A 72089-nucleotide genomic window follows, 5' to 3' on the forward strand; every position below is an offset into this window, starting at 1 on the left:
GTTTAAATACCTATGATATAAAATAACTAAGTTCAAGCCTGTGTTTAAGTGTTCAAGCCTGTGTCATACGAGCATCTGTAAATGGTATCGGTACCCTATTTGTTGGTATCGGCCGATACCGATACCACCATTTTAGTGCAGTATCGGGGCCCCGGCCGATACTGGTATCGGTATCGGTGCAACACTAATTATATCACAGCTCATCAAAGTATGGAAAACATCCCATTGAACTGACTGTATCCACATACAGTTGCATGGCCCCCACTTTCAGTGTTTCCGCCGATGCATGTACGTAACTGTAATAGGTTAACTATCCTAGTATGTATGGTCTCAGGTAATGCCTCTGAGAAATAGTAGGTAGTATTGCACAAGTGTTATATACCTTTCTATGTATCTGTTTCTAGATGTACTGCTTCTGTCTGTCCTCTCATTATTTACTGAAGTTCTGTTAATGAATATTGTGAAGCAGATTATAGTATTGCAAAGAATTGCAACCAATTGTTTTTGAGATAGTAAAATAGATTATTCGGACACATTGATGACTTGAGGATTATTATATTTATGTCAAAATTGTTCCAACATTGTTCCCGCAGGTCATGCCTGAACATTGTACAACGGTGTGCTACATAGATGTTAACACAGATATTGAGAGATCCGCTGCACATAGGAGGTAAGAAATATATAAAACAATACAAATATACTATGGTTTTATACATTTTCCCTATACTCATTTTATTTATTCACACATTTTAATTTTGTTAATCACAAATCTATCAAGGCACTTCTTTAGTGGGCCATAGTGCACTTTAAAGTCTTAGAATCTAAGACTTAGATAACAATGTATTGTAGAATTCCACATCTTTCCACATGGGGGCAGGCTAATATCCAGACAGTATTCAGAATAAATTCAAGTGTGGAAGGGAGTAAAATAAGGATTTTGTGAGCTGGTCTTTGATATCTCCAGCTAGGTTTAGCATGGTTTAACATTAATGTTCAATGTTTTCAGAAGGCAGTCTGGTGGAAATACCAGTTACCAAACCAGCCTGCCTTGCCTGTGTTTCTCCCTCCCACCCTTTCACCCTCCTTCTTCTTTACCCCTCCCCCACTGTGTGTAAAAACAAATCTCCTTTTCTGCTCTCTGCCTGAAAGTATTGAGTCAACAACTGTCATTGCAGCTTGACTTGGAGGGCAGACAGGACAACCAGGCAGTCCAGCAGACATAGCAAGCCACCAGGAAAGGGGTGGGGTCTCCTTTTTAAAACTGGAGTAGGGCCAAAGGCAGATTATTTTCAGACAAGAACCACCTGTTAAAATGGGCACTGCAGGACAGAAAAGGGGAGCTTTGAATCCCTATTTGACAGAGGTGCAAACTGTTAGCTTTCATATTGCATGTGCATTTAGACATTAATTAAGGGGCTTCTGTGGTAGGATTAATAAGTATGGTGTGACTTTTCTGTTGGTGTGTTATTATAGGCTATCCGTTATTATATTATATATTTTAGTTTTGGTCTTTTTGACAGGCATTGGTTTTAGGATGATGCAGTGTTTGGAAGCTTTGTTTAAACGGTATAGACAGCAATTAGATGAATATATATATATATATATGCATCATTGGAGTATGTCTGGAGTTCCTAATGCAGCACAACTGACTGACATCACATTGTATTGTCAGCCATTTTGGATGATGCAAGAGCATTTTCACACTACTGTTTTGAGATTGCTCTCGTAGTTATTATGTCATATCAGTGTAATGTTTTGATAATAGGTCTACGCCTACATAATGATTTCAATATTTTGGTTCGTTTGACATTTGTGTGCTTCTACTTGTCTGAGCCAATGGGCAGTATTGGAGGCCAGAGCATCTTGCTTAAATTGATTATGTAGTAGGCCTGTGTAGAATGCAGACCAATCTCCCATTCTCTGCGAACAGCAGCAATTATGCGTCTATGTCATGCACCTCTAGCAACTTTTGTGATTTTTCATGAGCAGATCCACCTTCATCCCTGATCACAAGCATCGTGGTCCACAGCATGTGTACAAGTTCCTTGGTGACACATGCCACTCTTCCCCTCATGACTGGTTCATACTACTGAATTTGTCTTTTTCAACTCCCCCCCACCAACCCCCTCCTCCTGCCTCCCTACCAGCCGCCCGCTTGCTGAAGCCCACGTGGCCAATGTAAACAGGAGGTGGGCCTTGGCAGACACATAAAGAGAAATATGTTGCCTCTGCGGAGCCTTTGAGAGGCTGAAGTGTTGTCTTACCCCGTGCTCTAAAACGAGCCTGTCAGCCGAGGCTGTGCGAAAATAAAGACTGGGGCTGTGGAACGAGGGCAGGGCTGCCTCGTGGGGACAACTGATGTATCTCACCATGCGCTCCGAGTGAGAGGCCAAGGCCATGCCAAAGGGGAACTCCCCTGACCAACACGGTTAGAAACAGAACACCACAACTAGGCTAAAGGAAGAGAGAGAGAGGAGGAGGAGAAGAAAAGACACAGAATGTTGCTGAGTCTTATTATGACTCACTCTTCCTTCCTGTTTCTACTTGGAGGCGGGTGCTTTTTGTCACTCTTATAAACTCACAGTTGTGGAGTGGAAGTCTTTTTTCATCTTTGTCTTCAGAAAGAGAGGGACTTTTTTCTTACAGCATGGAACTACTCAAAAAATAAGCTGAATTGTGTCTATGATTGAGTCTTCAGGATTACCAACATCACTGGACTTTTTATTGGTTGGCCTCTTTCTCTTTTTGTAACTATTTGTTTTGTCTAGTCTCTCCATTCTGCCTTCTCTGGCTTGACTAGCTGAAGCCATATCCTGTGCAGTAATCCAGTCCAGTGCTTCAGGGCAGCCTCATAGTGTGCACTATTGTGTACGGCTGAAAAAAGGAGGGGGTAGAGAGAAGGAACCCTGGCCCTTTGTGTGGGAAGGATTCAGCAGGAAGGTGATTTTGCGATTACTTCAGCTTGCCAGCAGAGCAGGCTGTCTCGGATCCACATGCACACCACTGTCCGGTTTGCAAGCCACAGCCTCAGCCAGAGCTGCATTACCGAGTGTGTTTGTGTATGTGTGTCAATGTGTGTGTGCGTGTTCTCCAAGTGGCCAACAGCAACACCGGGCTTCTCCTTCTGATGATGTGAGTAGACGTCAGACTGGCCCATGAATATTGATGTGGAGGATAGTCTGTTTCATAGAAGAACAGGAGGAAGCAAGATGGCTGCCCTTTAGGATTTGTTAAAGAGGAGAGCCAGACAGTTTGCTGGAATTCTACGGAGTGGAGGGACATAAAACGAGGTGAGCCTTTTTATCTGTGTGTTTCTTCTTCCCCTTTCCTTCTTTCCTTCAGGGTTGAAGCTATTTTCAGCCTATGTAGGGCATAACCCATTCTTCTGTTCTCAACAGTGCGAGAGCTAGCATAGTAAGGAGAGGATATTAGTTAAAGCTCCTCCAACATGGCTGACATTTTTTTTCTTTTTTCAGCAAGTAGGCATAGAGGGATATCAAAGTATTTTCAATCCCTTGACTGTGTTAAGTGGACATTCCTTAGAGTAAAGACTTTTACTGCTTTAGAAAATGGTGACCTTTGAATAGCTACTGGTTAGTTTTCTTCAGGCATTGTGACTAAATAGATCTACTATTAATGGAACACCAATTCTCCAGCTGAAATGTATCTTATCTGGTAAATGTCTGGTGTCCTTATTTGGATATCTGTGGCAGAAGTGATAAACTGGGGAGAGTGTTTTTAGATTTTTTTTCCCCCATGTGTTGACCAGTGGTATTTTATTTTGTCCAATGTAACAGAGGACCACTATCTGTATTTTTATATAGAAAATGCCGGTCTAACATGTTTCTGCTTCTCAGTGTGAGTGGAGGGAATTTTGAGCGAGTGTTTTTGGAGGCAGTGGTGCTATAATGGCACTAAGCCTGTAGTGGAGTTGAGCGGGGGATAGTGTAGCTTCTGGCTTTGTGAATCTCGTGAATCAGCTTTCATTGCATTCACCGATGAATGACAAGCAGACACAAAGGCAAGCGTAGTCCAAGGAGAGGGGAGAAAAAAGAGTGGGGAATTGTAGTGGTGGAAGACAACAAGGTCAGAAGCTTTAAAGGAAATGAAACCCAATCCCAGTACACCATTAGCTATGGAATTAGCAAGAGAATTTGGAAGTATTTTTTTTAACAAATAGTAAAGGGATTCCTCTCTCCACAATTTTTAGAGCAGCATGAAAAGGAGAGAAAGTAGAGGGCTGCAAACAGGCTGAATAAAAGAGGAGCACCATATGTAGCCCTTTTCATGTGATATGCTAGCGTGGAAAAAAAGGCAGGCTTTTTCTTTAGGAAATGCTGGCTTTGCATTTTCCACCATGTATGTATGTAGGTTCCACAACTATTCTGTGCCCTTTAAGTTCGCATTCCATGATCTGTTTCGTGGGTCTGGAGAATATTTGCGTCTCTCTGATAGTATGCTGTGGACAAATTCCATACTGAGATGTGCGGAGGAGGGACTTAGCTCCTAACAGATTCAAAACTCAGAGAAAAAGTGAAACAATGTCTTAAGGGACATTTAAACAATAAAGTTTAAAGTTAGCATTTGGCAAGCTATATAATTCAATATCTGAAGTGCTTTTATGTTTTCATTGTAGACAACAGAAAAAGACCAAACTCATAGGCCTATGTTTTGCTTAACACAGAAAGGGGCGGTTTTGCTCTGCCTTTGTTCTACTGCCTCTAATGGACCTCGCACTAAACAGTGGGATGTGATAACATTAAGACAAATGCTAATGAAAGATTAAGAATTCAAATTTGAGTGGGCTGGTTCTCACACTTCACTCTCAACATATTAACCATGGTTAACTCTTTTTACAACCCTAGCCAAGGACCCCTTGAGCAAATGAATTGCAAATGACCTCTTGCTTCTTCTTTACCATACTATGAGTTCACTTATGTTTACATCAGAATTAGCATCATAATTACCAAACTAATGAAGGGCACACCTTCAGTTGAGCTCACTGGGTTTTGTGTATTTGATGTGTATTCCCTCTCTCCACTTTCACAACAGTAGCTTGATAAGCTAATATAGAGCATGCCTGCAAGGGGTTACAACCCCTGGTCTGTAATAGGGTGCTGTAAACAAACATTTAGAGGGAGGGAAGTACCGATGCTTGGCTTCTTTAATGAATAATATGGTTTGCAAAAGCTATGGTACCAATGGTGTAGTGAAAACATACTGAAAAGGTTTTAGTATATGCCACCTGATAACACATGGTGACATAAGTAACAGAAAATCAAAGTGTTCCTGAAAAAAGCAATTAATTTGAATATCAAGCTAATAAAGCAATTATAACACTTATGGTTGCCTTGATCTGCAACTTTTCTCAGTAATCTCAAACAAAAAAGTTACATAATATTTAACATCAAATGCATTCATAGAATCATCATCATCATTTGGAATGATTTCTACCTACATAAGTTAGAATAAGGACACCCAGATCAGAGTGGGTTGACAAAGTTTGCCCACATACACTTAGGAATGGGGCTGCTTGCAGAGGGTTTGCTGTCAGGACCTAACACAGCAAGGGTGCTCCACCTAGCTCATGGAATTGCCCTGTTTTGATATGGTAAGCATGGTTGTTAACTGCTTCATATCAACATGGGCCCTATAAGTGCAACCAAGTCTGACCTCTGGGCTGTTTTGACGGGAAGAGTAGCATTGGCTAACCGTGTTTAAGTTTGTCAATTTCTGGAATCTCATTGTTTCGGAGTAGTTTTAATTGTTAATGGAGAGGACACATAATATTCTCTAGCATGACAAATTGTGCTTAGATTATTGTGATATGCTATCGTCAATTTCAGTGCTATTCAATGTTTACAATCTATCTATAGCCTATTCATATGCATATTCGATAACAATATGCACAACAGTTTGGTAAACTCTTTCATTGTCCATTTACTGTGCATTACTGGAAATACTCAATAACTACAATGTCTACAATGTGTGCAGTGTAGAATAGTTCATCTTAAAAGCCTGGAATAACTACAAGTAACTGCAAATGGTTGACTTTACATTGTCCTGATCTATCAAATTATGCAAACCCTGTGAAAATTGGGGCCGTATGCAATGTGTGAATCCATACAGCTATGGTTAAAATTGTTCTTGAAGTTAAGTAGACCTACATTTGTGAATGCAAGTTGGGATGTGTGCCAAAGCAAAATGTAGTCAGAGAAATGGTGTTATGGTGTCAGAGGAATTACCCGGATGGTCATCTGCAACTCTCATCCATCTGCATAGTCTAATAAACAGCATTAGGCTTCTCTCCAGTGAGGGGCTTCAAAAGTTCCCTCTACATTCCTGTCAATTCACTGACAATATCTGTTTTTGTAAGAATGTTCCACTGCCACCGTGTTCCACAACAATGCTGTCCGTCACAATGAACCAAGCTGACCTTTCACCTCTGACGTCAGCTTAGTGCATCATATTTCTAGCCAGAGGCCAGTGGGATCATGACATGGTGAAATAGGTTTAGAGCAGTTCAAAGAGCCTTCTCGTCTCCTAGAAACCAGCAGCTCTGTGCTCGATTCAAAATGGAGAGATAGGTGGTATTGATCAGTTTGCCGCTGTTGCATTCATTGCTGCTGCAGGACTGGGGACACATGCTATCAGGGGCCATCTTAGGAGCATCCTTGACTACATTCTTTTCAGTGTTCACAGCTGTCCTTGTGTCTGCATTAAACATCATATTGTTCATTCTTTTATCATGTGCACTTCAACACCATACAGCACCATCCATATTTGGCGGGGAGACCATAGACCTGTGTAATCCTTCATGACTGTTTGCTAATGATATTGCACAACTCACAAGTCATCTGACATCTTCCCGTGTGTAACTGCTGACAATTCAATGGTGGCCCAAGGACCGTCTCATGTCCCTGCTGAGGAAGCCGAAGGCAACCTTAGTCCAGGGTGATGCTGGCCCATTCCTGCTGAAGTCGTTTTTTGACCGGTGGGTTTGTTTGCCGTGTGTTAGGGTGTGTGGTGCATGCAGGGAAGAGTCCTGGAGCCCCGAGCTGGACAGGAGCATATCAGTGACAGGGCTTACCTCAGGGGTGAGTCGACAAGGGCACTACTCCGAGCTGCCTCCACGTGAACGAGCGCACATGGCTGCTCTGTTTACAAACACTATCCCGGCATTCCGGCAGGCCGGTTACGTAACTACCCTCATGAGTAGCATCTCCGAAGCCATCTACCCACCCGCTCTTGATATGGGAGCGTCACCATCCTGGCATGGGAGGTCAGATGAGAGGTGTTGTGTGTGGAGCTAGGCGGGGGAGGTAGAGTTGGGAGGGATGGCATCACTGGCCAAGGTAGTGTTGGTAACGATGAATGTGCCCTCGCCAAGAGCACGGCCTTCTGGGAGGACCGATGCCCAACAGCAGCAGGCGCACTGGCTGGTGGAGCCCAAGATCCTGCTGGGTCGAGTAGTCGCTGGCTGATAACACTGTTTATGAAAAAGAGTGTTATTGGTTCACACTGTGGAAATTAGCATCTATGTGCATCAGAGAAACATAAAGAACGAAGCATAGCGTTCCTTAAGAGATTAATTGATGGTACAGTGACCATTGTGTATTTGGTAGTTCTCTTTGGATAACTGAGAACTCATGTCTGTAACTTGTAAGCTAGAGAACTGATTATGATCATTTAAATCTGAGGAGAGTGACTTTCTTCCGAGGAAAAACTGTGCTTAAAAAGACGCTGCATTACTGTTTCATTGCTGAATTACTGCTGCATAATAAGCCAACATTGTGTTGGTTCATTGTGTTAGCCATGCATGGAAACTCAAAGGACTGGTTCCCCCAACAGGAATTCCACTTGTTATTACACCTCAGAAAAGTAAGTATGAACTGATGGCAGTTGGAGTTATTTGGTGAAACTTATCGAGTAACTACGCTTGTCATTCTTTCTCTCACCAATTTGGTCCCCTATTGGATGATATTGGTGGATTGTGAAACCCCCAACCCCCTCAAACACCATGAGATTTATTCTGTGAGGTTAGCTAAAATATAGAATAATAAATAGGTCTTAATGCAAATCTGAAAATCTATGGCTCTGCACAGATTAATGGCTGGACTTAGTGAACTGTAATATGCTTGGCATGGGGAGGGAATCTTCAAACCTTCTGTCATCATGCCTCAGTCATGTGATCCTCAGCAAGCTCTCGAAACTACCACACCATGTGAGAGATGGGAGAGACTTGGCAACCATAACAATCTAAGCAAGTTGAAATGTTTGCACTCTCAAAAACATCTGTGAGGAACACCAGGAACTGTGTAGCATTAAAGCGGGCATGGGGTGTAGTATTAACACTTACTATTCACACCAATTTAGCTGGGTGTGAGTTTGATTCAAGACCGTAACCTTACCTTAGTGTTTCAATGACATCCCTGGCTAACTACTTCTGAAGGTTTCAAGCATACAAGCCTTGATATTAGGTTTCCACTCTGGAATGTGAAGCCATGGCAGCTGGTAGCTCGGCCTAGTCTCCTTCCACTGGCAGGTGTGGGTGCGTGTTTGCATGTGTGTGTTTGTTTTTGACAGAGTGCAGATGAGCATATTTCAGATGGCCTAATTTGTTTGAAGGACCGGTTCTGGAGAGCTTCCTGTCAGGGTGGCTACTAGTGTAGGCCTAGTCCTTGTGATGCAGGTGCTGGAGTGAAATGCGGAATCCTGTCCTGACAGGTCTGCATTCCCTCAGCCCTGTCTATTGATCAAATAATCTACTCTAATCTACCCACATGACAGCACCGTCCCAACTCCTCCTGCTCCAAACTGCATTGGCTGTGTTGTGCTAAGCACTAGAGTGTCTCTGAGGCATGAGCCCTGACCTCTAGTATGGTCTGAACCTGTTAACCTAGAGGCGAGCGCATGTTGACCAAAACTCTATTTACTGCTTGAGAGGTTGATTTGGTTGACTATTTGAACTGTGTTTTCTTGTAAACAGGAAAAATATTTAGCCCACAAAGGCCTGTTGAGCACACTAATACTTAAGAGTGTGTTGTTGTTGTTGTTCCTGGATATCTTGTTTGTTTGTGAGTGTGCTCTTCCCAAATGAAGGCCTGACTCATAGTGAGCCCATCTCTCACTGAGAGTGATCTGTCAGCCACGGTGTCCATACAAGGAGAAGACTAGTGTCACGTGCCTCCTCTCATGGGAGGGGAAAAGATACCATAGCAACAGTCACTGAGGTTAGGCTGCCAGTAAACCAATGAGAGCAAAGATATTGATACGTTCCTTCCCAATATCATATGCAGAAAACGTAACCGATTATTTTACCATCTACTGCACTGAGAGGACATCACCGGCTCTTTGAGCTATTTATGTTATCATACTTGCATGATTTACTGTCTTAAAATGTCCAAGTGTAAGTAATTGAATTGTGCATACATCATAGAATCATATATAAGTGGTATGTGAAGGTGTATTCTTGTGACTGTATTGAATGTAGATTAGTTTCACATAGGCTAATAAAATAGAATAGCTAAGTGTCAAGCTCCCCAGTGTTCTGCGTGTGTAGTGTTTTGATTTCCTCTCATGTGACCCTTGTTTACCACTAACTTCCTCTTCCTGTTAAAGTAGATGCTTTTCTGAGGATGAATCATCCACCTAATGAAAGTCAGAAGCACAAAAATAATGTTTTATAAGCATATAGTTTTGCTGTGCTGTGACTATTTAATCTGTACGGCTGTATAGGCACTCTCTAAGGTAATTAAAGGTATTGGCATGTACTGTAGGTGAGGGAGTTTAATGTTGAAAAGGTTAGGCTTTTTGTCACCGGAGATATCCCTAAAAGTGCTTTTCTTAACCAGCATAAGCAACAATGTCATTGTGTGGTATATCAAAAGATAATGACTAATATTTTCCTTTATTGCGTGAACTAAGATTCAAGACCATTTAAAAAATAATGACCATTTTTAAAGGGGTTTAATATTGATCAGAGGGGAGTTATGTGTACAGCTTATGAGTATGTGCCGTGGCCTACTCTTTGTAGTCAGTCATGCTAGGTTAATGTTTGGAGCAGATGGCTGTGAAGCACTAATAAGGTGGTTGCCATGGCTACCGTGCACTCTGAAAGAAATTAACTTTGCACTGAGCACAGTTCATCAAGTTAGTCAGATATATTGACTGGTTTCAAGACAAAGGAATGGGGAAAGAGAGAGGACAAGTGGGAAGTGTATTGTGGGGGTGGGGAGTATGTTGCCTTGGTTTCTGCTGTGCCGATGTGTCCTGCATGCTCAGAAAGACCACCACTTAATTAGATCCTCAGTGTGATGCAGTCTTTGCACACAAACATAAGTGTGTAGACTGACAGCTGAATCTTTTGCTTCATATTGGCTTTCGGTGGGATATATCTTGCTGTTGAAGGGGAGCTAATCCACAACCAAACAGCCCCAACATACCTAAATATTTATCTAAAAGGCAAATATTTTGCCTTGTGACCATGCTCTTTTCCCCATTCTTTCTCACTGACTATAGGCTTACTTGGTCTTTTAGTCAGCTGGTGAAGTAAACCGCTAGTTACATAGTTACACAACATGATGTGAGGTAATGATCAACCACTGCCCCACCATCATTGACCTCAAAGACCCTAGTAGTGTGTGTGTGTGTGTGTGTGTGTGTGTGTGTGTGTGTGTGTGTGTGTGTGTGTGTGTGTGTGTGTGCGTGTGCGTGTGCGTGTGCGTGTGCGTGTGCGTGTGTGGTGGGGGGTAAGATGTCAACACAGTGCAACAAAAACAGTGTGGCTCCCTCCAAACCACATCACAATGGTGGCCAAGCAAAGCGACTAGGTGGACTCCTAACAGCAGTCATAACAGCAGTCATGTGAGAGCAGCTGTCAGGTTTTGGAAAACCAGTTTAACTAGCTCAACTGATGTTTTGGAACACATGTAGGTGGAGTACAAAGAATGAAGAGCTACATAGAGTAAGTTATGGGGTGAGGTTGCACTTAAAACTATCCACAGTTAGAAATGAACACACAAATATTTTCCATTGCAACAGCTTGTGTTATCCATACATGTGGCAGCTTGCCGTGTCACCCAGCTGATGAGCAAATGATTGAAATGTTGTCTGTTTCGTGCCAGTAACTCAAGCTTCCCATGCTAGCCCAGAAAGCACTGTATGAAGTCAAATGTTTGCGGTCACATAACTGGGAAAAGCTGTTGGGCAGGTTATGCAGTGCTGTCCAAAAGTATTTTCCACCTTACTGACTCTTACCTTTTATTGCATCAATCATTTCAGATAACAAAAACTGATATGGTTCATAACTCTTCAGCAAAAAAAACAAAGAAAATTGCCCCCTAAACTAATAACTTGTACACTTGTACACTCCCAGCAGCAACTTAAGTTGCTTTGGGGGAATTGTGGCTAACTCTTCTTTGCAGAATTGTTTTCAAATCAGTTACAGTGGAGAATTTCCAAGAATGAACACAAAGGAATGGTTACAAACTGGTGGCTGGACATTATCCTTCTGGGTTTGTTTTTAGAGCAGGATTCATGCGTCCTACACTCATAACAGGTTGCCCATGTCCTGAGGCAGGACAGCAGCCCCACATACATGCCATTTTTGCCTAGTCTCTTTCTTATCGTTGAATCATGAACACTGACATTTACCGAGAATATTGATACCTCCATTTAATAAGATGTTGTTTTGCGTCCCTTTGTAACCTCTTAGATTCACTGTCACTGTGTTCTTGATGGACTCTTGGAAATGTTCACCACTGTACAATGCTTTCTCCATTTGTACGTAATGACTCCCGGCATGTTTGTAGAAGTCACAAAGATTCAGAAATGGCTTTACCTTTTCCAGAGACATGTCAATTATTTTAATTCGGATCTACTGAATGTTGATGAATCAAGGCATAATGTCATGGGTCCATTATGGCCTATTACACATTGTCAAACATGGTCCATTTGCATTATCTCTTGATTTGAAAGGTCTGGTAGGAATTAGGCCTGGCTCGCTGTGAAATATAACTCTGTTGTCCGCTATACGCAACCTGATAAATGTCTGTTACTCATTGTTTAGGATGAGGATTTCTTTTTCACACAGGATCAGGCAGGTTTGGATGGCATTATGCTCTGGTTATCCTTTTTTCATATTTAAATTTGTCTGGTTATCTTAAAAGGTTAAGTGTTAAAAGTTGCAAACAAAAGTAAAAATATATATATATATATCAGAAAGGAGGCAAATACATTTGCACAGCACTGTGAGTGGCTATGGCAGCTGAACAGCTTAGCACAAGCCCTCATTGCACTCTACTCTTTAAGTTTTTTCTTTGTCTCAGATATTTAAAAAAGCATGCTAACCAGACATCAGATGTCGCCTTGTATCTCCTTCTCTTTGCCATACTGGTGGCAACGACTGCTAATTCATTTTAAGCCACACTGACTGAAGTGGGGCCCTTTAGTCTTCAAGCAAAACCATAGAAAGTAGCTGTCTTTGCTGTTGAGTCCATGTCAAAGCTGGGTTATGGAAGGCTCAAACTGACTGATGTTCATTACCATTACTCCATGCTCTAAGCAACACAAAGGACTTCAATGCAATCGGTACCACACAGCCACATCTGCCTCCTATTACCAACAAAGAACAATGAGGACTGGTCTGGGCCCCACTCTCTTTCGAGGGGCTTCTCCAGGGGTGAAATTACAAACAGAAGTGTATATCCACTCCGGTTTGAGGTAATCTATTAATCTAGTCTCCAGATTTCTGGCCTGCAAGAGAACACAGAGGATTTAGAATAGCTTTGCCGTGTGTGTCGAGGGACATCCACAGGGCACTGTTTCATACAGGGAAAGAGAGAAAGGAGAGATGATCGACAACAACTTACAGTAGTATGCTTGGCATGTCTGCACTGTGAAGGAAAAGATAAAGGAGACGCTACAGATTTGATAATGCAGTGTCCCAGCAATACAACAAGACCAATCATTTTGGAAGTTGGAAACTCAAATTTCTTTGCTGAAATTACAAATGCATACTGCGTATCCCTATGCAAAATCATAGACAAGAACCACAGATATGTATTCTCTGGATTTCAGATAACAATTGCTTTACAGATAGAAGACATAGGGTGCTGTGATTAACCCATTAATGCCTGAAGCACCTGCAAAACATGCCTGCTGAATGCCTAAGCCCTAAACTTGCCCTCAGCCTATAACAAGCTAACTATCTTAGCCTCTGATGCACATAAAAACATCAAATAAGTTGCATTTAAACTCCAAATTGCATTAGAATGTGTTGTACAGGTTGCAGCTGTAACATAGCCACATTTTTTATTAAAAAGCAAAAATCTCAAGAGCCTGAATGCAAATTAAAATAAATTACATTTGAAAAACAGTTTTACTGCAAGGATCTCAAAGCATATCCTGTAAACCTATACCTGGGAATCGGCTTTCGACTTTTAAACACATAATAATTGAACACTTCACATGTCATATTGTGGATTGAGGATTCCAGAAGGGGAACTTTCCCTTTCTACTCCATTGATATGCATATCCTCTCCCTTGGGTTACAACTGAAAAGTGAAAAAGTTGTGGATGGTAGACAATGGTTGACCAAACAAAGATAGGCATCAACTCAGGCAAATGATGTGTGTTGCCCCAGCAGTGGAGTGTTAGCTGGCTGTACCAGGATGACAACTGTTGTGTGCAGGGCTGGTGTGGCATGCATGCCGTTGAAGCAGCTGTCAGGGTATCCACTGTTGTTTACGATTTGTCTGAATGAGCATGGGTGAAATTAGAGTAAACGTGTGGCCATAGTAATACACTGTAACAAAATGATTGAGCTAACTTAAAAAGCAATGCAACCTGATGCCAGAGACCTTTAAGTTAATTCAACTTTTAGGCCATGTAACTGAGCTGTCTGACTTCACACAGACGAGAACATAAAGATGACAACTCAAAATCACAGAGCACATCGTTTTTGACTATCGAAAACTGTTGTGATTTCAGTCTTGGGAGCAATGTGCAGTTACACTACTGGCTCTATGATACGCTTATTATGGATGGAAGATACCCATGTCCATCAATGGGATGCATTCCCAAACTGAAAACAGCCACATCCATTGCTGTGTTTTCCATTTTGGCATTTTAGCACAATAATCCACCTTAAAACCTCACTCTCATGTTTGGTACTTGATAGCATGAAGTATCAATCAATCCATTAACCCCTTAGCGCAGAGCCTATGTTATAACCCTACTGTCACCAAAATTGTAATGGCTATGTCTTAATTTGTTACTTAAAGTGATACTGTCCCATTTCTGGAATTAAGCTTATTTTACACTTCCCCTTGAGTTAAATAATAGGGGAGGTGTAAAATAAGCTTATTTCCAAAAATGGGACAGTATCACTTTAAGGTTCTCTGTAAAGTCATAGTAATGTTGTTATGATGTAGTTGAGTATTTTCAGCAAATAATGAATAGGCCTGCCGGCAACCCCATCTGCAGTAAGAGACTACGGATAAGACACGTTAAAGTTTGGAATCCTACAATAGATGTTTTCATGCAAAACATAAAACTGGCTGCTGTGGTGGACTGGTTAGAGAGTTAGTCCTGTAACAATTCAGTCATGGGTTCTTATCTGGGTTCCAATCAAAATCTTTTAATGAACATGTGAGTTAAGTTAAATTGAAATTGTCTTCTGTGTAGAGGCCTGAGGTTGAACTCATACGTCTTTGTTTTACAATGGTTGCTTTACATTTTTAAGATTGTTGCACGAAAATAAATGCTTTTTAAAAGTATAAAAAAAATAATAATTTTAATAATTATAATTTTAATAATCTGTACTATGCACAAGTTAGTTTGCAGAAAAAGTGGATGGCGACTTTACAGTTCAGTTCAGGACTTAGCAGGTGAGCCGGTGGTTGATCATCATGACTGTTACAAGTCACTGTTGTCAAATGATTATGACACAAAACTAATATCTTGCTTCTTTGTGACCATCCCACCACCAATAAGCACATTCATCATTGCCCAAAGTCTACAGATGACTGCAGTGGCAGTCATGCATTCTGGGCTGAAAATGTTGCGTGATAGTTAAACATGGTCTTCAACTTGACTTAATGTAGAGCTGATGTCAGGAAGATGCGACCCATTCACATGGTCCCAAACAATCGTGGTATCAAAGTGTTTGCAGATGGACCGTGCAATTCCTGCAGTTGCTTCACCCTGTTGATGCTCGTTGCAGGGGCTGCATTCCACCTCCATGGTGATGCAGCTTTGAACTGGTTGGACAAAAGTTCTAATACATCTGTGTAGATGGGTTGCCCCACATACCCCTTCAAGTTTTGCAATGTAACCCACTACAACTCCTCCCACCTGTCCCCCTACACCTTGCATGGATATCATCATGTCATATGCTACGTAGATCAAACTGGTATGAGCTCATTGTCTGATGAGGATTTATGTTTGACTTGCCTGTGTTCTTGATGGAACGTCTGCAATGACTGAGTTCTCATTCACGTGGTGTACGTTGATTGATGTTGGTCTGCGATTTCTAAGTCAAATGCACCTAATGGTCAATGCCAGCAATGGAGGTAGAACAGTGTGCATTTGGAAATAGGTGTCCTGGCTATCCCATTTCAAAAAGTGGTAGCATGAGGTGGTATCCAGCATCATGCATCATTTAATGGGCAGTCTCTCGGTCCAAATGGGTAGAAAGGACAGTAAAGCCTTTAGGTCACCTATCATATTTGACTGTGATACATGTTTGGCATATTTGTCTATGTTGCTTTATGAAGGATGTGGGACAAAGACACATTGCCATAGTGTTATGCATAGCTGGTCATTCCGTTGTCTCCTCTCTCACATACAGTAAAACAAAAATAAGTACTTATAACCAAACCTCCCTCATCAGTGGCCTCTTACAATGACCCTCAATTGGAAGCAAAACTGCATGCAAATATGCCTTAGAAGTAACTGCTCCCACCAGCACACACAGAGGCCTTTTTGTTGCGGTGTGAACAAGGGGTTTGTCACATGTTGTGAATAATAATAATAATAATAATAATAATTGTATTTGTATAGCACTGTGTCATACAAGGCATGTAACTCAAAGTGCTTAACAAATGGGAAAAAACATTGTTAGAGATAGATTTAAAAGGAGAGGTATAGAGGAGAGGCAGAAAAAGCAGGAAGGCAGAGGAAGAAGAGATAGACAGAGAATGTAGAGTCAAAAGGTCAACGTAGGTTAGGACCAGGATTCTTAGATGTGTAAGGTCCATAGTGGCTGGGCCTATCATAAGTCATAGATAGTCACACAGAGATTGGGCGCTCAGGTGCGGCCCCTGGTGGCATCAGGGGTGAGGAAAAACTCCCTTTCGCTTGAATCATAGTTTGTGAGGGGGAAAAAAAGCTCAGTGAGGTCTGAGAAAAAAGACCCCCTGTAGTGCTGTGTGCTTGCACTGGTTGCCCATATGAGGTGCATTATAACATCCCCAGCACATGTGACACATATTACAAGTGTGAGGTGAGAGACAAAATGACATCTGTACTCCACACAACAGATCTCCCTTGGATGGATGCTTCCGTCGCCAACATCAGCTAAAGCTGCACCTTACTTGCCAGCAAAATGCTGTATTTCAGTTGGCAATTCTATTGTATATTGTCTTTAAATTAGGCTGCCTTTAGAGTTGTAAATACAACCAATTCATATTTACATAATTTTGGGCTCTATATTTCACTCAGTTGCTATAATTCCTCTGCCTCAGAGATGAGAGCTCTTGTTGAGATTAAGGAGCTTGTAAACCAACTATTTACAGTGTTTTTACAGAGTTTGACAGTGAAAGACAGGAATAGAGGATCCAGTGCACATGGTGCAGGCACCGCTTGTTGACCAGAATGCATTGATGGACAGTTGAGAACCTTCAGTAATGCTAGTAGGGGGGTTAGGGGCGGAGTGAAGCTCTATATTTGTGTGAGGGATTTAAAGCGCTGTAGCATGCCAGTCATCTGACCCAATTACACAGAGGGAGGGAACTGGGGATGAGGTTTCACTCAGATGCTAGCCACAGCCAGTCGCCCTGCAGTTAAAGCAACACGACTTACAATTCCCCACAATAATAATACAAGCATACCTGAGAACGTGGGGGAAAAACGCACCACAGTTGTGAAATCGGAAGAGACTATTAACAGGATAGGAAAATGCATTTTGATTCTGACCTGCTCCACTAAATCAGAAATCACTATGCCATGTAGCTCTTGTCTGTGTTAGTCATTTCATTGAACGATACGATTACCTCAATGAGTATTTATGTGGGGATTTCGTTGGATATGCTTTAAAACAGAAAGCAAAACAAATCAAAACCTCAGAAAACACAATTGTGGAAATGGTTCCATCAGTGGCTCTTGTGACTTGTCATAGACAGCTTTGAAATAGCCGACAGCCAGTCTGTGATGTCCCTTGTGCAATCATTTTGTGCAATTGCAATCACATGTGGAATAAAATCACTACAAGACCCATGCATAACCTCAACTTTTTAGCTTAGTGATGTTCTACTGTTCTACTAAGATGTCAACTGACTGTTGTCTCCGTCAATGTGCAAAAGGAAGCAAAGGCTTAGTATCCACACAGGGAAGTCAATGTGTTAGCAGTTAGCCTATGCTGATTATCATTGCTTTCAATATGGTTTGCCTAAATAATGTGTATGAAATTGCGGAAACAGAGCAACATAAAACCATTCACAGCTATTTATTGGCTGTATTGGAAATCATATGGGTGGGTAATCTGTACTTTATGCACACCTACCCATATGACTTCCTTTATTAAAGGAATTGGGGTTCCCTTTAAAGAACAGATTTACTACCCTTCCTTTATTCAAGTGTTTCCCTGGCCTTATCTGTACTTAGAAACACACTTACAGGGCTATCGAGCCAAAAGAGAGGAAACACACACTCAAGATAATGCTTTATTTTGGGGGGCGTCTGGCTAAAAAAGAAAGCAATGGCGGCTGGTGTATGATTTACGTGCCTCCCCGTATCTCCCTTGGCCATGCCCGTGGAGGCCGACCTGCACTCCCTGCTACTCTGGCCTGAACCTGAGAGTGCACAGCCACTGGCCTCCCCAGCTGTCGTTATCAGTGAATGTCACATGTGGTTGCCAGGTTTTGCCACAACGACCGTCTTTCCCTGTGTCTGTCTATTCCTCTCTGTCTGTTTAAACAGACCCTCCCATTCTGATCATTGCTGGATGGTACCATGATGTGATGAGTTGACATTACATCACTGCACCCGTATGCTACTCTTTAATGGAGAAGTAGCACCCCCCATTTTACCACTGCAAACAATCAAAAAAACTGGCACAGTTAAGCAAAAAACGCAATGTCATATACATAACATATACCACATAAAATGGACCAACAGAAATACAGACTTGTTGCATATCTCATCCCTTATTTACATGAGTCCCCAACTGGTGACCTGATTCCTATACAGCAGGGCAGGCAGCATGTGGTAGGGATCCTATTTGGCACTGGGCTCTACATTGTCAAACCCCAATAACCCCTGTCTGTCCCTCCCCTGCCCTGGGGCCTAGGAACTACTAACCCACAGAGTGGCTATAAATACCGACTAAAACATAGTCTTACAGGCTGTCACAGTGCCCAGCTAGTCAAGCCCCTAAAACGCTGGACATAGCTGTTTACAGGTGTGCAAAAATAAGTGTCCAGACGGACCCTTTCCCCCCCTCAGAATTGCCACAGGAAAAGGGCTGTGGCACTCTGGAGGCTGAGAAAAGTAGAGGGGCTGGGTGGCTAATTACAGGCCATGAGTGAGTGACACATAAGGCAGAAAAAAAGAGGGAAGACTAACTGATAAACAGGATAGACAACACAAGGAAAACAAACCATTCTGAAGACATCAGGTTGCCCTTCCCAAACATAAACAACTGTTATAAAGACAGTACTTTTGAGATTGAACATACATTTTATAACACGGACAGGTCAGTGTTCAGTCATTTCTGTAGTAATTGCCTAGATACGACAAAAATATTGAGATGAAAATGTTTTTAAGACAACTGTACACAGGATGCAGTCATTGCATGCCTATTGTTTGAGGGTAGGAGTAGTCAGCATGAGTATTTTTGTTGTGTGCAAGTAGTGCACGCACGGTGCTCAGCTGGGATCTCTGGCTTTGTTATCCTCAGCTCTGAGAGATTTTTTTGTGTGTTCGTTGTGGGTGTATCCAACTGTGACAAGCTGCTTGGCTGTGCAGGGCTCGCCGCAAACTCTGGAATGTCCTCCGGAATGGACTGACTGACTGACTGACTGCACCGCTTAGTGGGATAGCCTGCTCTAGAGTTTAGCCAATTCTCAGAGCAAGAGTCAACAGAATTACTGTGAACTTACTGTGGTGCATTTTAGAACTAGACCTGTTTAAAAAGCCTTCAATTGAGTGTATTTTGTGAGTGTGAAAACTACTTTCTTATCACAAGGGTTCAAAAATACAAGGAAAGGTCACCTCAGTCTGCATGTGCACTGCTGTTCGAACATTTTTTTTTTGCTTTTACCAGAACACCACTTGAGTTAAAACAATGTGTTAGTTACATTTTACTAATTTGTTACTAATTAAAGGGCATTTCCAGTCATGGGTAACTCACACAGCATGTTTAAACTTAATACAGCCTTTGTTGAACTTTATGCAGAATGCAACTACAGAACATCAATGGATTGTTGGTGGCTGCACCATATGACTTGCTCACTCAGTTGGAGATGTCACGTAGGAATCCATATTTAAACTGGGTTTTGTGGTTTGGCTCTTTCAGGACAGATGTAGCATGTTAACATCTAGCATGATACATGTCCTCCTGTGGTGGAGAGAGAGATAAAGAGTGCGCCCTTAATCTTAAATGTTTTGCTGCATGAAAAACTGTAGACCAAACAGTTATAGATGTGTCAGTCAAAATGTTACATCTACATTATGAAATGTTGCATTTTAGCCCTCACAATACCATCAGATTCCCAGTGTCCTATGAACCTTTTCCTTTGTGACCTTACAAAGCCCAATTACGTAAATCGTAAACCAGCAGGTGCTTAATTCAAATTCCCTTAAAAATATATAAACATCCATTCGACATATACGGTACCTGGAATATATTTGACCAAAATGGTTCTGTATTAGCTGTCTTCTGCAGACCACAAGCCCCTTTCTTATCAGTAAAGCTTTGCCTAGACTCAAACTCATTTTAATAGTTGATCCATATAAAAATTCTTTACACTTTTCCCATCTTGTGGTCACGGTTGTGCACTATATATGACATGTTGTAAAAGGCGTTTTAGTTTGTTCTGACTCTTGTGCCCATATGCTGTAAGTAAAGCATATAGACCTGATGTGTGCAAAGTAACAGCTGCTGGTTTGAAGGTGACAGCTCCTCTCCTGTGATTGTGCTCAAATGTAATGGAGTCCAGATGTCATAATCAGCTCCAATGACAGAACATCATGCTGCCAAACAAAACATACTATGCTAGCCCAGCTACCTCGCCTCCTTCCAGCTATACTGTCCATTTATTACCCCACTTTTTCTCCTTTTTACTGCACTCCACAGCTCCTATGGAACTGTTCAGTCCTAGTTCATGGCGAGGGGGGAAGGGTTGCAGAGGTTTTCGTGGGAATAGAAATCTGGCTTCAATTATGCTTTCAAAGGTTGGGGACCATGGTTTTCTTATCTCTCCATGGCTGCACAGTGGTTGTGTCCTATGGCCTTCCTTTGCAGAAGAAGACATGATTTTCTTGCAAATGAAAGAAAATCCACTGAACAAAGCAAAGATTTCAAGATGTGTCCATGATAAAAAATCAAAACAGATTTGAGAGTGATATGTGAACTGGCTATGCTTGCAAATGAATATGTCTTGCATTAATTGGAGCTACTGATTCCCTCTCTTACTAGTACGTAGTTAGACCGTGTTCACTCAGCACTTATAATCAAGGGGGGAACACTTAAAATAACTGATTACAATTGCTGGCACTAGTGTTCTTAACAGTTTAGAGTCTGGCATGTGAGCTGAAAATCATCCTTATTTCCCAAATGAAGAGCAGCATTTCGCTATCCCTTGGCACAGAACTTGTGTTCTGAAACCCATAAGATCCAGAAACAGGATGACAGCGTTGCTCTTCCTTAATGTTGCTGTCGACAAACATTCGTGGCCCTGTTCATCGAAAGGCTGTGGGAGTCACTGGGATATTTTAAAGGAATCTGCCTCTTCTTGGGCATGGCTCCGCCCCGCTGCATCCGCAGAGAAGCATCTCATAATTGTGATGGATTAGACTGCGGCTGGGTCTGGGACCTGCGAGCTGTAATTGTTTCACAGATGCTGCGGATGTGACATACATTAATAATCGCAGCCTGGCAGACAAAAATCAATGCCATCACAGAATTCTATATCGGCTCCTGGCATGGGGGAAGGGAGCACAGTGCACAAGGGAGAGAAAGAGACAGAAAGCGTAGAGGGAGTCAGAGGCAGAACGAGAGAGAAGCTTGCTTTGAATAGGCACAGACACTCAACCTCAACCAAACATGAATAGTGTGTGAATGAATAATGGTAGAAACAATCTGTAGCTATCTTTTGGTAATAAAGGTAATACATTTTAGCCTGGCTGCGCGACTCCAGCTGCGCACAACTCAACCTCTGATTGTTGGAAACCGCTGTCGGTCAAAAAATTAGCTCACGTGGTTGGCTGCCAGTGTCTTGGCCCTTCTCACAACACCGTGTTTATTAACACGGTGAACCCATGTATTCAGGAGATTTTAGATGCATAATGGAAAAAGCAAGCTCATGAACATGTCAATATTAAAATCAGCCTTTTTGGTCTACTCGTTGCTGTTGACGGGACTGTATCACCATCACTTATCTTTTAAAGCCAATTTAGCAGGCTTAATGGTAATGCCATCAGTTTCACATTGGCCTCCTGTGTCTCCTGTCAAAGTTGATTATCACCATGCCCTATCGAACAGCACAGACCTGCAGAGCAAGCCCTTTCCTGCATATCGCACGTTTCTGCAGATCAAAAGAACATACACTACTAGTATCAGTATCAGCTTAGTCTTGCACTGTGTGCCTTAGCAATAACAGTTGTGGTGCGCCTTGCCTTGACTAATGAGAGATTCAGACCCCCTCCCCTCCTGCAAGTGAGCTCAACAGAGAATTATGCATGGGTTGGGATTACAATAGGGGGGGTGGTAGGTGAGGAATACCACAGCACAACAGCTGATATGCTTCAGCTACATCTACCATCTGTAGGTAGAACTGCAGTGGACAAGATATGTGTACATATGGAAGATGAGACCTAATATCCATGCAGTTTTTACTTCTTTGTATTATTCTTAGAGAGGCAGGGAAGTCCTGAACTTAGATGTGTCCCTGTCAGATTATTCGAAAGTGCTGAAAATTTCAAAGAAAGGAAAAACTGCCGTGGACAAAAGCAGGCTGAAACCTAAGCCTTATCCGCTGCTTTGAAACTCCTTCAATATAAACTCTTGGCCCCCTGGAGACGTGCCGGTTAACGGGAATGAGGTCAGTGTCTAGCCAGATCCAGACATGGGCCTTTGTTTTGAGCATCTGCCTCAAAAGGAGCCCAGGGCTGGATGGTATGCTAGCGGACAAAGGGTAGGCCGCCCCTCTGTAAACACCATGTTGCCTGTGAGCCGCCGTGCACCGGCAGCTGCTCAGGTTCACCCATGTGCTGCTGGAAATGCTGAGCACGCCAAGAATGCTGACAGTCCGTTTGTTCTTTTCTGATATTACTTTCTTTTAATCAAGTCCCTTATTAGTCCTGTATACCTAATGAGGGGAACTGAATGTGGAACTGAATGTTTATTTCTGAACCTCTAAGGGAGTTAGTGGACATACTTTTGCATGACAATCAGAATTTAGCCAAAATATGATGTAGGCTACTAGCTGCTATGGTCAAAGTACTCAGTTAAACTTTTCCTTGACTTTTGCAGTGCACACATAGCTTCATACATGTGCCTATTTTTCTTTTCATTAGAATGCTTCCATATTATATTCTTAAGTCGGCTTTCACATCTATTTTTCCTGCTGCATCTATCCTATGGTTCTGTTTTGCCTCTTATATACTTGTGTTTTTAAAATATTGCATTTCCAATGCAACATGCTTGAGCTGCAAATAATGTGTTGTTCGCACATTGTTTTTTGTCTTTTAGGACGCATCAAGAGCAGCCTCGTGGATGGACTCAGAGCAGACCAGATGGAAACGGAAAAGGCCAGTCATGCAACGGAAGAAAGTCTGAGTAAAGCACCATTTGGCGTTGCACCTCCACAGACAGACAAACTAATCAATCAGCTGCAGAATGGGAGCCCCTCACCTGAGGTTGGCTCTCCGCACCACCTCAATGGGGATTCTGTCTGGGGCCACTTCAACCCCAGCAATGGTAACGGCTCGGGAGGCAACCCAATGAAGAGACATCTGGAAACCTGTTCCAGCCCAGACACCATGCAGGGCCTGTTTGATCAGACTGGCCTGTATGGAATGAATGGTGAACTGAGAAACAGTCTGGGTGAGCAGCCACAGCTAGGCCCACACCAGCCCAAGAGACCCCGAGCCACAGACCTGCAGATCAATGGTGACAAGGAGATGAAAGCATGGGAGAACAGAGAGAGTAGTGGAGCTGAGGCGGGGCTGGAGGGATTTCCTCAGCTGACCAAGCTACCACCACAGGAGGCAGGAGACTATGAGTGCAACAATACAGTGCAGGATGGTAAACTCGACAGCAAAATAAATTTTAACCAACCCAACGGGGACATTTTTTCACTGTCAAGGAGTAAACCAGTGTCAATTTCTAATGGTGCTATAGAGACCTCATCCTCAATGGTGGACTCACCAGGTGACCTCTTAGAGAAAACCCTCTCTCAGTATTACCCTGAGCAAGTGTCTATCGCCATGCAGAACAGCCAGTCACAGGCAGACAGAGAAGTGGACTCTGTTGTCAGCAGTGATGGGCCTGAACAGAATACCCAGTCGCCTTCCCTTACCTCAGGTTACCCGGTATCATCATCCCAAATGTCTGTGTCTGAGCAGCAGGCCAGGATATCCCCAGAGCTGCACGATGGAAATGGTGGCTTTGACAGCCAGTTCACTGTGAATGGATTCTCCAGCAGCTTTGGGGGGGAGCACCAGCAGCATCCCCAGCAGCAGCACCCTCTTCCAGACCTCCCTGACTTGGAGCAACCTCACACTCTAGACCAGGTGCCTGGGATGGTTACTCCTCAACAGGTCAGCCCTGGCTCTCAGGTCCAGAATGGTCCTGAGCGCTTCCACATGAACCCAGAGGGCCCCAGCATTTTTTCCAAACCCAACCCAGAGTTCGGCCAGGAACCCTACCTCCCCTCAATAGACTCAAGCACTCCTCTCCACCCAAACAAGGACAATGGATTTGGGCCATTTAGTGGCTCAGTGGGCACCCCAAGCACTCCTGACGGCCAGCAGCACCTGCAGTACGGTGTGCAGTCGAAGCCCGGCCCGGCGGAGCATTCCGCACTTCAAGGCCCTCCAGGCCAGGGCCCTCCCTCACTCCCATCTCCCAGGACGAGTACTGACAGGGAGTCAGAGCCTCAGGCTGGCCCCACACTGATGCAGGCTCAGCAATGTGGCAAGCTCGACAGTGAGAAAACTCTCACCCACACACAGGGAATGTCACAGAGAGCTGAGTCCTGCCCCCAGATGGGTTGGATTGACCTGAACTCCCAGGTGTCTACGCAGTCTTCTGATATGCCACCCATGTGGGATGGTCTTCCTCCTCAAACCCCAGGACATCAACAGCCTCCGCCATCTCAGCAGAGCCCAGGGCAATCACATAAGCCCAGTACCACACAGGGCCACCTGACGCAGGGCTTTAACCAGCCAGGCTATCAGCAACAGCAGCAGCAGCAGCAGGATTGTCAGACACATGAGTGGCAGCAAAGGGCCTCTAAACACTCCCCCACAGGGCCTCTGCCAGGACCGCCCAAACTCCAGCACATGCCCCAGCATTGTAGCCTTCCACCACAGCAGACAGAAAACCAGTTCTGCCCTCAGCCAGAACACTTAGGGAAAGACCAAGACCTAGAACAAATACTGTCTCCCAACTTCATGCTTCCTCCCAACCCACAGCAGGAGGGACATCAGGTGACTAATACACTTCAGCGCCAGTGCTCTCGTGATCCCTCAAACACAACAGGCCAGCCTTCAGATCACTCGCAAAGTACCCTGGACCCAGAGCTCTTAAACCGCCTCAAGATGGAAAGCTACATGAGGTCAGAAAAGCAACAGCAGCAACTTAAGTCTCCAACATACAGGGCACAACCAGGCACATCACCACTGCCCGTGTTAAGCCCCTCTCACAGACCCAACCCACAACTTTCACAAAACGATCGGTCTATGTTTGGCTTTGGTGGGACAGAGGGGATTGGCATGCAGGACAACTTCAACAAAGTGATGGAGATGCAAAAGCAACAGCAGCAACACTCACAACAAAGACAGTACAGTGCAACTCCCAGCCCTCAAAGACAATACCCTCAGCAGCAGCATCACCTCAGTCACCATAGCAGGATGCCCAACCACGTGGATATGTCACAAACACCCTCGAACCAGATGCTGCGACCAGCACCACTCCACCAGACACCACGACAGATGTATCCCAAAACTGAACTCCCAGATCCCTGTGCCCAATACCAGCATAGCTCACTACCGATCCCTGGAGCACAAGGGGACTTCCAGAGACATGCTGCCCTGCGCATGCACCTTCTTCAAAAGCAGGAGAGGCATGGTGTTCCACACTGTCCAAACGACATCCGCCATGGCTTTCCGCCTATTAAGCAAGAAAATGGACCCAGGTTCGAGGCGCCACATATGATGCCTCAGCTGGATGGGCGGCGGCTGCTGCCAAATGGTGGTGGGCCACCCGTTGTGAAGCAAGAGCCGTCATCCTCCACCTGTGACCAGCAGCAAAGAAGCATCCTTGCTACCATGGAGCAGCAGCTGCGCCAGTACCAGCTCTCGCCAGTGTTTGAGAGGAAGTCACTGGTGGTGAAATCACCCAATAAAGTAAAGGTGGAGATGTCTGGTGGGGTGACAGTGCTTTCAACAAATCTCGGCATGAATGGCGCGGAGGATGCAAAGCCACCAGAAGTCATGATGAAACAGGAGCCAGGCCTTCAACATTTCCTGGAGTCTCCAATGAAGCTCTTAGATACACCCATAAAGAACCTCTTAGACACACCGGTGAAGACACAGTATGAGATCCCACCTTGTCATTGTGTTGGTGAGTGTCTCATTCCTCATCTACTGTATATCTTCAGTACATGTGTAGCCACTGTTGTTACCATCAGCCTAGTCATGTGTTTGAAGTCCCATTTGAGATATACCTAACTTATCATGTCTAATGGTGTGTGCTATGTGAACCTGCTAAGTCATTATGTTGATCATGTATTGCCCATATTTCATCCAGAGCAAATCAGTGAAAAAGATGAAGGTCCATATTACACCCACCTGGGGGCAGCTCCCAATATTGCAGCAGTTCGCGAAATTATGGAAAAGAGGTATGTGATCTTTAGTCTGATCTGGTCTTAGCCAAAATTCAGCTTATCTTTCTCCGAATAAGTAAACGTTTACATCTCTCCAATCTGATATGTATGTATTCTTCCCCTTTTAATTCAGGTCCGGCTTCAGTGGCAGTGCCATTCGAATCGAAAAGGTTGTGTACACAGGCAAGGAGGGGAAGAGTACTCAAGGCTGTCCTATTGCCAAATGGGTATGTCTTATAATATCCATATCCATCTATGTAAACATTACTTCTGCATTTCTGGCCATCACCACAAACGTAAAAGACAATTGGGTAGTTTCTTTATAGACTCTGCTTTTCTGTTCTAGGTCATTAGACGAGGGAGCACAGAGGAGAAGCTCCTAGTTCTGGTTCGTGAACGTCCAAGACACAAGTGTGAGACAGCCTTCCTCATAGTGGTGATACTGATTTGGGAGGGCATCTCCACCAGTTTGGCTGACCACATGTACTCAGAGTTGGCTAACACTCTGACAAAGTATGGCGCCCTCACCAACCGCAGATGTGCACTCAATGAAGAGTAAGACACACTTCCCAATCCATACTTGTATATTAAATAAAAATGACATTTTTATGATGGCATACTATAGAAACAAGGTGTGATGACAAGACTTGGTTTTGGAGCAGTAAAATACTTTTAATCTCAATACCTTCATTTTATGGCAGTCAGAGTCGACTCCACATGAATAATTTACTACAAGGGCCCTAGTGAGAGATGATGTGTCAGGGTTGTGCTATAACCTTACAGTCTTGCGTCCTCTAATGTGTCGCGGATCTGTATCATTTACCTTTGAGCACCCTGATCAATCTACCCATACCAGAAGGGGAGAGCATTTTCTGATGTTTCACGACGCCATGCTGTTTAAGCTCAGTTGTGCAAAAGTGCAACTGCTTACACAATTTCAACTACGCATATACAGTATTTAAAGGAGCCATCTATGAGACATTTTTTATGTAGCTTCTGATATGACATCAGTTCGGAATATCAAGCTATTGACAGCTTTCATGTCTTACTTTGCTTGTAGGAAGCTCCTTGAAACATGTCAACAATCATTAAACAAATGTGCAATATGGGAAAACATGCCTGAATAAAAACAGATTGAGCCTGACATCCTTATGTTAAATAATAGTCAAAGAGCTAATTACACCAGACCCAATCAATCTGAACTGGATTAAACAGTCAAAACACATGTCAGTATGTAAAGCGCAATGCATGTTTTAGCAGCACATATATAATTGTACAAATCTGTTGAAATTTTCAATTTGAGTTAAATATGACTCCAAGTACACACAGTATATATTTATTGTAAGTACTAAAATTATATACGCATTGTTTCTAGGAGAACGTGTGCCTGTCAGGGCATGGACCCTGATGCCTGCGGAGCCTCTTTTTCGTTTGGATGTTCCTGGAGCATGTACTACAATGGTTGTAAATTTGCCAGAAGTAAGATCCCACGTAAATTCAGGCTTCTTGGGGATGATCCTAGAGAGGTAAATTGCATATGCATCTTTTACCATACAGAAGCTTGAGATTTCCTCTGGATTGCATTTCTGAAGTTCCATTCTTGTGTGTTTTACAGGAGGAGAGGTTAGAGCATAGCCTCCAGAGTCTTGCAACGATAATGGGCCCAGTGTATAAAAAAATGGCTCCAGATGCATATAGCAACCAGGTATTTTGGGAGCACAATGATAGTCCATTCAGCTAACAGCACTGGTTTATACGGTGCTGACTTTCTGATCTGTGTTTACTTTATTAGGTGGAGCATGAGCATCGAGCTCCAGACTGTCGGTTAGGTCTGAAGGAGGGACGGCCATTCTCTGGGGTCACTGCCTGTCTAGACTTCTGTGCCCATGCCCACAGAGATCTACACAACATGCAGGGAGGCAGCACTGTGGTAAGATATTCTACAGTTGTCATTGCATTGCTTTTCCCTTTTGGTCTGCACTGTACAGGTCTACATAGCAGTCTTCATTGAGTACTAACAGGTCGTATAATAACAAAGAAAAGGAAACACACACATCCGTCTCAAAAATGGGTGTTGCTGGACTAGCAAAGTCAAATAATAGCAATAAAACAGTCGGCAACACCAAGCTCCTGTATCTCTTATGTAAAGTTTCAGGCAGCAATGTCTGACAAAGAGCTCACGTTACACATTAAATAAGAGAAATGGGAGCTTGGTGTTGCAGACTTTATTTTTTGCTATTACTAACACGAGTATCCTTTGTAAGCACACGCTTGATCAACAAACTAATGAATCTACTTGCCTCCTTACTTGTTGCTCAGGTGTGCACTCTGACAAGGGAGGACAACCGTGAGATTGGGAAGATCCCAGAGGACGAACAGTTGCATGTGCTCCCACTGTACAAAGCGTCCAACACTGACGAGTTTGGCAGTGAGGAGGGCCAGTTACAAAAGATGCGTACAGGTGCCATCCAGGTGCTCAAAGCCTTCCGTCGGCAAGTGCGCATGCTTGCTGAACCTGCCAAGTCCTGCCGGCAGAAGAAACTGGATGCCAAGAGAGCTTCAGCCAATAAACTGGCTGGGCACCCTGACACACCTAACTCCAAGGCAGACAAGGCTGCTCAAGCAAAGAAACAGAGCACTTATGAGAATACACAGCAGAGTGCACCAGGTATCTGAAAAGCTTTTACAACCTTGGAAGGAACAGAGCTTATTGATTCTTAAAGATGTAAAAAATAGTTGCAATATAAAATTCTACTATTCTATAAAACTTCTGATAAGCTGAAAGTCATTATTATGATATGCTCTGTCTACAACATACTATATTTGACACATCCCATCCTATCCCATTTGCCCATGCCCCCTGTCTTTGTGTCCCACAGGAGCCCTTGGAGCTTCCCTGCAGCAGCCCCACCCTCTTGGGCCCCCTCCGCAGCACCAGCAGGGTCCTTTCCCTGGTTCTCCCCACCACGCAGGATATCCCAGGTTTCCTGGCTCTCCCAGTCCATTTCCCAGCACTTCAAAGCCAGGTGGCTTGTACCCACAATCACCTGTGTCGGCAGGTCCCTACCCACCATCTCTTCATGCGCCAAATTCATATATGAATGGAGGAAATCCAGGAAGCCCCTATCCAGGTGCTCTCACACCCAACATCTACCCTGGATATCAGTGCAATGGTGGGGTGGCCATGGAAAACTACCACCCTTTCTATCCCAACGGTCCAAAGCACCTGGAGATGTATAGGCAGCAGAGGCCACCCATGTACCCCGAACAGCAATATGGGGGTCATCAGCGTTATGGAGTTGCCTATCCCCCACATTATAGTGAGCCAGGACTTCAAGTCAATGGCTTCAGCAACTGTGCTGTTAGGCCTGGGATGGTGGGGCCATACACCTCTTACCCTCCCAACGGGGGTCCTGATGCCCAGTTCTTAGAAGCTATGTCCCGGCCTCCTTCATCCCATCCTGGTTTGGACTATTCCCCTATGAACAAAGGCAGTCAGTTCAGTAGGTATCCAAACTCATACCTGTCACAGAACCCTCAAATGTTTGCCCCTGGCCTGGACCCTTTGCAGATGCAAATTAAGTCTGAGATGGGCTTGCACGGTGCTAATGGAATGCCGCAGGGACTTCCACCTCTCGGCAGTGAATGCCTGCCACCTGGTGCTCAGCCTCCGTTTGGACTACATAATGGCAGTATGCAGAGCCCACTTGTAAAACAGGAGCCCGGCGCCCAGATTCCCACCACACCAAAGAAGGAAGATGTATGGTCAGACAATGAGCACAACTTCCTTGACCCTGATATTGGAGGGGTCGCAGTGGCACCTAGCCATGGCTCTATACTTATAGAGTGTGCCAAGAAGGAGCTGCATGCTACTACACCACTGAAACAGCCGAACCGCATGCATCCCACACGCATCTCGCTGGTGTTCTACCAGCATAAGAACATGAACGAGGCGAAACATGGGCTAGCTCTCTGGGAAGCCAAGTTGGCCGAGAAGCAACGGGAGAAAGAGGAGGATGCTGAACGAGGAATTGAGAGCACACCGAGCAAGGGTCACAAAAAAGTAAAACGTGAACCTCCAGAGCCCTCTGAGCTAACTGAGCCGCCCTACAAGCGTTTCATTCAGACCCTGACAGAGAGGTCCATGTCCTCCACAACCAACTCCTACGTTGGCACAGCCCCTTATGCCTTCACCAAGGTCACAGGGCCATACAACTGCTTCATGTAGGCAGGCTGGTCCCTATGTTTTCAGTATCTTTATGCAGAAACACAATCTACTCAGTGATGGTGGAAGTGTTGCTGCAGAAGCAAGAAAAGGACCTTGGGTTAACCTTGAGAGTGCACCCTCTGAGTGAATCGGCACCCTGGAGCAAAACACTGCATCACCAGAACTGCTGGAGCCAACTTGGAAAAGATCAGAAACATAGATCCCATCAGGTTGTGTCACCCCTTGAGAGATCAAGCTTTACTGACTAACCTTAAGGAGGTATTTATTTAAAGTTCTGTTGTTTTTTTACAAGATAAACACTGTTCTACTTTTCTGGTGCTTTTAGTCCAATACAGCAGGACAAATATTACTGGAAACAAAGTTTCATTTTGGTGGCTTTACATCGTTGAATCTAAAGGAATAATGTCTAAATAGAAATTATCTTTGCAGAAAACACTGAACATATTCTTGGTGCTACAGATAAAGAGTGTCTTGTGTTAAAATGCCTTCATAATCATTTTGGTGCGAACATGCTGTCATTCAAAGGCTACTACAGGTTAAATAATATTTTTATTGATTCAATGGTGGCTATTACCAGAATATCATTAGTAGCAGTAACAACAACAAAACCAAACAGCTACAAAAAGTTTTACAGTGTATTTGATGCATTAGTTCGGTTTATCTTTGAATTGGGTTTTATCGATTAGACAGACTTTATTTCATGAATTACGTACAGTAATGACACGGTTGTTATTCGTCTGCAATATACAATTGAACCATCATGCAAACATGGAAATTGTCGGGTGCTTTTCCACAGGTTTCACCAGTCCTTTATATGTACTTTCTATTTAATGTATTTTGAGCCATTCAAAGGTGCATTTTTTACTATATACAGTAATATTTTTAGGGGTCAGAAAAACACATCTGCCAGGGGGTCATATGTTTTCCTTAAGGGTGACGTTTTCATCAGAATTGATAGTTCTATAGGTGAACAGCACATAGAACAAACCTAGAGTCAAGGTATTTGACTCCTTTTCATTTTAGTCATGTGACTGTTGCGTTGATCATGTTTCTCACAGCATGCGGGTGAAGCTCAAGGAACAGGGTTAGGTCTATGTTAGCATCATGGTTTCTAAGGCAGCTGGCTTGCTGTGGGGTCCTCAGATAATAACAGTAATCTAGATGTATGATTAAAAAGTTGATATTTGTACAGTAAATTAATTCTTTTTTTTCCTCAAATTTAGGCTTTAGGCTTTAGGTTTTAGTACTGTAAAAAGTAATACTTCTTGTTTGGATTTCAACTGAGTTTTATTTTCAGATGGTGCTATCTCAACCTGTTATAAACATATAATGTGAGAATCTTTATTGGGGCAGTGAGAAGGCTTATAAAAGATGTACAGTACCTACTTGTCATATACCTCAGAACTAGTTTGGCAATAGGATTATGATACAAAGGCTTTTTTCATTTCTCCACGTCCTTTCCGTATGGCTTCATAGCACTTCACATTTTAACAGATGTAGTCATCACAGTCTCACAATACCTTCAAGCCAATGCAAGGCTAAGTTCATTAGTTACTTTCTTCACACTTTATCTATTAGAGAGTATTACTTGAACTTCAAGCTTTGATCTAATAGCAAAATCAGGGATACTTGAGCTCATTTTGTGCATCACAACATAAACATAGCCTGTGTCATTTATGTTGTCTACTCTCCTTCAGGGATTGGCCTTTGCATCATGAATCCCGACAAATTTACTTGTATATACTACAAACACACAAATGTAACTTTGTAAGAAACATTGAAATTATCTGCATTTTTGTACTTATGTTTTAGTGGATTCTCGGTAAAGTTAAAAATAATAATTTGATGGTATGATAATATGCACTGAATTGATTAAAGGGAAGTATGGCATTGACTAAATAATTAGTGAAGCACTCGCTTTCTACTTAAAAAAAGAAAACAAGCCAGGGGAGTTATGACCATAGATGCACATTTACGTGCTCGTGTATAGCTAAAGTAAAATTTATTTATGACCACTAAACATTTATATAATACTCTTCTCCCTCTCTTCCATTTAATTCAATGTGATATTTGGTGGGGTAACAGTTATGTGAAACATTTCCCCCATTCTTACATGTGTAATCATTTTCTGAAAGCACTTCAATTAATTTTTTTTTTTTCAGAAAATAAATGAAATTAAAGCTTACAAACATTTATTTAAAGGGTAGATTGTAAATGTGTTGTACATACCATGTGTTTGTATCACAAAAGTTTCTATCTTTTTGTCATGTTAAATTCCTGTCATCACATCAGAAATGTGTAGAAAATGTAGTTTATCAGATGTAACTATGGCCCATGTTTCTTAAAACAATCATTGTTTTGTCTCTCTCAGTTAATCTGTGGGTAGTTTTGGTCTTTCACATAGACCCTGATCTGTAGACCAATGGGACTGAAAGATGTCGCAGCTTACTGTCAAACAGCAGCTATCTTTGCAGTATCCACAGTAGATTGTTGTTAGCATCAAGTCAACTAGACAGAATGAATAGTAATGAGAGAATTAAAGTTTTTTGTAAAGTGAAAATTTGATGTTAAATTTCGGTGTACAGGACCCAGCTTCAGTAGCAGATTGTGAGGAGAAGAGAGGAAAGAGTGATTAGGATATAGCGGGTGACAAGCATAGCCATACTTGAAGAAGCTTTTGAGTTTTTCTGAGTGGTGTCAACATTACTTGAATAACTTTTGACTAATGCACAGAAGTGCGCAGCTCCGAAATTAAGCTAGCAGTTCATGTACACAAGTTGGTATTTTGCAGACATACAGACACTAAACGTTAAACATATATTCTGCCTCGGTCCCCACTCCCCCATCCCCAACCCCTAAACAAAACAGCTCCCCTTGTTCCCTCTGAAGTTTGGTATGCTTAAAATGGAATTATGGATGGGTATAAATACTGTAAGTATTGTAATGTACTGAAGTACTGAATGCAGTTTATTTGAAAGCTGTTTATTATATCATTCCTGATATTGCTGAGATGTGGGTGTTTTTAATAAAATTTATATTTATTTAAAGCATCTCAAATTTGTGTGCCTTGTTTTTTCATAAGTCATTGTGTTATTATTGATACAATACACCTCACAAAGCATGCATTCATTTGACTGATTATTAGTTGATAACAAAATGTATCAAGGATTTTGTGGAAATTATGGATGATGCCTTATTTTTTTGTTAATGGGCAGCTGAACTGATTGCCTCAAATCTCTCTGGCTTTCAAGTGGCACGTATCCTCTGAAGGCATGAGGTCCTGCCCATAGGACATTTTGCAAATTAAGAGAGAAAGGTGTTACTTAACATTAACACCATTTCACAAACACCAAACAAAGTATGACATCAGTTGACACTATTTAAATGTAGGTACTTGTGCAACAGTGCAGGTACACCACGCTCAGTGCATGCACAGTATACAATCATGTAAAGTGGATCAAAATAGCTCAGCATGGCTCTTCAAAATTGCATGGCTCTTCACCCCTCCAAATTCAGCACCCTCCAGGGCCCTCTGGTGGCCATGGGTGGACCCTAAATCAACACCTGGAAGAAAAAAAACATACATATGGCCTACATACACATACTGTACATACATACATACATACATACAGTACATACATACATACATACATACATACATACAGCTCCAGGCCTTTTTATTAGAATACCATGAAAAAGTTAATTTATTTCCATAATTCCATCAATAATGTTAAACTGTCATGGATTGTAGATTCATTGCCCAGTTTTTTAACTATTCCAATCATTATTTTTTTTCTTTTTATATACGTTGGCCTTCCAGCTCAAAAAACCCATGAATTGGGGAATTCGCATTATTAGAATATTGTTATAAAATCACATTTTTCTTCATCAAAATTCGGGTCACATTAAATCAGTTGAAATTTGGTACTTTCTACATAACATGCAATGGTCAATACTTGGTTAGGACATTCTCTGTCTTCATAATGGCCATGATGCGTTTAACATTGAAGTCAATGGCAAAAACAGTGCATGGGAGTTATGGAAGCCCAGATCTCCTTGATGCTTTGCTGTCAGCTGTTCTTGTTTGTTGACCTGGTACCCCACACTTCACTCTTCAATATACCCTGTAGATTTCCATGCCACGTTTTGGCGTTAACTCACCAGTTTAATTCTAAATAACCAGAAATGAAACCCCATTGAAAATGAATGGGGTTTAATTTCTGTTGAGTTAGAATTAAACTGGTGAGTTAACACCAAAACGTGGCATGGAAATCTTCGGGTATATTGAAAAGGGAAGTGTGGGGCACCAGGTCAACAAACAAGAACAGCTGACAGCAAAGCATCAAGGATATCTGGGCTTCCATAACTCCCATGCACTGTTTTTGCCATTGACTTCAATGTTAAACGCATCATGGCCATTATGAAGACAGAGAATGTCCTAACCAAGTATTGATCATTGCATGTTATGTAGAAAGTACCAAATTTCAACTGATTTAATGTGACCCGAATTTTGATGAAGAAAAATGTGATTTTATAACAATATTCTAATAATGTGAATTCCCCAATTCATGGGTTTTTTGAGCTGGAAGGCCAACGTATATAAAAAGAAAAAAAAATATGATTGGAATAGTTAAAAAACTGGGCCATGAATCTACAATCCATGACAGTTTAACATTATTGATGGAATTATGGAAATAAATCAACTTTTTCATGGTATTCTAATAAAAAGGCCTGGAGCTGTACATACATACATACATACATACATACATACATACATACATACATACATACATACATACATACATACATACATACATACATACACACACATACAGGGGTTGGACAAAATAATGGAAACACCTGTCATTCTAAAGTGGGAAGTTTCATTGCTCAAGTGGACCAGCCTGTTGGCCAATCTTCATTAATTGCACACTGCACAAGTAAGGTAAAATGTGAAGATTAAATTAGCAGAGGAAGAGCACAGGTTTGCTCAAAATTTTGCAATGCACACAACATTATGGGCGACATATCAGAGTTCAAAAAAGGACAAATTCTTGGTGCACTGTCTCTGTGTTGCATCTTTGACCGAGACAGCAGTCTTTGTGATGTATCAAGAGCCACGGTATCCAAGGTAATGTCTGCATACCACCAAGAAGTATGAACCACATCCAACAGGATTAACTGGGGACGCAAGAGGAAGATGTCTGAAAGGGATGTTTGGGTGACTGGGTGTGTGTGTATTGACCCTGTAGAGCTCTCGATGGACCGTTCTGGTGGAAAAGGTGAGTTGAGGTGCACATTTAATTCTACCGTGATTTGGACAGCTGTGGTTTTATGTTTTTTAGAATCAGTTGGCACCCAAACATCCCTTTCAGAGAGTTCAGACAGCTTCTTCAAACATTAACTTATTTATCACAAAGTAATAGCTTAGTTTCGCTTCAAAATTATTACTCTTTGTTATCGTCTACATCTACAAGTGTCAGACAGCTTTGAGATCAAGACCGGAGTACGGCAAGGATGCCTCCTATCACCTTTCATGTTTCTACTAGCTATTGACTGGATCATGATGACCACAACGGCAGGAAGGAAAAACGGCATACAATGGACCCTGTGGACGCAACTAGAGGACCTTGACTTTGCAGACGACCTGGCTCTACTGGCACACAACCACAAACAGATGCAGGACAAGACCACCAAGCTGGCAGATACATCTCTAGGGGTAGGTCTAAGGATAAATAAGAAGAAGACCAACATAATGAGGATCAACAACTCGACCAACAAACCAATATCGATAGAGGATGAAAATATACAAGAAGTGGACTCCTTCACCTACCTCGGCAGTATAGTGAACAAACAGGGTGGCACTGACAAAGACGTAGCAGCCAGAATTGGGAAGGCAAGAGCAGCTTTTATCATCCTAAATAACATCTGGTCCTCTAAGGAAATAGCCATGACCACCAAAGTGCGTATCTTCAATTCCAACATCAAATCTGTCCTCCTCTATGGCTCGGAGACGTGGAGGATGACGAAGAAGACACTGCAAAGGATACAAACATTCATAAACAGCTGCCTGAAGAGGATATTTAGGATTTGGTGGCCCAACAAAATCAGTAATGAGGAACTCTGGAGGAAAGGGAAGCAGGAGCCGGTGGAGAAACAAATTCTACGAAGAAAGTGGGGTTGGATTGGGCTCACCCTTAGGAAACCAGCAAATAGCATCACACGCCAAGCCTTGAACTGGAACCCGCAGGGGAAACGGAAGAGAGGGAGGCCTAAAAACACCTGGAGGCGGGACTCTGAGGCAGAACTGAAGAGGTTGGGAACCAGCTGGGCAGAGGCAGAAAGGACAGCCCAAAACCGTGTTGGCTGGAGAAAAGTTGTGGATGGCCTATGCTCCATTGGGAGTGATGGGCCTAAGTAAGTAAGTAAGTATCGTCTACATTAGTTGCAGGGCTTTTACAATTAAAACTAAATGGTGCATGAAAAAAATGACATCTCACCACCCCACTGTCATTGAGATGTATATGTCCAATCATATAGAATGGCTCCTGTTACCTATGTCATCACATAGAGTAAGTGTCAATTACTTGCCTGGCTGGCCTGACTATGATTTCTTTGAATTCTTCTACTTTGTTGCTCAAGGTGGGGGCCCTGGGTTGCATGGGGGCCCTAAGCCACCTGGGCTGAACAATGCTTGACTTTAGAATAGGGAACCAATTCCCAAACTGCGAGTAAATAATTTGTAGGTATAATTTGTATACTGATATTTGTGTCCACTTAAGAATAGGGAGCTTACCTTCTAGTTGTTCGGAGCTGTTTGCCACAGGACCTTGTCAGTGACCCAGAGCGATGAGGTGGGTTTGTCATTTTTTGCTTATTCCACATATGTTTTCACACTGTTCAGGGTCTGTTCACATGGTGTGCCAACAGCTTATACACAATGTATTCTGCCGCTATTTACTTACTAATAAATAGGAATCTAGGCCCATTAGGTCCTTACTGAGGTTATATTGGTAATAAAGCCCTTATTGTGCATGAACAAGACATTTGTGAATACATGCCTAACACATGTTTGATTTTGCTTAGTACATGCCTTACAATTTACTTATACAGACATTAACATTGTATATATTAGTGCTAATAGATGTGACGCTAAACTAAAGTGTTACCGAACTTCTTTAGGTGGGTTTCCATGTTGCCTTTGTAATGTTTCATTGGCCTGACCTTCTTCCAGCTCGGGGTACAGGATGCAAAATTCCGTGGCCCATCCAGCAGAGTTGGCGCTTCATTATGATGGTTGTGATGCTGAGTACATTGGCCCCCTCCATAAGGCTGATATTGGTGCGTTTGTCCTGCCAGTTGATCTAAAGGATTTTTCGCAGGGAACTTTGATGGAATTGTTCTAGAGCTTTTAGGTGTCTGCTCTATGTGGTGTTGCAGCTCCATATAGTGAGGGAAGAACATACATTAATACATAAAGGGCCGCTGACAGCTCTGGCTGGACTCAGGACAAAGACATCTGAAAGAGCCCACCTCTCCCTGAAAGAGCCCACCTCTCCCTAAGCCTCTCAACTGACCCCTTTGACCCCCATTTTGGCTTCCCAGTGCCTACTCTTATGAAATATTCCATGATTGTTATGTAGTAACCATGGTTCTACCATGGTATGTCATGGTTACTCTAAGTACTCTGAACCAACCATAGTATTACTGTACTATGGCTTATCCATGTTTTTTTGGGTAACCATGAAAACCGTGGTTCCTGAGTATGGTTTGACCATTGTTTTACTATGTGACTATGGCTAGTTTTTAGACCATACTCAAAAAAACATGAAAACCACCGTGATTTGTGGGTTTTGTGGTTACCCCCCAAAAAAACGTGAAATCTATGAATAACTACTTGTGGACAGCCATGGTGTAATGGTTAGAGTTGGTCTGAAGATCACAGAGTTGCAGGTTTGAATCCCACCCTTACCTCTCCTTACACCTCCATCCATGGCTGAAGTGACCTTGAGCAAGGCACCTAACCCCACATTGCTCCAAGGACTGTCACCAATACGTGCTTTGTATTTTTGGTAACACTTTATTTTAGGGATGCATCTATTAGCACTAATACATACAATGTTAATGCCTGCATAAGTAACTTGTAAGGCATGTACTATAAGCAAACGTTAAGGCCTACTAGGTCCTTACTAAGGTCAAATTGGTAATAAGTCCCTTATTGTGCATGAACAAGACATTTGCGAATACATGCCTAACAAATGTTTGAAGTTACTTATACAGGTACATTGTATGTATTAGTGCTAATAGATGTATTCCTAAAATAAAGTGTTACCGTATTTTTTTTAAAGTGTCAGCTAAGTGTAATTTAATACTGAATAAGGGTATAGTTAATCCATTGCCAAACCATGATTTACCATGGTTAATTTTCGTAAGGGTACATACAAGTAAGCTCACTGTATGAAAGCTGCCTTGCCATTGAACTGGCTAGTGAACTGATTTCTTTACAGGCCACATTGACTTCCAGATGAACCATTTTTTTCTCCCGAACCACAGCAAGTTTTAGGCAGACTGGTGCCACCTAGTGCCTCTGCTCAATTTCAGTGAATGAAAGTGAATGAAACCGGCTGAGCAACATCTATGCACACTGAAAAGAGGAACTGCGTTGTCTGTCACCACTGTGTCATGCAAGAGTGAAAGAAAGAAACTGCAATATACTATATATCTCACCACAGAGATCCTACTCCAAAGAGTAGTACAATGAAAAGCTTTTTAAAGATTTGTTTTGGGCTTTCTGCCTTTATTAAGGACAGGATAGTGAGAGTGTGAGAGTGTGAGAGAGAGTGTGAGAGTGTGTGTCCATGTGTGTGTGAGTGAGTGAGAGAGAGAGAGAGAGAGAGAGAGAGAGAGAGAGAGAGAGAGAGAGAGAGAGAGAGAGAAAGAGAGAGAGAGAGGATCGACAAAGGACCTCATAATCAAACCCGGCTCGCTGGCGTTATGGTACAGCATCTTATCTGATTGAGCCACTGTGCCCCCAAAGCTTTTACATATCTCCTCATTTTACCATTGAAGTAGACCAATCCATATGACTGTTACTCACAATCATTATTTCTGTTAATTATTTTTTTTATCACTTTTCTGCAAGACCAAGATTTTGCCATAACCCTCATCACTTGTCCGAAGATGGTGCTCTGTTCCTCAATATCATCAGAGAGACAAGTTTGGCCTTTAGACATACAATGTCTAGACCTAGGAGTTATGGTCAGGACAAAGGTTGTGATTATGGAAACAATTTTACGATATATAATTCTTCTGTTTCTGTGGCATTTGGTGACGATTTGCCTAAGATGTGCACTACCGCCATCTACAGTGCCAAGGGAACTCCATTTATTCTCAACCTCAAGCCTCCAAAGGTCTCCTAACCGCAGGTATCCTAAAAGGGCGTTCACATGACATCACATGGATCCAGGAAATGCACAGGCTTGAATCATTTTACTCTACTCTACTCTCTTTGGCTTTAGGTTTTGGAACATGTTAGATGGACACCGCACTTCACACCACACCACACCACACCACACCACACCACACTGACTTCCGGTTTGTTCCTAAACATGTTTTGCATTTGTCAAAAATGAAGAGAAAGAACAATGTGCCTGTAGGAATGCCATACAAGGAAAACAAGGCTTTAAAAAATGAGGTTATTAGCAAGTTAGAAACTATCACAACTGTTTGCAAGGTCAGCAGGCCATAATCTAAACGTGTGCACATTAAATAGACTCAATAGGCTACCCAAACAGTGCCACCCTTTCATTGCTGTTGAAGGTAGGCTGTTTGTTTAGACTCCCAACACAAATCTACATGTGGTAATGTTATGTCACTAAAGACTCTTGTGTCATTTATTTCAACAGAAATCTCTCTCCAGGGCAGAGCCCACATCTGTGGTTGTAAAAGTTGACATTTGGCACCAGCTACCCCACACATCGTATTGACCAAACCAGCCTTTTGTCATCTAATATTGCAAAAATCAGACCCATGTTGTCTCTGCGTGATGCTGAAACATATGTTACACCCAGATTGGACCATTGCAATGTGTTTTCTGGCCTTCCATCTAGCACTTCAAGTAGGCTTCAACAAGTGCAAAGCACTGCAGCTGGGGTTTTAACAAAGACAAAGAAATTTCAACATATTTAACCAATCCTAGCTTCCCTCCACTGGTTGCCTGTTCAGGTTAGAGCAGACTTTAAGATTGTGTTGTTCACATACAAAGCCCTCCATAGACTGGCACCTACCTACTTATCTTTCTGAGCTTCTCACACCCTATGTTCCATCTCGGAGTCTGTGGCCCATGCATGCTGGTCTCCTGAGTGCGGAAGAAGTCAGCTGGTCACAGGGCTTTCACCTTCCGCTCACCTTTCCTATGGAACCATCTTCCCCTCACTCAGCTGGGATTTTAAAATTCAGTTTGAAAACTTTTTTTGTTTTATTACTTTATTGTTTTATTAAACGCTGCGTATCATGTTGTTAAATATTCAAAAACGTCCTGTTTTTATTGTTCTTCTCTAGTTAGAATCACTGTACATTTTTGTTGTTTTAGATAACATTGACAGAACCTGATCCTACTTCATTACGTAACCTGATGCTACTTGAAAATACATTTTTAAAAAATTCACAGCATTTCAGAAAGAGTGTTTTTAATGTAGAATTGACATAATCACATGAATCAGTGAACATTTCTAGCAGGCCACTAAATATTAATCAACTATTTTAAGTGTTTGGTCCCACTTCTCTTCCACCAAGCCCATGTTTGCTTCTGTGAGTCATGAGAAGTAAACACCTTTCTGAGACGTCACTGTTAATATGATACAGAAAACCACTGTACTCTGTTAAATATTAATATGACAATTACTGCAGTGTATTTTATGTGAGGCCTACACAAGAAAATGTCTCTTGTCTTCTTGTTTGGATGTTTCTATCTTACTTGTTGTCATATCTCACCCACGGCAATACGATCTGATAGCAGAGCTTTGTCAGTGTTTACATTGGCTTCAGAGCGTTTTATGATCCTGGTTCACGTGATATTTTTCCTGGCTATTATTGCACTCTAAACCATGAGGTCATTGTTGATCCTTCCTCTTTGTTCAGATCTCAGCTAAACATGTTGAGATGCTTTTTGTAGAATAAACCATGGTGACTGTTAGAAATTGTGTTAAATATATGAAAATTCAATTGCCACAATTGAGTGTTTTGTTCATCTTTACTATTTGCCATTACATATTTACTATTATTTAACATGTTTATTATTGTATTATTTAAAGCCTCAGATGTATCAAGTATAATCGTGTTATACAAACAGCCCCATCACTTACAGGACACATTTCCTGCAGCATTCCTACCAGAAAAGCAAGGTTTTTCAACAGTTTCTTCCCAGCAACAGTGAGACTGATGGCCAAAAAGAACATTTGATCCACCTTTTTTTAATTATTCTTTTGATCTCTTTGATTTTTATCACTTTTTAATGTATTTTGTCTTCCTATTTTTCTATTTAATTCTATTTATTGACTCAGAGGGCCTGCACAAGAGTTCCTATGTGCTTGGACTACTAGTTTATGCACAAATGGCAAATAAAGTACTTTGATCTTTGAACTTTGAACTGAACACTGCTATTTGCTCAGGGCTGTTTTTGACAGTTTTTTTCATAAGTTGTAAGGGTCTGTGAGCAGTTTGAATGTTTTATCTTCTCAACCTTTGAGGTATCCACCAGCATTTACATTTTACCTTGCATGCAAATGTAGCTAGTATGGTCCAGGCATTTTCCAACACAGGCCACGGTCCGCACATTGTATGTTGATTTTTTAATATGTAGACATGTCACAGCTAAATAGTTTTTGTATAGTGTGTTCTGAGCTTTACATCTGTTGCTTCACAATTCCCCGCTGTTTCCTCTCATTTTTTGTGCCTGTCTCTAGGTGCATTAGTGTGTCTAGTGATGACGCATAGCAGTGCAGGAGAAGGGGAGGGGCCACAGGTCTCTCCTGTGACAGGTATGACAACGGGGCAGGGGGTGGAGTTACCTGTATGGAGCAGGTTGCTAGTGTACACAGCAGCTCTGCACCTGTTGCCCTTCCCAGGCAAACACATACACTCTCTCTCTCTCTCTCCCTCCCCCTGGCCCAGCGAGAGAGACGACAGCAGGGGTACGAGGGATTCAGGATGGATCCCAACGAGGCCGGTGGAAATGAAAAAGAGAAAGAGGAGAAGAAGGAGAAAGACAAAACAGTTAAGAGGAGGAAAAGGCTGTTACTCAGGTACTTAGAGAGGAGGAAAACAGACACGATAGTGGACGATGACAGCTCCAAAGGTGATATTAACATTGGAACGTTGGTCAGAAGGAGCCAGTCAGATAAGACAGAGTACAGCGCCAGGCTAAAAGGTAAGTCATCCCTAGACACACATATGGTTCACTTTGTATTGTACTGGAACCTTTTTAACTGTGGAAGACCTGTCTTCACAGTTTCTACAAGTTCCTTAAAGTGATGACGCTACTGTATAGCGTCTGCCTTCCGCTTGTTGATGCTTAGCACCTGTTGGGTTGTTATGTGGGAAGGATGAAGCGAGTCCTTTGGGATGATGTCACATATGCAAACTGTGCTGGCCTCCCTGCAGTAGTGTTGGGCAGGGCTAGCCACCAGGCTGCTACTGTAAACAAGCAATATGTGACCTTCGTGTGGAACGACAACTGTCTTTGGATTTTGCAGGAAATCATTAAGATACAATATTTGTTTATTCATCAGGGCAAGAATAAGGAAGCACACCAGCATGATTGATGTAGATAATGTCTTGAATATTGGATATTGCTGCAACATTGGTAGCTTGTGTTTAAGTCAAACACTGACAATACACAATGCTCGTTTCTCAAATTACAAAAAACTAGGCCTCAGCATTTCATGAAAACCTGATAATCTTGTCTCATTCACAAAAAGGTGTCTGTAAGTCATACAACAGGAATGTAGACCTTCTGGCATGCCAGAATACCACTGACACTACCATAAACTATGATGGCAATCTGGTGCCACTTGATTGTTTGGTTCTTTGGTATTGTCATGCAGAGCAGGATGGTGGTTTGTGCTTAAATAAATTACACTTTTCACTTGGGTCAGACTGATGAACATGATAAAATACAGGTTTTGCTGTGAGACACAACCTCACATCACCATGGTGACGACAACTGCCATGTGTCAAAGTATCCACATCAGCTGGTCTGACATGTAGGTAAAATAATGGCAGTCAACACCACATCAGCACTTTCTGTTGTGGATGAAGCACTTAAAAGGAACTTTGAACAATATGCACCTACTTGATGCCATTTAATAGGTGGACAAAGGTAAAGGATGACTTCACTAAATGAGGAAATACAGGACTTGCAGAACAATAACTTCCCTTCACATCAGTACTTGTTGGTTAGGTCATTAGTTACAGTCAGTAAATCTGCTGTGTATTTCTTGTTCGGCAAGTTCTCCCAATTATGATGTTCACATACCTGTAGGATTAAATCAGAGGTTGTGTTATGTGTTTCGTGTGTGCTTTCCTCAACAAATATCAATGTAGAAATGTATATTGAGTGCATTCAGTTGCCTTAAGTTACATGGCATTCCAGTTCAGGAAATGAGTTGAGCTGACTTGCATGATGTGCTGCATAGTTTTCATGCATTATGCATATTGGATCTTGCTGGTTTTAAGTTTTGTCGAACATTTCCATGGTATTTCAGGGCAGACTGTGATTATGATAAAGCTGCTTCCTTTTCTTTCGATTCCTACAGTTTGTACCTTCAGGGCAAAAAGGATAAAGAAGCACACTTGTGGCTTTTAAATCATTATTCCGACGCATTTTCTCACGGGTGGAGCCTTTCACTTCTCATTCAGCCTGAGTAGTATAGTTTTCACTGGGAAATGTAGCATTATGAGAGTTCAGCCATTGCCTTGCCACTTTATCTTTTTGTAACTTTTTTATTAAATTAAAAATGAATTCCTATTAACCAGTTTTTGTCACTCAGAAGAATATTGCAGTATTCTATATCCACTCAGATTTCTAAATAAGTGTTAAGGCTTGTAATGTGATATCATGGGTGGGGTAGCAGTATCCAGTTTAGTCCTATCCACGTCTGTGAGATTGGCAGGCTCATTGTCCTTTATTTTCATTCTAAGGAAGGCCTGATAGATACTACATCAACCAGCCAGTATACCCAGAGTAGGACATATAAAGATTTGCCCCCTAAACCTGACTATTTGCTAGCCTTCACCTTTTGGAAGGTGTATATAACAGGGAGTTCAGTGTGCTGTGTTTAGACTTTCAGAGACTTTCAGAGTTTGTGTTTGCACTTACTAGATGTGGGTGTGGTGTGTAATAGTCAGGTGCTTCCTCCAGCTGAAGCTAAACTGGAATGTCTTTGCAATGCTTTGACATTACATCACCATGGGAATCATTTCTGTAACCTGACACCAGGCCATCTTTCCCTTCCCTTTCCCTTCCCTTCCCCTCCCCCACCAGTCCCACTCTAGTGAGTCTCTCTCTCTCTCTCTCTCTCTCTCTCTCTCTCTCTCTCTCTCTCTCTCTGAGAAGAGGAAGTACAGTGAGGTGATTAGATGGTACGGAAACATCACTCTTCCCTGAACACAAGCTCAGGCCTCATCTCAAATGCAAAGTGCAGGCATGGAGACAGATTAGCCACTCTGAGCGACGAAAGGGGGGGAGGCAGAAAAAAGACAAAACCTGATTGAAATTCTAATGAAGGTGGCCACCATGCTGTCAACGCCATTAGATGTAGCCTATACCAGTGGTTCCCAACCTATGGGTCGGGACCCCCCTTATGGGTCGCCAAAGATCCACAGGGGGTCGCGGAGCCCTCTTGATTTTAAGGGGTTTCGTTTTAAATATATATAGCCCATGTTGAATAAAAGACAAAGCATTTAACTAATAAATGCATAGACGCAACAAATTGTAAGTGCTACATTAAACATTTATTCTATATTTGACCAAAGACGAATTGAGGAATAAAATAACTAAAATCAGTTTTCGCAGGAAACGGAGGGCATCTCGTGACTCCGTCTCGTGCGGGCGCTCGCGTGGTTGGGTCACCAAAGCTTACAATAGTAAAAACATGGGTCCCTTAAGAAAAAGGTTGGGAACCACTGCTCTATACTATGGGCTAGATTTGAGCTGGATTTATATTTTTTCTCTACCAACCTACCACAATTCAATATGTTAATCTCACTAATAATTGAAAGGCATACTTACCGTATATATTCAATATACAGTCTTTCATCTTCATAAAATATCAATAATGCAGTACATGAGCATAACTTCGAACACCCACTCGTGTTTAGAATGACAAAAGTGTTTTTCCCTCTTCACTGTACATGTCCCAGTATTCTTACCTTGTGCGTGTGTATTGTGTGACCCACTAGAGAAGATGGCCCCACATGACCTCTCCTCACCGGCGTCCCCTGCACTTGACCCCGAGGAGCTTCGGCAGAGGAAGATGGCGAAGAGAGCCAAGGTCATTGAGGAGTTGGTGAAAACTGAAAACGATTATTTCACCGACCTTGATCTGTGCATTAGAGAGGTGCTGCAACCTCTTCGCGTGGCTCAGGTATATGGTTTGGCTATTCTTTCAGACATAGTTTGCCAAACGGCAAACTCATCAGTTGGTTCATATCAGTATCAGATACACAGCAAGTCAAGTCAAGTGTACTTAATTGTCAAAAATGTAGCAGAGATGTTAGCACAGAAGTTTGAAATTGTGTTTGAACATATTGTTGTAGCGAACCTAACATCACCACAAAATATGTTCACTTGTTGGAATGTTCACTGCATAGGTTCACTGTAATCTATGTGCGTTTCTGGTAGGTGGTGGATGTAGACCGCTTATTCACCAACATGGAGTCTGTGTGTGCCGTCTCAGCTGAGCTGCTGCACAGGCTTCAGGAAGCCACAGCAGAACCTGACCCTCTGGCCGTACTCACAGGTAACACACACACACACACACACACACACACACACACACACACACACACACACACACACACACACACACACACACACACACACACACACACACACACACACACACACACACACACACACACACACACACACACACACACACACACACACACAAACAAGATAAGGTGCAACAAAGGGGAGGCACTGCATAGTATAATGTAAACATTATCTTGAATGTATGAAAGGAGGCACTGCATAGTATAATGTAAACATTATCTTGATTATATCAGAGAAAAGACACTTATGGCGAATGTATGAAAGATTTCAGTTCTGTCTCTTTTTCTTGTATTGTTTCCATCCTTAAGGGGAGGTTTTCATCCAGGCCAAGGCTGTGTTAGAAGAAGTTTATAAAATATACTGCTATCATCATGATGATGCCAACACTTTACTGAAGTCCTACGAGAAGGAGAAGGAGATTCAGCAGCACTTCCGGACATGTATAGGTTCACTCAAGTAAATACTAACCTTTTTATTATATTAAACTTTATTATCACTTATTTACACATCCTCCCTCAGTGTTGCTAATTGTGCTCAATTATTCTTTACAGGCAAATATATGCACAAGAGTAAGTATCCTACAAAACCAATACTTGTCTTTCCTTACAACACCACAATCAGCTATGTCTAAATGTACCCCTAGACATGCATTCTGATTTGGTTGCTTGCTTGGTTATACATGACACTAGTCTCAATTAAGTTTTTGCCACACTCAGGGGAAAATCCAATCTCCTGGACATGGGTTCCCTTCTTATTAAGCCGGTCCAGCGGATCATGAAATATCCGCTGCTGTTGGCTGAGCTCTGGCAGGCCACCCCTGAAGATCATCCAGACCACCAGCCATTACAGGAGGCCCTCGCCTCCGCCAAGATCATCAACCTAAACATCAATGAATTCAAGAGAAGGAAAGACATTGGTGAGTGTGCACAGCCACTAACTAATGTAGGGCTGGGGATATACTACTCACTGTATTTGTACCATTCTTTGCCATTCCATCTGTCTAACTTTATGGGAAAATCCCTATTAGTGAATACTGTAGTAATGAATGCAATGTGTCACCTCTACCTGTATACGTACATTCTCTGTAGTGATGAAGTACAAAAGGAGTGATGGGGAGGGCACATTGAAAGGCAGGCTGAACAAGTTCAACATCCACTCCATCAGGAAGAAGTCAGATCGGTTAACAGGCCACTTCAAGATCCTCACCGGGGTGGAGCCACAGGTAGGCTACTGATATGGGGACTGAACAATCACACTCGCTTTCCTTTTTGTCACGTATACATTTAACAGTCTTCTGACATCTGATACTCGATACTTACCTTTCACGTTTGTGTCCAGGTTCGAGATGAACTGTTTGACAAAGAGGAGAAGATGTTTCGCAGCCTGGAGAAAGCTGTGAGATTGCTGGTTAAAAATGTCCTGTACTATTTGCAGCAAGCACAGGTAATGTTATAAAATCACATTAGTAGGGAATGGATCGCACTCAATTTTTCTTCTTTCTTGTGGTTTTAGTTTTATTTTAACTTTGCAGGGACTGACATGACAGACGTTTCGGCTGCACAGAGCCTTCTTCAGTGTCACCGGTGACACTGAAGAAGGCTCTGTGCAGCCGAAACGTCTGTCATGTCAGTCCCTGCAAAGTTAAAATAAAATAAAACCACAAGAAAGAAGAAAAATTGAGTGCGATCCATTCCCTACTACTAGATTACTTCAGAGACGCACCAACAAGACGGAAGAGCGCGGTGTGTGAAAGATAACCTTATAAAATAACATTAGAAATAATCTGTTTGAGACATTACAGTACACTTTCTAAATAATCGGGGGTGTTCGGGGCTTATCCACATAATCCATGTTTCTCTCTCCTTTCTCTTTCAGGAAATGGTATCTGTGACTGCAGAGAATGCACGTGATCTTGAGAAAATTCTGATGGATCCAGACATAATAGACACCAATGGGTTTCACAGAACCAAGAATGATAACACCTCCACAGACCCTTACAAGCACTTTGTGAGTTTGTTTTAAATTTTATTAACACCTCAGGTGTGTCCCCCGTAGGAAAGCGGTCTTGCTCATGTGTGCCTCTATCTTGTGACTTGAGATATATTCTCATCTTGATATCTTAGGCCTACTGTGATCAAATGTTTCTGGATTACTTTCGGAGCAAGAGGTAAGCTAATTTGTGATAGAAGACACAAGTTGAGATAACCAGTTGAACAATGTTTGAGAAGAAGGAAAAACAGGAGGACATTTCCACCTTTTATCCTTCTTTCTCATCTGTAGCCTATATCCCTACTCAAGTACAGTACTCTTCTCACGTAAGCTACTACTCAACTGGTTACTGGTTACTCAGCTTGACCTCCTCTATATTAGTTAGGGCCTATGTCTTATATCTCAATTAAGCTCGCAGATACAATTAATCACAGAACAATATGAATAATAGAGAGACAAGATTCAACCACGGATATGCAATACCGCTTTCCTATAGGAAATAAATGTATAAAGTAGTATACAATGTTTTTTGTTATCATATTTACGTTTTAGCGTGTTTGATTCTATACTAGTTTATAGTAGCCTAAGTTTACGATCCAGTATTTACAAGATGAACCCCTTAGCGCAGCACCTATGTTATAACCTTACTGTCACCAAAATTGTAATGGCTATGTCTTAATGTGTTACTTAAGGCTCTCTGCACTGTCATAGCTTGTTGTTATGATGTAGTTGAGTATTTTCAGCAAATAGTGAATAGGCCCGCCGGCAACCCCATGTGCAGTAAGAGGCTACTTAATTGATTGTACAATATGATGACACAGGATTGAGTTTGGTATGATGTTCTTCTAAGTCATTTCATTGTGATGTCCATTTCTGAAAGTGTTTGGATGTTTTTTCCACAGATACAGAGAATGGAGCGGCTGGTTTTGGCTCCTTTGTCCTCGCTGCAGAGCATGTTTGCAGCCCCCCAGAAGCTCATCCAGAAACGCTACGACAAGCTTCTTGACTACTGCAGCCGCTTAGAGAGCCGTTCTTCTCCTTCTTCCTCCTCCTCTTCTTCCCCTTCCTCCTTGTCCCCCTCGCCCTCTGAGGAGTCGTGTCAGGCTGGTCGTGACTACCAGGCCCTCAATGCCCAGCTGGTAGAGGAGCTACAGAGGTTCAACCTGGCCACCCAAAGTATCCTCAGCAACTGCCTTCTGTTTCTGGTGGCACTGCTGCAGCAGCTAACGGAGCTCACCAGGCAGCGATGCTCTTCCATCCACCAGCTCCCGGCAAGTGTCTCAAATATACATTCGTTGATTTGTGACAGAATCATTTACCTCTGATTCCCTGTTGAAGCCAAATGCCAATCATAATGCATGGTCATGATATCAATAGAAGAGAATATAAAATGCAGTGTCCCTTTTTAATTTAGTCTCTTGCTTGTGCTTATTCTCTTAAGGTAATTTTGTGCGTGAGCTAAATAATAATGAAAAATATTGTTTCTTGCATTCAGGCACCATTGTCAAATATCAGTGAAGTCCAGAACAGTATCATGGAGGAGCTTGCTAACTTAACTTTCGTCAAAGACAACGCACAACGCCTGATGGAGCGTAAAGTCAGCTTTGAGAAACGTGAAAAGAAAATTGTGGTATGTTGAGAAAAAGTTTGGTTTTCAGTAACGCATGTAAACAACTGATTCTTGAGAATGTGGCTAAAACACGTCCCATTCATAAAAGTGCTAATTTTGTTGAAAAAAATGTTTTCTTGAACAAACAAAATCCAGGTTATTAATGATCAAGTGGTTTGTTACACACACATAAACTTTTTTTAAAGGTTTAATTGTATTTCATGACTGTGTACTCCCCCTCCCCACTTAGCAAGGTATCACTATAGGGATGAAGCCAGTAGTGAAATACATGTCTGTTATCCTTGTATCCTTGTATCCTTGTATCCTTGTCCAGTTCAGGGTCTGAAGTGAGCAGTTCCATCATTGAGTTTGGCTACTGGCTTCATCCCTATACTGATACCTTGCTAAGTGGGGAAGCAGTGTGGCATACCACCCAGGCAGCATTCTAAGCTGGCGTCACTGGGCATTAGGTTGATGATGTCAGGACCTCTGTTGACTGTTGTCCACAGGCCCCAGAGATCCAGCGTCAGGAGGAAGGACAAAGGGCTCGGCTGCTGCAGGACTACCCGGCTGAGAAGCTGTACCAGCTGAAGCGCAACTGCAATGCGTGCCAGGAGATGGATGTCAGTCTGCTGGAAGGGGAGGTGGTAGCCCTGCTGGAGGACCATGATCCGTTGGGGAGCAGCAGCCGCTGGCTTGTAGACACAGGGGGTAAGTGTGTGTCTTTATATGGCAGAACGGTGTACATCGAGCTTTTTTGTAAACAAACATGTACAGAGCTATGCCAATAGATACAGTACTCTAAATTAGTGTTTCTTAACTGGTAGGTCGGGACTCAAAAGTGGGTGGGTAGCCAGCTGTGGTGTGAAAATGTATTAAAAAATAATAATTGCCAGTAACAAAAATGAGACAAGGTGTGGTGTTGAATGAATGGCGCTCATATCAAATACATGAAACATACTCTTCTCCACTGGTAGACATGGTAGTGTATAGGCCTATATCTTTGATAATTAGACTTCACTGAATTGATCACAGTCAATACATATGTTGCATGTAAACACAGAAATGTAAACCAGTTTCTGACTGTGCAACAAAACTTGGGTCACAACATATCTGTAATGACCATACAATTTTGGGTCCAAGACTTCTCCTTTAGCCCTTTGAGGAGTACCATCACAAATATGTGATTAGAATTTTGCCAACATTTTGAGTTCTCATTATGATGTCATAAGGACTTTGCGAGATTTTTAACACAGACTTCTATGGGAGCTGTAGAGTGTAAAATTCTATTTATTGACATAACGTCATTGATAATGTATGGTAATGTTGTTTGGAGAATTGCTTTCCCAGTTTACAATACACAGTGGGAAGGGTCCAAGGAATAGTAATGTCCCAGTGCTTTGGACCAATTCTGTTCATATCCCTTGAGGGATGTTGCCTAACAACAACAACAGCCTGGTGTTTGTAACTATGATGTGATCCATGCCGTGAGCAAAGGCACCCACATCAACACAGCAATTCTGCTTTGTTTTGCAAATCCCACTCTCTCACACAGAGAAAAAGCAAAATATTTTGTGCAATGCAGGTCCGTTTATAATAAACAGTTTGAAGGGACTCGCTGCACAGGCAGTGGACATCTGTGTAAGTGCACGTGTCTGGCAGAACTTTGAAGCACTGTCAAAAGTATAGCCTAGGAAAAAAACCCATAACTGATCACTTCGAAATTATCCGTTTTTCTGATTTTACAACTAGACTTGCCATGGCAGGGTTTTGATCTAGTGGCCCTCCACCCAGCCATTGATTGACCAAGATGCGTTGCTTGGAGCACAGTCCTGCTTTAAAGAACTGTCCTCAGAATCCGGGCGCATTGTCAGAACAGAAGGAAGCAAGTTTCGGTTTAAGATAACTCTGGATGTGGCTTCAGTTGCGCGTCCTTCACAAACACGAACCTTCCCAATTCAAGCCTTGCTGAAGCACTCTCAGATCATCACCAATCCTTTGCCAAATTTAACATGCACTCCAACACCTTGTCATCTCATGGTTAGATAGAGACCGGGAGAGATCTACAAACCAGTGTCTTGCACCTGCTGTGAAATTTTGCAGAGAATCGGTGATGTTCTGAGTGTGCTTCACCAAATCTCCAGGCCTGAGTCCCATTGAACACTTCTGAAATGTGATCATCAAGAGGGATGGTCACAAGCCATCAAACCAAGTTCGGCAGCTGAGGGCATTTTCACCCTTTTAAGTGAACCAAACTCAGTCCTCTTTAAGTGGACCAAAAAGGGAACCAACAGCAAAATAACTCTGTTCTGTTTTTGTTCATATTATGAGCGTAAAACAAAAAGAATTGTCTGCTCTTTCTGGTCCTGTTACGCTTTTATGGTGTCTCAGTCTTCTGTTTGACCTCACTTGGTCCTCTAGAGCTCTCCTTAAGTGATTCCACCTAGTCACAAGTGCAGCTTGTCAGGACTCATAAGCGAAGCAGACTGAGACCATGTCAATAAAGGTCTCAGTACAGTTCACTTCCAAGGGGTCTGGGTACACTTTGGAGCATTCACATTCACACAGAAAAAACAGTGTCACAGATCTGAGTTCACTTAAATCGCTGAAAGGGACCAGGTGTGAAAACACCGTTAAATTCTTGCACTAGGAGTTGTTAATGTTCCTTTTACTCAAACATATACCAATCAATAGTAAAATCAGAACAAAATATTTTAAATGGTCTCTTAATATGTTCCAGTAGTTTCTGCTTAATAATATGCTCTTCTTGTTCAGCCCATATACATTCTCAATACATTTTAGAATTTTAAAATGAAATATCTTGCTCCAGTCTTGCATCCCCATAACTGTGCTATCCAGGTTTCCATCTGCCGACACTGATCCCCCCATAAGCGGAGCTTGGATCGCCTTTTCTCTTACAATGCTACCATTCACCCCCCATGTCCCTGTGTGGTTGAGAAGTGATCTCCAGTTTCCCCTCCGCTCTCCTGACAGACAGAGCTCTCTTTGTGTGTCTGGCAGGTACGCAGGGCTATGTGTACTCTTCCTTCCTGAAAGTCTACAACCCCCAGCGGGAGCAGGCAAGGGCACAGGCTGAGCAGGCCGAGGACTTTGACAACCTGAGCCTGTTTGTGTCCGGGAGCAGCAACACCAGCCTTCGCAGTTTCAACCTCCATGTTTCTGACAGCAGCTCTACCCTCTCTGGCCTCCAGGTGGAGCCAGAGGGCCCAGAGGACACGGACACTAGTGATGACCAGCAGGTGAGGGCAGTGTGTGGTTGGTTGGTGATGGTCAGGGGGAGTATGGCATACTTTGGATATGGCACTGGCACATTGAAATTCAAATTTCACTGCATGTTATTCTTTCATAGTATTTTTATGCGTTGTAATAACAAATGTCTTGCTGTCTAATGAATGTTTTCTCTGAAGATTTTTCTATGAATATTTTAAATCAAATATGGCAGGTAGCAGGCTTCACTCAGGTCCTACCTGCCATACTTGATTTCAATGAAGATTTTATAAATGCAATAAACCTTAAATATCACATTGAGTTCTGACTGGGTGTTGCAGATGATATATAAATCGAAATGTCATCAAATGTTGTGAAAAAGGACACAGTACTAAAAAAAACATGTAAATAGTGCCATCTTCTGGCCAGCCTTACAACCTACAGAAAGAGTTTGGATACCTTCAGGTTCCACTCAGCTACAGCTACTGTACTCAGTTGAAAGACATACTGTACCTGCCTAATCAATGTCTTGCTTTGCAGTTTTATGCAGTGTATGCTTTCCAAGCACGCAGTGACCAGGAGCTCACCCTTCAGGAGTCCCAGCATGTCCGCATCCTCAAGTTCAGCGACCTGGGAGGCAACAAGGATTGGTGGCTTGCTGAGGTCAACGGCCAAAAGGGTTATGTTCCAGCCAACTACCTCGGAAAAATGTCATACGCTTAGAGGAAACTGAACATTAATTTAAAACTCGGTCAATATGAAGTGATAAAAATGGTCAGACTGCAGATCCATTTTGATATGAAGTCTTGCACTATGACTTACCCTTTGTGCTTAGCACTTTCCACACAGATACAGTGTTGAAATCAACGATGTCACCAACTGACTCATTGTGAGAAAAATGTAATATGAAGATACTGAATATTTTATAGAAGATATATTATTAACCCATCTATATTCTGTGGAGATACTTTTTATGGTTCTACATTTCACTCTGAAGTTCTGAATAAATATGTTTAAAACAATAATCTCTGTTGTATGTGAGTTATGCATGAACTTTACAAATACATTCAACCATCCTGCTTAAAATTGATGTGAGAAAAGTTGAAAGAGAAATGTTGACCTAACATTACAATCCAAGTGCAATCCAATCACTGGCTGAGACATTTATCGTTTGGGGGGCCAAGCGCATTTCATTGACAAAAACACTCAAACAATTAGGCCTATAGAATAGATATAGAGAGTGCATTTTCCTCAGTCATCTGTGTGTATACAGTATGCGTGATGTTTGTTCTGGGTCCAGCCAAAGCTCAGACTAAACCTACACCCCTGTTCGCAGTGTTGCGTCTCATGTCGTCATCGCCCTGCAAAACTTACTCCAAGGACATAGCACAGAGTCCATAATGAGGTTACAAAAAAATCCTAGAGGGTCAGCTGAAGACTTAGGCCTACAGAAATCACAGGAACATATCATCATCTCTGTTGACATATCTACAACACTGACCAAATTAAGCAAAAATTGCATTAATTCTGTAAAAAAAATAGGGCCTACTATACCTTTGAAGTTTTCAACAAAAAAAAATGCTTCACGGATCACAGAATTACTGCTGACTCTGTAGGCCAAAGTTGAAACCAAAGTTGAATTGGTAATTGGAACTCACAATGTCATGTTTGGAGGAAAGTTGGAGAAGCACACCTTCACCAAATCCCCATCTCCACTCTTAAGTATGGTGGCAGGAGCATTATTATATGGCACTACCTTGATGCCTCAGGCCCTTGTCAGTTTGCTATTATCAATGGAGCAATGAACTCACAAAAATATTAAGATATTATACAGAAAAACATGAGATAGTCTATCACACAGTTGAAGCACACGAGAGGATGGGTGCTGAAACAGGACAACAACCCATATATTTTTTTACAAGTAAAATCAACTTTACATTGGCTTCATAACAAGTGAATACACATTCTGGAATATCCAAGTAAACACCCTAGCAAAAAACAATTGAGATGATATGGTGTGACCTCAAAAAAACTATTCACTCCAGACCATGTTTAATGGCCAATTTAAATTAAAATGTGAGAATTTCTAAAGGGCGTACCTTATCACTGATATTTACCTTTTATTTGTTTAAGTGTTGATATATAAAGAGTAGCAGTGAGCGCAACAAACAAACAGCATGTACCTTCTTATGCATCCCTTTAGTCTTGCTCATGAGCTGTGACTGGCCTTCTTTCCTGAGTAAAAAAGTAACATAACACAGGTGAATGGAGCAGTATTCTGTATCCACATTGATGTACTTTAGATGTTATTTGTATCCGTTTTCAGGCTGCTTTGAGTTTCAATGTGACTTGCTGTGAGTTTTTTATGTTTGTTTTGTATTGGCTAAAGTTTGATGTAAATTGTTAGTGTGCAGACCTTGACCAAAGTTGCCACACACAAACAATTTACATCAACCTTTAGGCACTAATATGTTCTCATTTAGCTACTGTCAGAGGAAGCTAGGATGAACGGTACTACGCCCTCCCCTGTGATGATGTTGCAGAGCACACCACATGCACGGAGCATGCCAGATGCCATTATGAAGGAGTCTTGAGGTGAGTCTTTGTGAAATCTGACGAGATCCATAAAACGTGGTGCTTCTCTTCTGTGCTGCTTCCCATCGGAAATAAATTGAATCGAAGCCACACTCAGTAGAGAGGTTACAGCTGGCACTATTTTATTTGGTCTGATTCTAGTAATCCATCTAGAATGTCTTCCAGCAAAACTACTGATATCGGCATCTTGTGAGATTGTTTTGACTTGAAAATATCTGTTTCAGGGAAAGCAATTACCTCATTATTAGCAAAGACGCCTGAATCACAAGACTTGACTTGTATCAGACGTTTTACCATCCAGGTATTTGCAGGTGCAAGCAATAAGAAAGTGAAGTTCATCTGAAAGCAACTTATATCACTGCACATGTCTTTTTTTCAACTGTCTGGCTGAACTGAATAGCACTAGGCCTGCTTGTCACTGAGCAAAAAGTAGTATAGGACTAGTGGAAGTTCATTTTGGTAAGTGTACCAAGTACACTTCAGACCATGTACTTCCAGTGTACTGGAAAGTATACTAATTTGATACTTCTTCGGACTAAATTGCAACACAAGTATATAAAAGTTTACTTCATATTAAGTAGTATAGCCTACTGGAAGTATACTTTAAGTACACTATGGCCAGATATTTGACTTTTGCCCATTACATACTCAAGTAGGCCTATAGACCTAGCATAGTATACTTCAAGTATACTTCATGAGAACTTGAAGTATAAAATTGGCAATTTATATAGGCCTATAGCTGGCAGCTGTAGCCCAATGATTATTGAGAAGGTAGATCAGTAAGTTGAAGGTTGAAATCCCACCTGGACCAGTTGAAAATGAATCGTATTGTAAAGTGAATGTGAATGGCTATGGTGTGTAATTAATACCATCCTAGTCTGAAATGGCCACAATAAATGTAGAATGCCTTACATTGCTTTGTTGAACAATTAATGTGAGTATACTTTATGTATTCTTGTACTTAATATGAAGTATTAAATAAGTCTTTTTCTATTACACTGGAAGTTAAAAAGTGTATTTCAAAAGCACTATACTAGTACACTTAAGTACAAAAATAATATGCTCATACACGTAAATAAACTTCTTTTTGGTAAGGGGTGTAATATTTTATTAGTGACATCTTTCTTTCAAGTCAATATGGAACACTTCTTAAACAAGAGACCGTCATTCTGATTTAAATAACCAGCAAAAGATGCCCTAAATCCAGAAAAAAATCTGAAAAATCAAAGCAAACATTGTTCATTTTACCTGCCGTATACTGACCTACCAAATGTAGGCTTCAATATAACATAGAAATGGTAACGTTTGGCTGCTATTTCAATAATCAATCACATGGTAAAATAATAAACCCAAGCATATTTTCAATAAGATTAACTCCAAACATTTCATAGAATACTTTTTCATTTTGAACACATATTAAGCTGAACAGTATAGGGCCTACCTTTCCTTAGGTTACAAATATTGCTATTTGACATGGTGAATGAAAATATTGGAAACAATCATTTGTCTCTATTTCTTCCAAACTGCTCATTCCTCCTCTGAAGAGCCAGTGACCCCTAAATTGGCTGGAGCACTTTGTAAACCCAATGGATAGCCAACGACTCTCTGTGGGTTACCTCTGAATTGGGGCTGTGGCCAGTTGGCTGGCCTTTGGAACTGATATGCTGCAGGAGGGAATGGCCATCTAAAAGTAGGTGGATTTAGACGCCAAGATCGAGCTGCAGGCACATTTGCAGATAGCCATGCTGGACTGTACCATCCATGGATCAGGTGTGTTGGGCCAGGTCTGCCACTGGCTGGGTAGGGATAAGGCACTACTATCCAGGATCCAAGCGGTACCTGTGGCTTAGGAGATGGCAAAGGTGTGGGAACAACAACTGGGTCTGTGGTCATTTCAGGTACTGCAGAACTCACAGGTTCCTCTGTCACAGGCATAACCTTGCAGGGATCATCCCCTCGTCCGTCTGTTTCAGCTAAGTCAGTCATCATCTTTGGTCTGTCTTGCTCAACAAAGGGGACTGAAAAGTAAAAGATGACATTTGAATTGCTTTGGTATAATCGGCATAAATTCTAAATGACATTATTTTCTTATGAAAACAGCAATAAAAAAAATGTGTTTACGGCTGAGCCTCTCTTGATAATTATATGCCAAGCAATGGATGATACAAAGCCATAAAATATAGTGAGACCTTCATTTGGTCCATCTCCAGACACATAGTTCTCCTGATCATTACCAATTTCCCCCCGTTTGGGTGCATGAGTGTCTCTTGTAACTTCTCGGAGGTCTGGAAAAATAAAGATACGGGCGTGTCCAGACATTTAAGTTTCAACAACCATGTATAAATCTCACTACTTTTAGCAGTTCATCTAGACAAATATGATGTGAATATATCAACTGTAGGCTAATTAACATTTCAGAGAAATGCATGAAAACAACAAACACTGTCCTACCTGCCAAGTACGTCTTCTTAAAGAACAGCACCAAGAACAGCACCACACGCACAACTGAAGCCATGGTGAAAAACAAGCTTTGATGAAACGAGACCGCTTTTATATCAACAAAGGCATTTGTCTTACCACTAATTGCTCAGCCCTTTGGCTACTGTAACTTATGACTGTATGTCTGGATATTAAATTAGTCTTTATCACAAAACAGAAGAAGAAGATGATTACCGTATTTAATTTTGAAAATTGTGAAAACATTACACAAAAAACTTTTATAGCCTAACTGGAGATTTAAAGTCATTGTAATTAATATGTTGCCATAAACAGACTAAGAAAACATGTTTAATTGAAATGGAATGCAGTGGCAACAGAGCAAAGTATCAGCATTTTAAAGCAGCACTTGTTAGTGTTTTGATGTTTTGAAAAAATGACATTCAATGGGGAAATGTAATACAATACAAAGTTTGAAATCTTCAGTTAAGGGATTATTTTCCCATAACCTATGTATGTTCCCTTTTTGTTTTGTCATATGTGTGCAAGAAACCAAAAAAATAAGCAACAGACATGTCATGTGTCCATTTGTTGAATCATGGAATGATCAACATTTTTGCTCTCCTGTAAAATGAGGTTTTCTCTGTGTGACATGTTAACATATGCTTGTCTAGGAAACAATTGTTCAGGGAGTAATTCGGAAAGAAGGTTTAGAAATGATGTTAAGTCAGGGAAGGTTAAATGGTAAATCTCCATATCACAGCTGTCTAACTGTTTTTACAAACACGAGGCTCCACTATTAAATTTTGGTTATTCCATGGTCCATGGAACATTACGTAGACACACATAAGCATGCACATGGGCGCAAGCACACACACACATGCATGCACACACACACACACACACACACACACACACACACACACACACACACACACACACACACACACACACACACACACACACACACACACACACACACACACACACACACACACACACACACACACACACAAAGGCCTCAACCTGTAAGTCAAATTGGCCCATGTCTTGTCCTGGCTGTGGTTGCATAGGTCCAAGCAAGCAGCTACATAAAATAAACCAAATTACATTTAACAAAGTAAAGAACCTAAAATAATGTGTAGGCCACCACAACATAGGCAATGTAAATATTCTTTTCAATGTGCTTGTGCATGTGTGAGGTGGTGAGAGCAATGACAGCAGGTGCTTATCAGACATAAGACTTGCATTTTCTGTCATACCTTGGCGGAACTAAGCACTTTCTTATCAGGGCTGGGCTGGGACCCCCAAAAAGTGTCCTGGTCTCTAATACAAAAACCAATAGAATCGGCCCTGTGGGACTGCAGGGCCACTGTTTATGCCCCATCCCTTTTTGTTTTTGCTGTATTTTTTATTTTTATTTTTAACTTTGATTGATCATTGTGTCACTGACATCAAACCTAAACCAGAGGTGGGGAACCTATGTCTCAAGGGCCGTTTACAACCCCTGGGGCCATTTTATCCGCCCCCCGATATAACTTTATGTAGGCCTAATGCAGCTTGACATGAAATATGAAATATTTTGAAAAGGAATATTAAAAATTACATTTTCAATACAATGAAGTTATATGGGGGGGGGGGGGGGGGGTAGAGGAGGCGGGGGTTATTTTAAAGGTGCCTATTGCCTAAAGTGCAGGGGAAATCTGGTTTGTGTTCATAGTAGCCTACAGTCCTCGGATTACTTTTACGGCCCTTGGAGGAATTTGAAGTGGCCCTCCAATGAAAAAGGTTCCCCTCCCCTGATACTAAACACTTTGTTAACTTCTACCTAGAGAAAAACAACTATTGCCCTTAAAGGGGTGTTCTCCTATAAAACTAGGCAGAAATAATAGCCTTAATTTTGAAGCAGATTGGATAACACTGGATCATAGGGCCCCCATACTTTATTTTGGACGAATTTTGGGCAAGTATGACAAAGGAAGGTTGGGCATTTCATCAAATTTTGATTGACTTGTCATAGGATAGAACACAAGATGTGTTAGCTCAATTTTAGCACACTTTCTCTTTAACTTGTCTGCTGAGCCACGTATCGCCACGTCTCCGCGCTTGCGCAAATCACAATTCCAAGTGAAGTTCCGGGGTCGACACAGAGAGCGAGCTCCTGTGTACAGTCTGTGATCAACATAGAGGCGTCAGTATTTTTACCCACTGAAGAGCCCCCAAACACCATCAAACATAGAATAAGTGACGTAACTAAAATAAAGGCGTCTAACTCTTAGTCAAGAGGGCATAAAAGAGAATGAATTTCGTAAAATGGCCATTCGGACAGGGAACGGGGACACAACACTCGGGTGTTGAGACGGTGAGTTGGAGGCTAGCTAGCTTTGCTCTTTTAGCCCAGGAGGACGCTGTACATGCATAATGGCATTTTGTATCGGGAGACTATTTGATTGAATTATCCTTGTTAGGTTAAGTTTGGCAGTTTGACCATGCCTCACGTGATCGCTGTACTGCGAATTGAGCCTTGTGCTATGTGACTTAGGAGCGTCACTGCCCTCTGATGTGGATGTCGGCTGTAGTTCTAATCAGCAGGGTGACAGTGAGGTGCTGAAGGTCTGTGTTGCAATAATTTAGAGCTTGGCACTGATGTTTATGACTATAACTACCATGTCATAGCGACAAGCCCCAACCATGACTTCTTTCCACTTGCAAACTTTTCGGTGACATTAGCCAGCATAATAATAGGTGTGTGTTCATCGTCGAATACGTTCTGTGTGTCGTGAATGCATGCCCCTTAGCAAAGTAGCTACCTATGTTAGCGCCCATTGCTTTGTGCCTTATGGTCGGTAAGATTTGAACAGATTTGGACTCAGACATGAGTTTGTGGACGTCTCTATCAAATCCTCTCTGTGTTTCCTTCCGTGCAGTTAAAATCCACCCACTACGTTCATATAATGGCTTCTGTTTCCGCAAGGAGATAGGAGGTGCATTTAGTTATGTCGGTCGAGTGACAGTGACAGTGACAGATGTGCTTGCAAGAATTCCTAATGCAAGCATAGCCGAGGTATTATTGCACCTTGGTATTGACGTCGAACAAAGATGTCAGCAGCGTTTGCAGATCACCCAACTGGTTGTATACCCAAGTGTTGTATTCTTGTGTAATTACTTAAGTTTTGTGAATAAACCATTTAGAGCTAGTGACAGCTTGCATGCAATAGAGACATCATTACATGATGTATAATTTGACGTTGTGAAACTGCATGCATTTCCTAATGTTATGTTTTGTTTCATTATTATTGAATAAAATGTATTTTGCATTTATTCTCTTCCTCAGATCCAGAAACTTTGTGATCGCGTTGCCTCCGCAACACTGTTAGAGGACCGTAGAGATGCTGTCCGGGCCCTGAAATCTTTGTCCAAGGTACCGTGGTGCCTGTCAGAGCAACCCTAACGTCTCCATTTAATGGCATAGCCATCATCATAGGATACATTAGACACTGAGCACGGCATCTTGCAATTGATACATATTCTATCGACCACAACAGTCCACAGGCACACATTATGGCTGTCATTTCCCTAGATGTTCTTGATTTATAATTGTCAAATTGGTCAGTGTTGCCCCCAGTGTCCAGTTGGAAAGGCAGCCACAACAAATTTCCTCCTACTGAAAGTCATAGTGGAATACTGGAATCAGTTACGGGCAGCTGTGGTACCAATGTTTAGCAAGTTGGAATGGGAAGGTTGCAGGTTCAAATATCCTATCATCCATGGTTGAAGTACATTTGATTAGTTAAAGAGAAAAAAACACGCACATCCGTCTCAAAAAGATTGGGTGCAGGACCAGCAAAAATACCATGAAAAATTGAAAGAAAAGGCTGATGAAGGGCATGCTGCCCGAAACGTCACATTAAAAAAAGAGCAACGGGAGCTTGGTGTCGTGGACTTTTCTTTCAGTTTTTCATGAAGTACATTTGACCCAAGTCACCTAACCCCACATTGCTACAGGGACCGTAACCGTAGTGTACACACTTGCATCCAAGGAACTTTAACTGTAAGCTTTAGATAAGTGTCTATGTATTGTAAACATAAACACAACATACGTGTAATGTAAACGTACAGTTAAAAAATAAAATTAATGAAATATTTAGAATTTATATGACAGTAGGCAGTTCATGTTGTCCTCCTTTAACACTAGATTGAAAGTTTTAAAAAGTACGATACAATAGCTAAATATGAACTCTAATATCCATAAAACCACACCTCATTTGGGACACACACCAATATGCCCTTTCCCTCAACTGTAGCTGTGGAGTTCACACTGAGTTAAAAATTTTGTTTTCTTCACAGAAATACCGCCTGGAAGTCGGTTCACAGGCCTTGGAGCACCTTATTCGCATTCTCCAAACAGATAGGTATGGGGCGTGTTTTTGCCTGCAACAGCTAACAGTCGCTGAATTTTAACCTGAAAGATGTGTTATTATTGTATTATTATTGAATGTAACATTGTCATTCTAACTTTGTTTTGCAGTGCGGACTCTGAAATCCTTGGATATGCTCTGGACACGATATACAACATCATCTGTAGTGATGAGGAAGAAGAGCAAGGTAGCCTTGGCAGGCGTTGTTGCATTTCTCTTTTTTTATTTTTTATTTTTTTTATTTGCTTGTGACTGTCATTTTCTCTTGTTCTGCATGGATAATTAATTCATCCAGTTAATTTACCAATTTGGGACCATTTTTGTATTCATTGTGATTTGATGGTGGTTAATTGTTGCATATTTGTAAAATTGATTTGACTTGTCTGTGGACTGTTCAGTCTTTCATAATGATGAATATGATTTCAGACAAGATCATGTTTTGATCCTCCTTTCTTTTGTTCCATGTTTAATTCTGCAGATGAATCAGAAGGTAATTGACTCATGTGCATGACACCCTCTAATCCCCTTTAAGAGCTCTTTATTCAGTGATTGTCTCATAAATGTAGCATGGACTGGTATGTGGGTAGCAACTACTGTAAATGAAATACCGGTAATAACTACAGATTAAATTGCAGCGAAATATTTTGTCAGTTAAGACTTTTTCCTCCACTGACAGGGTGATTGTTAGTCCATAATAATGTGCAAGTGAGGTGTTGTTAATGTTACTTGAAGTGATGAATTGTTCCAAAAAGGGAATGGATGGATGTGTAGTAATGATGAAAGGTGGGATTTATTCTCTAACTCACCTTTGCAGATGCGGCCCCCCCTGTTTCAGGGAAGAATAGGAATGTTCCTGGTCAGTATGGTAGTTGGCTGTAGAATCCTCTCTATCCTTCCCAAATGGTGGCCTATTAATTTTTAATACTGAAATAAGCAATGGGGAGCATACCTTCTTTCTTTATGTGTGTGTTTGTGTGTGTATTTGGGGTGGGGGTGGGGGCTGGGGTGTTGGGTGTTGTACATTTTTAACATTCTTTTTTAATCTTCATTGCAATTCCTAATATTTTCACCACACATGGGCTACTGCGTGAATCACCCACCATAGGCTGTCACTAGAATACCCTTACAAGCATTTATGTATTGCTAGTTACTATTTAATACACTAGACTTTGTTACTAAGCAGTGATTTTTGGCTTTTAGAGCTTTCTTTACATCTAATATCTCCCAAGCATGCACCCCTTACACATAGGCCAACATGCAGACAACCCATTACCGCACCTTTGCTCTTCCTTCTACCCTGATCTCCAACATCCCCTTTCTCCTCCAACCCTAGCCTGTACCCCTATGTCCTCTCTGTCAGCTGAGATACACATGTCTGTATGTATTACGTGCAAATGTTTAAAGTCCTCTCCTCCTTCCATGTAATTGGGCCTTTAGAGGACATGCAGAAGCAGGAGGATGACGTTGGAGCCCAGTTCACAGAGAAGTTCCTTCAGGACCCAGAAAACATCACACTGCTCCTCACAATGCTGGAGGTAGGATAGCACACATTCGACACAGTGCGCCTCCACAACCAGATAAACTGACAAATGTATGACACTAGTCATGTATTGTATTAATTATGTGTGTTGGGTTTATTAGGAGTTTGACTTCCATGTTCGATGGCCAGCTGTGAAACTCCTCACTGCCTTGCTGAAAAATCAGTGTGCTCAGGTTCAGGGCATCATTCTTGTTAGTCCAATGGGTAAGGCGGCAACCGCACAAACACCTTGAATACTTTGCTTTTCCCTCTGACCCTACTTTTGTTCTGGATTGTTGATGATTCATGATGTATTTTTTGTCCTCTGTAGGTGTTTCCAGGCTGATGGACTTGCTGGCTGATTCCAGAGAGGTCATTCGTAATGATGTAGGTCACTTATGAGTCTAAAGCGTTTTGGCTAAGTCATTAATTATGTGTCACCACTGTCATACTAAGTATTTAGAACGAAAAGACTAGAATTAATACACTAGTGATTTCCTTCAGTTTATCTTGCCAGGTGTGGTTGGTTAACTTGCTCTTCCTTCTTCCAGGGTCTGCTGTTGTTACAACAGCTCACTAAAAGCAATGCTGCCATTCAGAAGATTGTAGCATTTGAAAATGCGTTTGAGAGACTACTAGACATCATCACAGAGGAGGGCAGCAGTGATGGAGGTATTTTTCATGCTGAAGAATAATTGAGTTAATTGAGTAATGCAAAGTTATTTCCGTGTACCTTTAATTCTACTTTTTGAGGAAGGATTCTTGCTAGATAAGTTGTAGCTGATGTGAGATTTGGTACTGATAGTACTGATAAAATATTAACCAAATTAAAAATCATTATGTAGTTAAGCAGCATAGTGCTTACAATGAATAATCACTGTTCTTTAAACAGGCATATTATTATACGGCTCTCTAGAATGTTGCGAGGGCTTCCATTACCTTTCACTGGGCCTCCCTAAAGTTCAGATGTGACTAAATCTCTATAACCGCCCACTGCGATGTGTAATCCTCGCTGCCAATGAGCACTTCAGATTCACACCATCATATTACTCTGCAAGTAGATTGGTTATTTCGTAGGTCATGGATTGATGTGACTGTGCACCTTGCATGCAGAGGAAGGACATCAAATATTAACAAGAACCTTGGTTGAACTGAAAAAAAGGAAACAAGCATGAATACATTGTGTAATAAGATTAACTGTAATAACAAAAAACATCTATGCAGATTCACGCTAACACCAAGAGTGCATTTTTTTTGAGCCACGGAAAACAGCAAAGTAACCTTATCACTCTGTCCACCAGGTGCAACATTCTTTTTTATTTACATCCACTGAAACAACACAGCAGTTTTGGGGGCTGCAGCAGCCTAAAAAGGCACTGAACTCCTGCCACTCAGAAAATAACCTCATGTTGGATTCTAGCTATTCTACTTCAAACTTCAATATCATTATAAAAAACCTTGTTACCATAAGTGTTAGCTAGACTATGGTGTGTACTTAACTTTGACGTTTATTTTTCTAACACTTAAAACGAATAAATGATCAAATGAATATACTGGTATATGTGATTAAACAATTAGCAGAGCTCTCCATTTCTGACCTGATCTAAACTAAGAACTGCCTGTCTTCCCCTAAACAATCTCTTTTGTAGGATAACCAGATCTATGAAATTTCCTGTAATTATTTGTCCTGGTTTACTCCATTGGCTTACTCCATTGACTTCTCTGTCTGCTGAAGTCATTTGAATCGTTACCTTTGTTACGTCCAAGAGCCAGATGTATTGACCTCATATGGTATATCATTGCCCATGCTTCTGTGGGCTCTGAGTTCGCACAATCATAGTATTTTGTTGATCACACACAGACATCCTAGAACAGTCTCCTAGAACATTGCTTACTCTGTCTGAGATACAAACTCATACAATGGGGTACATCAACAATATTCTTCATTTCTTATCCTGTTGACAACTTAAAGGATAACTTCTGCCAATTTCAACATGCAGTTGTAATGATCACACTACCCTGGACTTGTCAGTACCTGGGCATTTTTTTTTTCTTCAGCCTTTTCCGAGATCCTGGTCATTGTAGTGGTGGCAGGCATTTAAAAAAAAAAATCTTGATTTATTCCCAATAACATCTAAAAGGTTATGTGAATTGTGTGAGGCCAATAACACAAGATTTTGTATTTTGTGTGTGCAGGTATTGTTGTGGAAGACTGTCTGTTGCTCCTGCTGAATCTTCTGAAGAACAACAGCTCCAACCAGAACTTTTTTAAGGAGGGCTCTTACATACAGAGAATGAAGCCCTGGTTTGAGGTGGGAGATGATAATGCTGGGTGGTCAGCCCAAAAGGTCACCAATCTCCACTACATGCTGCAGGTGGGAGACATTTAAGGACACACACGCACACGCACACACACACACACGCACGCGCATGCACATTCAGGAATCACCATCAAGCGCATCACATATAGAGAATTAGGCTAAATCCCATTTCACCCCTTAGCGCTACTCCTTTCCAGAGGCAAACTACAAATGGAGGGGTAAGAGCAGTTTCTCAGAATGCATTGTGAATGCCTTTAAAACATGGCAGCATTCACAAAAAACACAAATTCTCCGTAATGTACGGTTTAAAAGTTGTGATAACTTGTATTGTATAAAGTTAAACACTTTTTACATGTCATTTTAAAAATGGTAACCCAGGTAATTACAAACAGTATAGTTGCTTTAACCATTCAGAGGCTGCTTTTAAATGATGTGAATGTCTTATTTCGTAGGGGTTTAATCCCTACTCCTTATTGCTCCCCTTGAAGTGACGAGGGGTAGGGGTAGAAATTATAATGTACATTTATCCAAAATAGCGTCTCACTCTGACTGCATCTGCTCATGTCTTGATCTCTGCAGCTGGTGCGAGTGCTTGTGTCTCCGGTGAACTCTCCCGGTGCGGCGGCCAGCTGCCAGAAGGCCATGTTCCAGTGCGGCCTCCTGCAGCAGCTCTGCACCATCCTCATGGCCACTGGCGTCCCGGCAGACATCCTCACAGAGGTCAGCAGGCCGCCACATAAGCATTTAGTTTACCTGCACAATATAGAATTTGTATCATCAGGTCAGCCTTGAGAAATTGGGTCAGGCTAATTGCTACCTGCCTCAATTAACTGTTGTTGGTCTTGGCGGGAGCTGCTCTTTTTACATAGTCTTGTTTTGTTTCCAGACTATTAACACTGTGTCTGAGGTCATCCGTGGGTCGCAGGTTAACCAGGACTACTTTGCATCCGTCAACGCTCCCTCCAATCCCCCTAGGTGAGTACAAATCTATCACATGCATTTTTATTTCACATCACATCAAGGAGACATTTTGTCCAAACAAAAGAGGACAAAAGACAGCTATGAATGTGGGGAGGGAATGCAGAATATGCAATGGATCACATTATTGGTGCAGGAACGTTTTCGGTGAATGGATTAATTTTCGTTATGAAGGGTGGCATTGTCAGAAAAGAACAGTCTTGTCAGTCTTCTTAGATCTTGACAGGGATGACACTGCCAGCTTGTGTCAGCATTGAGGAGAATAGAGGGCCAATAAGGATGGAGCACAGTTTGGTCAATGAGCCTGTTTACATTACCACAATAATCGGGTTATTGGAATAAACAGGTTATTGGACTAAACTGTTGTTGCTTACATGCTGTCTGTCGATTGCATGTGTTCCACTCTAGGAATTCAAGGCTTGTGATTGGCTACTTCTCATTATAGAATGTCGATAACACGATAATAACCCGATTATGCTGGATACATGATGTCTTGAGAAATCAGTTTATTAGCCAAAAACCTACCTGTGCGAATCTTCTTTTATAAACCGCAATAAACTGCAATTAACCGATTATTGTAAACATGAGCACTTGAATAAACCAGTTACTCCAAAAACCTGATTATAAACGGTTTATTGGACCATATGCAATGGGTATGCTGTGCTAGCAGGTTAGCCAGACCGTGCCCTCTTAGTGACGCAACACCTTCAGCATTGCTACTAGTCAGGGCCTCGTTTCCGAAAGGGCCTTAAGTACTACTTAATGCTACGTGCTACTTAAGTTCACACGTAACACCATCGTAGAGCTCAAGGAGCGTTTCCCAAAGCCAACTTAGCAAAGAACCATCGCAGGTTGACACGTAATCTAAGAGAAATCCACGAGTGGTCTGGAGTAGTCTTAACGCGCTAAGATTGATCGTAACGGCATGGCACAGTGGAGACACCCACAGGATATGAAGGGAAAAGAAGAAACTTGCGCATAAGATTGCTGTTTTAAGACGCGAGTGGCATGGCACAGTGGAGACACCCACAGGAAAAGAGGAAACTTGCGCTTCAAGTTGATGTTTTAAGACGGGAGTGTAAATATCATGGCACCACAGTTGACACTGTAACGAAAATAAGAAGGGAGCATTAATTGTGTAAGTGTATAAAATATAAGTAATGTGTTTGGAAAATATTTTACAGGCAGTAAAATAGTTCAGCTGTGTTTGATAAATCAGGGCATTATTAAACTGTGATCAATCATAATTTGTGTGGGTGCTTCGTGAACAAGAACAAGGCATCAACACGCAAAATAAATAGGGGGCTTCGGCGAACAGAGACAAGGCCACTGTCGGAAGGCCACTACCGAAACATTAAAGAAAAGAAAAACGGTCAGCGAGTCGTTGCGCCCTCTTTCATTTTCAAGTATCCTAAGAAAGGGAAGGCGATTCAGAAAAGACACGATAGTTGTAGGCTAAGGGTAAACTATGATTATGAAACTAATTGATGGGGATTCGTGTAGATTTTTTGTTTTAATAACAGCAGACTGCCGTGCAAAATGTTCCTCACAGTTGTTAAAGCCTTGAGTGCGCGGTACTTAACGCGCCGCTCCCCAAATGCGCATCACAATTTGGAACTCCTAGACCTACTTGTCTTCTTAAATATTAAGCATGGTAGCCAACTGCACGCGCTTTGTCTGGTTTAGCAGCGTAGCTCATGGTTTTGCATGATTTCATTGTGTGTGCATTTTATTTCATTTGCCAACAATAACTCCTGCCGATAGTTGCAAACTGCTACAAATGTAGTCCCACTCTTATAGAAAACAACTTTTGATACTGACACACGCCTAACATTTTGTAAATGGTTTAGCAGCATGACGGCGCAGTTCACTCCGAGGACACTTCAGCACCACATATGTGGACAGCGATCCTTAAGAGCGACGCTACGAATGATCTTAGAGGCTGTGCACGCGCGTTCATGTACGAGTGTCTTTGGGAAACAGTCGTAGGAAATCTAAGAACATTCGTAGGATCACTGGTTAACGACACACGTAAGGCTAAGAACCATCGTTATCGGGAAACGAGGCCCAGGTCAAGAGCAATGCAAGTACTTTCTGAGCTCCCGAAAAATCAGGAACTCCTCCCTCTTTGTTGGGAAGCAAACAACCATTAGCAAACCAAGGGAGGCTGTTTGGGAAATGCCATTTGGGAAATGTTAATGGTTATGCTCTTGGTCAGACCAAGCCGTAAATCAGTGGTTCTTAACCTTTTTTCTTGAAGCACCCCCTAACCTGTGCCCAAGACAAGCCGCGCACCCCCAACCCAAACGTCTACAAGTGTGTACGCTCTAAAAAACAATTTAACAATGATTCTTGCTTTAGACATTAATCAATACTCTAATGACTACATTAGGTCCAAAGCATGTTTTAATCTGGTCTTGATTTGGCCTAATTATAATGTTTGGAAGCAGAATTTTGGTCACAACCTGCACACAAATACAATTCCGCGCACCCCCTGAAATCTCTGGCGCACCCCAGGTTAAGAACCACTGCCGTAAATGGTTGCTGTTATCAAGGCAAGATGACTATGGCATGTATATTAAGGGGAGGGACAGATACAGTCTGAAATTTTGCATGTTGAACAACTCAACCAAGACCGTGTGATCAGTGATGTCACTTGTGCTGTTTTTTACATATTATATATTTTCAAGTGTTCATCTAACAGTGGGCTTATTTATGGGCTAATTTACTTATTCTTGACATGTTGTTCAATATGCGCACCGCTGGTGTGTTGTGCCAATAAAGAAAAGTGTGGCCTAGCATGAAGTGCTTGGCCAGTTATGATAATTTTGCTCTGTGGAATGTTCCTCTTTTTTACCCCTATCATCATTTAGCTGTTTACCAATAGACTATATTTTTGTACGTTTCACTGTGTCACACTGGCTGCTTGGTCATGTGGTGACTCAGTCAGACACGTATGATAGATGTCTTGAGGGTTTTCTTTTTCAAGGGCTTGAGTAATCACCACAACTCCGTGAAATCAAGCACAATGAATTCACATTTCTAATATGGCTGTAACAGTATTGTATCGAACCGAGAAATCGGGATACACAGAGTCGCAATACTGTATCGCGATACAAGGAGGCAGTATCGTGATTTTTAAATTATTAGTAGCCTCTTGTAACCTATTCTACCTATAAACTATCATAGTATTTATTAATAGAGTTTATAATGTTGGCAAATGTGAAATCGTGGGGTGTATCGAACCGTAGGTCATGAATAGTGATACAACCGAATCGTGAGTTGAGTGTACCGTTACAGCCCTCATTTCTAATGAGTCTAGCATATCTTTTCTGGCCTTCATTGGAATCTATTCTCCTCTACTTATCTTGCCCCTTTTCCTCCACCATGAACTCTGAGAGTGCTTCTTGCTCCCGCAGGCCGGCTATCGTGGTGCTGCTGATGTCCATGGTGAATGAGAGGCAGCCCTTTGTGCTGCGCTGCGCTGTGCTCTACTGCTTCCAGTGTTTCCTCTATAAGAACCAGAAGGGCCAGGGTGAAATTGTGGCCACACTTCTTCCTTCTACCATTGATGGTGAGCATCCTCTACCTACGGTCAAAGGGGAGTGTTTTTTGTGACCATTAAAATTAAATATGTGTAAATCTTTATTCTTTTCAACTACCGTATTTTGTATTATTTAAAGTTTTTATTGAGTGCAGGAACGTGCAGAGATTATTCTGGTTACGGAATATTCAGTTTTATGTGAAGAACACTGCTGTGCTCCCTACACTCCCTACACTGCATTTCAAATCATTATGAAAAGATTTTTATAAATTGTCAATATAAATGAGTCATCATAATTCAGCAGCTGTTCGAGTATCAAATCAAATTTCCTAATGATAATGGTGTGTTTTTAAAAAGAAACTTAAAATGGACTTTTGCAATTTTTCCAAATTGTTTTGCAGATCATAGTTTGTCGTGATGTAAAAAGCAAAAAATTTGCCGGTCCTAATTAGGGATAGCCTGGCTACCAGCAATATCTTTCTCACCAACAGAATCTTCCATATTGAGGGCAATGTATTTACATGCCACAATATTGTGGTTTCTTTTCATGACTTCTCCAAAACAGGAATAAGGGTTTATTCAGCATACTGAAAGTGTTAACATTTTCAGATGCGAAGC

The 72089-nt window shown here is 41.9% G+C and overlaps 3 protein-coding genes across 5 annotated transcripts in view; all 3 read left to right on the forward strand.

The window, feature by feature from the left end:
• Positions 1-2570: 2570 nt before the first annotated feature.
• Positions 2571-33793, forward strand: tet2 (tet methylcytosine dioxygenase 2). Its single transcript, XM_063218319.1, has 10 exons — positions 2571-3290; positions 23195-26290; positions 26477-26567; positions 26686-26779; positions 26899-27107; positions 27928-28078; positions 28168-28257; positions 28345-28482; positions 28872-29220; positions 29432-33793. Exons 2-10 carry the CDS (start codon positions 23239-23241, stop codon positions 30778-30780), a joined length of 5523 nt encoding a protein of 1840 aa, XP_063074389.1. The 5' UTR covers positions 2571-3290; positions 23195-23238; the 3' UTR covers positions 30781-33793.
• Positions 33794-42906: 9113 nt separating this feature from the next.
• On the forward strand, positions 42907-54656 carry arhgef38 (Rho guanine nucleotide exchange factor (GEF) 38). Its single transcript, XM_063220123.1, has 14 exons — positions 42907-43207; positions 46240-46424; positions 46682-46799; positions 47143-47290; positions 47386-47403; positions 47551-47750; positions 47923-48056; positions 48173-48277; positions 48710-48841; positions 49726-50094; positions 50319-50453; positions 50942-51143; positions 53454-53692; positions 54201-54656. The coding sequence occupies exons 1-14, from the start codon at positions 42988-42990 to the stop codon at positions 54381-54383; spliced, it is 2388 nt and encodes a 795-aa protein (XP_063076193.1). The 5' UTR covers positions 42907-42987; the 3' UTR covers positions 54384-54656.
• Positions 54657-60834: 6178 nt separating this feature from the next.
• Positions 60835-72089, forward strand: part of uso1 (USO1 vesicle transport factor) — a 22825-nt gene continuing 11570 nt past the window's right edge. The window contains exons 1-14 of one of the 3 annotated variants that reach the window (XM_063218320.1): positions 60835-61053; positions 62026-62112; positions 63039-63103; positions 63220-63296; positions 63588-63599; positions 63924-63965; positions 64547-64644; positions 64751-64853; positions 64960-65015; positions 65180-65300; positions 66825-67003; positions 67529-67669; positions 67836-67924; positions 71347-71501. In XM_063218320.1, coding sequence (XP_063074390.1) covers positions 60991-61053; positions 62026-62112; positions 63039-63103; positions 63220-63296; positions 63588-63599; positions 63924-63965; positions 64547-64644; positions 64751-64853; positions 64960-65015; positions 65180-65300; positions 66825-67003; positions 67529-67669; positions 67836-67924; positions 71347-71501 — 1288 coding nt within the window. In that variant the 5' untranslated portion in view covers positions 60835-60990. The remainder of the gene's footprint in view (positions 61054-62025; positions 62113-63038; positions 63104-63219; positions 63297-63587; positions 63600-63923; positions 63966-64546; positions 64645-64750; positions 64854-64959; positions 65016-65179; positions 65301-66824; positions 67004-67528; positions 67670-67835; positions 67925-71346; positions 71502-72089) is intronic. The other 2 variants (XM_063218321.1, XM_063218322.1) reach the window with 2 other exon arrangements.

The sequence above is a fragment of the Engraulis encrasicolus genome, chromosome 16, assembly GCF_034702125.1.
Source record: "Engraulis encrasicolus isolate BLACKSEA-1 chromosome 16, IST_EnEncr_1.0, whole genome shotgun sequence".
NCBI classification, from domain to species: domain Eukaryota; kingdom Metazoa; phylum Chordata; class Actinopteri; order Clupeiformes; family Engraulidae; genus Engraulis; species Engraulis encrasicolus.

What these genes read in the sequence shown, in the direction of transcription:
- arhgef38 (XM_063220123.1), top strand. Translation starts at nt 42,988, where the DNA reads ATGGATCCCAACGAGGCCGGTGGAAATGAAAAAGAGAAAGAGGAGAAG. An exon ending in CCCTCTGGCCGTACTCACAG is followed by an intron (nt 46,800 to 47,142) that starts GTAACACACACA and finishes TCCATCCTTAAG; the next exon opens with GGGAGGTTTTCATCCAGGCC. An exon ending in CTTCCATCCACCAGCTCCCG is followed by an intron (nt 50,095 to 50,318) that starts GCAAGTGTCTCA and finishes TCTTGCATTCAG; the next exon opens with GCACCATTGTCAAATATCAG.
- tet2 (XM_063218319.1), top strand. Translation starts at nt 23,239, where the DNA reads ATGGAAACGGAAAAGGCCAGTCATGCAACGGAAGAAAGTCTGAGTAAA. An exon ending in CGCGAAATTATGGAAAAGAG is followed by an intron (nt 26,568 to 26,685) that starts GTATGTGATCTT and finishes CTTTTAATTCAG; the next exon opens with GTCCGGCTTCAGTGGCAGTG. An exon ending in TTGGGGATGATCCTAGAGAG is followed by an intron (nt 28,079 to 28,167) that starts GTAAATTGCATA and finishes TGTGTTTTACAG; the next exon opens with GAGGAGAGGTTAGAGCATAG.